At 36.0% G+C, this 72089-nt stretch overlaps 3 protein-coding genes across 5 annotated transcripts; 1 reads left to right on the top strand and 2 right to left on the bottom strand.

Annotated features, from left to right (window-relative positions):
* Positions 1-27406: 27406 nt before the first annotated feature.
* Positions 27407-46490, bottom strand: acss2 (acyl-CoA synthetase short chain family member 2). Of its 2 annotated transcripts, XM_058763404.1 has the most exons (19): positions 45697-46490; positions 44365-44560; positions 42875-42966; positions 42622-42725; positions 42300-42372; positions 41480-41555; positions 40807-40912; positions 39736-39783; positions 33872-34009; positions 33571-33741; positions 33349-33482; positions 31662-31794; positions 31520-31576; positions 31074-31154; positions 30800-30908; positions 30638-30706; positions 30134-30310; positions 28795-28869; positions 27407-28709 (listed from the first exon to the last, which is right to left on the bottom strand). In XM_058763404.1, exons 1-19 carry the CDS (start codon positions 45821-45823, stop codon positions 28582-28584), a joined length of 2094 nt encoding a protein of 697 aa, XP_058619387.1. In that variant the 5' UTR covers positions 45824-46490; the 3' UTR covers positions 27407-28581. The 2 variants fall into 2 exon arrangements, with proteins under 2 accessions (XP_058619387.1, XP_058619388.1); XM_058763405.1 differs by lacking the exon at positions 39736-39783.
* On the top strand, positions 34018-39716 carry LOC131532064 (uncharacterized). The gene is made up of 2 exons (XM_058763406.1): positions 34018-37431; positions 37630-39716. The coding sequence occupies exon 1, from the start codon at positions 35539-35541 to the stop codon at positions 37087-37089; it is 1551 nt and encodes a 516-aa protein (XP_058619389.1). The 5' UTR covers positions 34018-35538; the 3' UTR covers positions 37090-37431; positions 37630-39716.
* A 1173-nt stretch (positions 46491-47663) lies between the features above and the next one.
* Positions 47664-50011, bottom strand: rps21 (ribosomal protein S21). Of its 2 annotated transcripts, none has more exons than XM_058763568.1 (6): positions 49933-50011; positions 49519-49599; positions 49211-49274; positions 48849-48920; positions 48350-48415; positions 47664-47713 (listed from the first exon to the last, which is right to left on the bottom strand). In XM_058763568.1, exons 2-5 carry the CDS (start codon positions 49566-49568, stop codon positions 48356-48358), a joined length of 246 nt encoding a protein of 81 aa, XP_058619551.1. In that variant the 5' UTR covers positions 49569-49599; positions 49933-50011; the 3' UTR covers positions 47664-47713; positions 48350-48355. The 2 variants fall into 2 exon arrangements, with proteins under 2 accessions (XP_058619551.1, XP_058619550.1); XM_058763567.1 differs by having other exon boundaries at positions 48360-48415.
* Between the last annotated feature and the right edge of the window lie 22078 nt (positions 50012-72089).

The following is a 72089-nucleotide window of genomic DNA, read 5'->3' as shown; positions in this document are numbered from 1 at the left end:
AACCACAATTTAATTGGACACTATAAAATGTCACATAGATTTATACGATCAATGACTTCTAATTTAAATATCAGCATCGTCACAAATCCTACATTACTAAAAGGACATGTATATCATATTAATTACTTTAGCAGGATCAATAGACAGTGAACACAAATGGGTTTCAATGTCACTATGACCTTGAGCACTAAGTGTGATTATACGCACTTTGAAAGTCAATGATTTCAGTTGAAATAATACAACAATTTATCTTTTAAAATATCATGTAAATGAATCCTTTTGCAATTTTCAAATGTAGCCTTTCAGATCTTGTACAACCATCCAAAACCTAACAAACAACAAACAAAACAGAACCATGGGAGCTGGACTGACGTCTCTCAGCTGGGACTGTTCTCTTTTATTTCATCTGCCTGGGTTTCTCTGAAGTCTTGGACAGCGCTGCACTAGTTTTTGTTGGCAAACATTCAGTAGGGAATTTCTATGCAATAAAGACAGATGGTACCTCAATATTTCTCTCGCTCGCTTTCTATTTCTTTTAATAAATCTCTCTAATTAGATGAAATCAGCTTATTGCATCGGTCAAGGTCAAGATTTTATTAGTGGCATTTTCCAAAGAAAAGCTTCATTATTGCCATTAATTATTCTAAACATTTAGCTCGAAGCATTAAACTTGTAACCCATCACACACACCATTTTATCTACAGACATGAATGATACCTCAAATCATGCGGCTGGCTGAGATCGGTTTTATGAGGTTTTTTTCTAAAAATATGATTATGAAATAATGAATTATGAAACCATATGTGGGTTGGCTCGGCTGCAGCCATTACTAAAAGTAGCATGAAATCAAACATATAATTCTGTTCAAAGTTGGAAATTTTTAATGCTTAAAATCTTAAAATTAAGTTGTGGGAAGTTGTGGCCTAATGGTCAGAGAGTCAGACTTGTAACTTAAAGGTTGTGAGTTCAAGTCTCAGATCCGGCAGGGATTGTAGGTGGGGGGAGTGAATGTACAGCTAAGTAAAAGTAATAAATTCCTTCGAAAATAAACTTTAATGCACTCTATTTATAAGAGAAATATAAAAGCTCACATTCTGTATGCTGATAATGTACTGTAAAAGACAGAGTCCATTTATATGGCAAAAATTGAGCTAGATCAAATCAAGCTCTCTCTATAATACTGTAATCCTGAAAGATTGTGCAGGTATAAAGCCTCTTCCCCTCATTTCACCTCCTGCTTTAAACAACAGCATGCTGTACAGGATTACCAGATAGAATCAATACCAGGCTTTTCATCACTGTTCGGAAAGGCAGCTAATAGATAGTAAATTTCACCCTTTCCTGGCCATTTATCCCACACAGACATTAACAACGCCATCACTCAGTGGTCAATAGGAGCTATAAGACTGAGATATGTTACTGCTGGACTGCTCCTCACATCTATCTTCGTCCATGCGCATTCATCTGGAAGATCGGACAAAGTGCAGAAAACACTGTTCAATACAGGCTTGTACCTCAGAGACAGACCTAATGACTGGAACTTCAGAGGCGTTTCTGGGAAATCATGGTGTGCCCATTCAGCTGAGAGAGTGTCTTCACTACTGGGACTGATTAATTGATGCTATTTTGAGACCCCAAATGATACTTTATATGATTTATCATACAGTAAATCTCATCATAAAAGTCTCTTCACAAATTACACATTTATGCATTCATTCTTGATTGATGCTTATGGCCCGTGAAATAGACCTTTATATATTTTCATGAGAACAATTGAGTGGTACCTGCTATTGTTCATACAGCAGTGGTATGCAAATTTATATAGGTTGCATTTTAAATACTCATTATTATATATGAGCAATATCACATGAGTAGCAGAGCAATACCATTAGGTTTTACCCATTTGTCAGCCAGACGTTTTTAAAATAAATTTATTTAAAATATTAAATAACACTTTACTTGCATTTAACATGTCTATAGACCTTTTTACTGAATAACCGATGAGCGGAACCATGATGGATTCTAACTTCCGTTTGGGTGCTCTCGTGTTCCGGTCTCCATAGAAATCCATTAAAACGGGGTAAAAAAAAGTTAGACTGAATTGAAACTTTTTCAATATAACTACATATAAAAATGTGCGGAGGAATGCTGTGCTGTTGTTGGCTGCCACAGTAACGGCAGTAAGCTAAGGATTTCCTTTAAAGTACTTGTTTTGCGTATCAGAAAATCTGTCTTGTCAGGCACTGTATACATGGCTTGCAGCGCTTAAGTTAAAATACTGAGTGTGAAATAATAATATATGTTAAAATAATGTTTGCTCTTATCATTCTCAAGTCAAGTCAAGTCAAGTTGAGCTTTATTGTCATTCCGCTACATGCGGGGGCATACAGTGGAACGAAATGTCGTGCCTCACAGGACCACGGTGCTACATAAATACAGACATACAACAATGGAGTAAGACAATATAAACCTATACACAACTATCCTACTGATAGATTTTGACTATAAATATACTATTTATAAAAAGTACCTATACAAACTAAAAAATACAAACTATACAAACTATACGAATGCTTCAGATAAATACTGTACATGTGCAAGGAGAAACATTGAGTTCAAGCAGCTGGCTGGGGAACAGTGCAGGATGATTTGTAGTGCATGAGCATGTAAACATACATATATTACTGAGGATTCTGTGTACAAAATCCCATGAACTTCACCCCAATCGGGAGCTGTATGTGCACTCATCTGTTTTCAATGCAGTAGCCTCGCGTCACTTTATGTCATCTTCCCTCTCATTGAACTATGACTGGTCCTTTACTGCAAAAAGATGGTCATTGCGACACTGTAAAGTGATGAAACAATGGCGCCACATGATTTTTTTAAATGACTTTAATAGGTTTCACATTATATTATCGGCTCTGAAAATATGTAAATGTGACTAGAAACCGGAAATGTAAAGCACCGTTCTAATTGGGGGAGACTTCCGCGTTCAGAAAAAGGTCTATAAAATCACTTTTGTAAATTTCATTTGATGCAGACACCAAAATGGGACCCATATATATGAACGAGGTTGGCGCTACACCGGTTGTGCGTTTAACCGGTAGAGATTTGTCAACAGGAAGAGCATTTTTAAGCATCGCGGTTTAAAAACAAGTGATTTTATTTAAGCCATTGAAACACAATCAGCAGTGAAAGAGAACTCATTTTCCTTTATGCGCACGCTGTCTGTGAGAAACAGACAGCAGAGAGCGGAGTATTGAAGTTATTTTATTATTGACTATATTATTATATATTATTATTATTGGAGCTATTTTTGCTGCTTTATAAGCTTTGAACAGTTAAATACACACACCTATATGTGTCAAAATGCCTGTCTTTGCAAATGAAACAAAAACAGCTGAGAAAGAAAACTCATCTGTGACAATACAGTATATTGGATCCGGGCAGCTCTTAAAGTGACAGCAGTCTAATATTCCTGCTGTCCGTCATTCATGTTCATTCATCAAACAACAAAAGAGAGAAAAAAAATCTCTCACTGCTCTTGACTAAATCAATTTTGTAACTATAATAAGTAGAAATATTTAATTAACACAGTGAAGAATATGCAGTGTTTTTATACATTTGATTACTTTATACAATGTACTGTATGTAGCATTTCTTATATTTGTTCAACTATAGTTCTTTTTGTCCTATTGTTTGTAATTAGTTTCTTATTTTTATTTAATTTCTGACTGTTTACTTGTCTTCAGTGAGCTTGAGTTATTTTTATTTTTTTAATTTAGGCTGGTATTTTTTGTAATATTTACACTGGTGACAAGAATTATAAAATTTCTACGGTATCAAAAATTTTGATATAACAAAGACCTTATTTAAAGCAAAAATTAAATCATTACCATTAAATAAAATTACTCATATTGTGGTATAAAATTTCACCCACCTCTCTATATATGATATAATTATGATATAATTATTTTGATCAATAATGGCATTAACATGATCACTCAACTTTGAAAACTCTGAAAACTTTTACTGAATCTTTTAACAGTGAATTTCGCTGAACATTGCAATTCAATGAAAAACAAAATATTAATTTAAAAATGATAAATACATAATACAATATCCTATACGGTATGTGTATAACATCATGCGTAATTAATATTGAAAGAATGAAATATATTGTTAAAACAGTCGTTCAATAAAGTTAAATATAACTGTATAACCAGCCTGGTCTCATGTTTATACGTAGGTATTAATACGTAACATTTACAAGCACAGAACGTACATTTTTGTATGTTTTTATTGATGCTAAAACGTACAATTTAGACACATTTCAACGTTTAAAACGTACAAATTGATACGTATTTTTAGCTAAAAAAACCCCATAAAAATATTTACGTATCTATTATATCATTAAGATATTCCAGCCTGGTCTCATGTTTATACGTAGGTATTAATACATAACATTTACAAGCACAGAACGTACATTTTCGTATGTTTTTACGTTGGTATAACTAATAATGTAGCAGCAGTGGTTTTGTGAGAAGCACTTTGAAATTCACTGGTGAAACGCTCAGATTCTCACAGTGTCAAGCTGCTCTTTCACATTTCCCTCTGACACACAGAGCAGCTCCTCTGTTGAAACACATTGAGCAAATGAGCTTTGGATTGCCTCTGAAAGCCTTCTTTAGTGTGCCAGTGAAACATCTGAAATAAAAAATGAAAGGAGTAAGAGAACCGAAAACTGGAAAAAATACCTAAGAGACGAAAGAAGACTTTAATTACCCATCAAGACTCATACTGTAGTAGAGAGTTGTTCTCTTTAAATTATTATTTTAAATAAATAAAGGAGATAAATGAGCCTGAAGATAAAAAATAAATAAATAAAAAGTCAAATTCTACAAAAAATACAAATTTGTACTTAAACCAGAAAAATATGTTAAAAATCTTTCCTGATTTGACTCAAACTAGAATCTTAAAAACATGATTATCATCTGCCCTTCTACTCACAAGTGGCAGGTGTGTCAACACAGATTATAATATCCAACTGTCACAACAGTGTGTATAAATGAGTATTTGTAAATAATGTCTTCTGATTGGAAGCGGAAGTCAAATGCACAGTGATTTATGCACAAACGGTCTAAACTGACGAGCCGTGACATCTAGCAGAGCACAGCATGAAGAAACTCAAGGGAGGCATGGAAAGCGCCTGGACGGTACAGCCTGACAGGTGAAGGGCCGCGGATTAAAGCCAGGCTTCAGTTTCAATCAGAGCAGGTCAGACGCTAAAGCTTCACGATCAGGCCAGTTATAGCAGCAGACTGCTCTCTGATCAGCCAGAACACTATTAATTATTAAAAGGCCAGAGACACAGACTGATCTACATCCATCCCAGTATATACGTTCATATCCTTTAACCTTCAAGAGAAACAGAGAGATATATTACATCACATATTAACTGATAAATTACCACAGTCAAACTCTTCATGTGGTTTTGCATAAACAGGGAAATGTGCTTGTTCATACACACATCAAACAACCCATTAACTAAACTACAAAGCAAACATCAAAGCGGGACAGAGATGGTGGTTTTAGCAGTAATATGAGCTTTCATCAGCCCCATTCATTTAAATGCCAGTTACCAAAACCCAAAACAAGCAATTCTGAGGCTTTGTGATGGTGGTTTTATGCATGACTGATGCAGAAATCCTTAATGCATCAACACATCTGCTGTATGAGCAGCAAATACTCTCAGTATACATAAAAAGCCTTCAAGTCTTTTTCATTCCTACACTCCAGTACTTTTTGGTTTATTGTTCTAGTATAGATCTTGTATGTTTGTTTTGTTTTGCAAAAGTAACTTTAGTTAATAGTACCTTAAGGGTACATATTACTACTGTAATGTATAAATATGCAGATTTTAGGGGTAGATAAGGTACAAAGATATCCTTATATTGTCCCAGTGACTAGCTGTTGGACCCCTAAATTTGTTTGTTTTATCGTTTTGTTTGTTTTTGGTGTTGTGTGTTTTCTTTTGGTTTGGTAAAGCTCTGGAAGACTGTTTCCACCACTAAATTAAAAATTAAAAAGGTAATTGCTAATTTTTATCTCACAATTCTGACTTTTTTGTCGCAATTGCGAGTTTACATCAAGCAATTTTGACTTTTTATCTCAGAATTGTGATATAAATTCGCGCAGTTCTGATTTTTTCTCAGAATCGCAAGTTATAAACTTACAATTGCGAGAAAAAAGTGAGAATTGTGAGATGTAAACTCGCAATTCTAAGAAAATACCCGCCCTTTCAGAATTGAACTTTATAACTCGCAATTGTGAATTTTTATCTCACAATTCTGAGAAAAGAAGTCAGAATTGCAAGAAAAAAAAGTAAAAATTGTGAACTTGCAATTTAGTACTCACAATTTTTAAAAAAGTTTATATCTCGCAATTCTGAGCAAAAAAGTCAGAATTACGAGATTTCATTTTTCTCGCAATTGCGAGTTTACAAGTCAGAATTGTGAGATAAAAAAAGAGTTAAAAGAGATAAAACAATTACCTTGTTTTATTTTTTATTCAGTGTGCTTCCATTTAAAGCTTCTTACTTTAAAGCAATTTATTTTATATTTATATTTATAAAGTGCTATATAAACAAGCATGACTTTTTCAGCGCTAGTGCAACTAATTACTATGATCAGAAGCTTTCTTAATGGCTGTTTTCTCACCACTGTCATGTTTGTTGTGCATTTATTTGTTACTGAAATGAAAGTGCGCAACACATTTACATGCTGCAGCATGAATGGCATTGGTATGTTCACTGGGGAACAATTTACTGCTGCAAAGGTTTTTTTACATTTACCCCTAAGCATAGAACAATAAAGAACTTAAATGTGAGCATATCAGGCCCTTTAAGCTATTTTTTTTTGCACATCTTTTTGCAGAAAATAAAAGAAAAGTCTGCAGCTTTCATCTGGGTCTGCTTGATGGGCAATGCCATCCTAAATTTACAGGGCGATGTCTGTGTCTTTATTTGCTGTCTTTCAGATAACATTGTGTCCTGCCCTGTGTGTGCTGAGCACTGACCTCAACAGCCTCACCCCTGCCATAGACAACAGAGCTGCTGTGCTCAGTTATGTAACAGAGCGTGTGGCAAAATCATGTCTATTCATCAGCAGAAAGCATCAGTGTGTCCTTGATGCCCCTCAAAAATCACACACAGCTGCGCTCAGACGAAAACAAAACAAATGTGCTGCTGTGTTTTCATGTTCACTTGGGGAGGAGTTCAAATTGTGAATCTCTGCAAACAATACAAAAGCTACTAGTGGTTGGAATACACTCAAGAACTTACTTTAATGATGAACTGTTTCACATTTATAGCTGCTCCAGGTCTAAGGGACAGTTTGTGTGGATCCTACATTCCTAGAGAGATGGATGATCATGCTGTCGGCAACGGACACTGCGTTTACATATCTAGGCCAGATGCAAGCGAGGATTCCTTAAATGGAAGTATATAGAGGTAAACTTCTCCTCTACTATTGTGTAAAGAGAAAAAAAGGAAACCTCAGTGCCAGGCAGGGCTTGTGAGATGAATTAATCCACTGACTGTCTCTGCACCTGGCCAGTATCACCCAACAGAATTCAGAGGTGTTTACAGAGGCATCACACATGCTGCGACACAACAGGATTGAAGCCTACACTGTAAAAAATCCAATTACCAAAATGTTGGAAGGGCTAAAATATTTAAATTGAGCTAATTTTATTGCTTGGCCTTAGTTGAGAGGACATATTATATGATTATAACTGACAACTAAGGAAAATCCCAAATTCAGTATCTCAGAAAATTAGAATATTTACATTTGAGTTTCAATTAATGACCATCCCTACAGTATAAATTCCGGGTATCTCTTGTTCTTTGAAACCACAATAATGGAGAAGACTGCTGACTTGGCAATGATCCAGAAGACGAACATTGACGCCCTCCACAAAGAGGGTAAGTCACAGAAGGTCATCACTGAAAGGTGTGGCTGTTTACAGAGTGCTGTATCAAAGCATATTAAACGCAAAGTTGACTGGAAGGAAGAATTTGGGTAGGAAAAGGTGCACAAGCAACAGGGATGACTGCAAGCTTGAGAATACAGTCAAGCAAAGCTGATTCAAACACTTGTGAGAGCTTCACAAGGAGTGGACTGAAGCTGGAGTCAGTGCATCAAGAGTTACCACGCTCAGACGTCTCCAGGAAAAGGGCTACCAAGCCACTTCTGAACCAGAGACAATGTCAGAAGCGTCTTACCTGGGCTGTGGAGAAAAAGAACTGGACTGTTGCTCAGTGGTCCAAAGTCCTCTTTTCAGATGAAAGTAAATTTTGCATTTCATTTGGAAATCAAGGTCCCAGAGTCTGAAGGAAGAGTGGAGAGGCACAGAATCCATGTTGCTTGAAGTCCAGTGTGAAGTTTCCACAGTCTGTGATGATTTGGGCTGCCATGTCATCTGCTGGTGTTGGTCCACTGTGTTTTCTGAGGTCCAAGGTCAACGCAGCCATATACCAGGAAGTTTTAGAGCACTTCATGCTTCCTGCTGCTGACCAACTTTATGGAGATGCAGATTTCATTTTCCAACAGGACTTGGCACCTGCACACAGTGCCAAAGCAACCAGTATCTGGTTTAAGGACCATGGTATCCCTGTTCTTAATTGGCCAGCAAACTGATAGTGCCAACAATGCTGATAGTGACTGAAGGCCACTATTAGAGCAACCTGGGCTCTCATAACACCTGAGCAGTGCCACAGACTGATCGACTCCACGCCACGCCGCATTGCTGCAGTAATTCAGGCAAAAGGAGCCCCAACTAAGTATTGAGTGCTGTACATGCTCATACTTTTCATGTTCATACTTTTCAGTTGGCCAAGATTTCTAAAAATCCTTTCTTTGTATTGGTCTTAAGTAATATTCAAATTTTCTGAGATACTGAATTTGGGATTTTCCTTAGTTGTCAGTTATAATCATCAAAATTAAAAGAAATAAACATTTGAAATATATCAGTCTGTGTGTAATGAATGAATATAATATAAGTTTCACTTTTTGAATGGAATTAGTGAAATAAATCAACTTTTTGATGATATTCTAATTATATGACCAGCACCTGTATATTTGAAAAACATTGAATGAACGGTTATTTTCAAATCCAGTCAACAATTAGCTATGCTAATGTTGACTAAACTAATAAAAACAAATCCAGCCAACACCGGTATTGTTCCACATGCGCCTGGCCTGAGTGACTTCGCGGGAGAAACTGCGCCGCCATCTTGTCAAGTTCACGCGTCGGGTAAGTGCCACTAAATAAATGTTATTTTTTAGACTAAATTTATTGACAAAAAAACTTACAGCATATCCAATGTTTTTGAGTGGATATTTAGAAGTGTTTTATAAGTCATGTGTCCGAAGAAACATGAATATTTAGGCTATGTTAAGTCAAGTGTATGTCAAGTTAATACATTAGGTGAGTTAAGTGGCACTGAATTTGTAATTAGACTGAATTTTTCAATTTGTATATTAAAAAAAGGTGTAAACGTATTATTTAAAACGTTTATATTTATACACAAACGTACGACATACATAAAAACATTGAATAAGCCTTGTATGAACATATCTGAGGGAAATGAACTGTTTAAAGTGAAGGGAACGTGGTCTTTCTTCTTGTTTAATACATAAAACACTTAATGTCAAAAGCTGTGTTACTATAATGAATTTTCGGTTTAATTTTGGTGTGTTGTAATGTATGATATTTTTGTGTTTCTGTGAAGTGAAAAGATAGCATAAAGAGCTTGCGCGGTCTTTCTCTTTTATAAGCCATGCTTAATACGACGAAACGTGTAATGTAAACCACAGTAATGCGCTTATTTGAAGTTAACATGAGCATGTTGAATGGGTTTTTGCGTATGTAAACTTTTGCAATTGTCCCGTGAAGTTAAAAGATGACATTAAACGTGACCAACAACCAGCCACGCTGAAATCTCGCTTTTTCAAACAGGGCTAATTCCAAAAGGCGTTTCTGTTCTCGTGAATGAAGGGGAGTTCGTCGTTCAGAATGAGAAAAAACAACTGAATCCTTTCACAAGCCGTTATCAAGGCAGGGTACGTCTCAGTCAGTTCCCTAGGTAGTGAATCACTGGTAAAGAGACCATGGCTTTAACATTGGGACAATTGATCAATCAATTTGTAACACGTCACCACTGTTATTTATCAACAACAGTTATATTTTGATATTGTGTTGTTTAAGGTAGACTTGTAATATGAAATGTGAATGTTCTGTTACAAATCCTTGCAACTAATGAACAGTAAACATCAATTCTCCCTGTGTTGTGCGATGAGATTTTTCTCAGCGCCATCTACGCTAATATTAGACTATCTCATTCTTATTCCAAGGTCCCATAGCCACCAGATCCGGACTGTATCCAGAGATGGTCACTGCTGTCACATGGATCCAGTCCGTATGCAGTCCAGATAGTGGATCAGCACCTAGAGACCACCTCGACAGCCTTGAATGTCAGCGGAGACTAGGACATCTAGATGAGCCCCAGAGACAGATCCCCAGTGAAGACCTCGTCACCTAGACGGCCATCGGGACAAGACCACAGGAACCAGACCAGTCCTCCGCACAATCTGACTTTGCAGCAACCTGCAATTAAACTGCTGGTTTCGTCTGGCCAGTGGAGAACGATGGAGTTTTGATTCCTTCAGCTGATTAAATTTTAATTGACATAACTTGCTGTAGTTTTCTAAATGTTTGACCAATTAAAAATTTTTGTTGAATGGACTATAAAGCTATTTCAGTAAAGGTTAAGCCAACTAAAAAAAATAACAATTCAGGCGACACTTTGAAGACAGAAACTGACTGAACGTAAAATTTCTGTGGAAATAGTTAGTAAATAACAATACAGTATAATGAAAAATGTCAAAAATGCATCTGAAGACAGTTAATTTGATTTGGAATGTTCTGGAGTCCATAGTCATTGTATATATGTACTGTATGTTTGTGGGTGTTTGATCAAGGAAGGTTCACTACGGTTCAGATAACTTTGATGTCCCCATAATTAAAGCAGCAGGAATAATTAATGACTTTCAATAGTGGTAAATTATCAATTGACAGTATATAAAATACTGCCTTTGGTCATGAAGCTAACTTAATATGCATCCAATTTTTCATTCGGTTAAAGCCTTTTGCCACTTGGCAGGTGGAAAACCATTTCAGGAAAAACCACCTCAAACAATTACTGACCAAATAAAAATAAAGTGATGGGATTTAGTTTATTCTCTACATTTACTGATTATAAGTTCATCAGACTGCTGGTTTATTCTTATTTAAATTAAAACATACAAAACAGTAATTGATGAGACAACAGAAACACTTTAATATAAATGTAATTTAAATTCAATATTATTTTAGTACTATGTATATACTATTATAGTGTTTATTAATATTTTGAATTATATTTTTATGTTTTCAACCTATTTTTTTTTTTTGTAATTTTATTATGTGTTTTTTCATTTTTATATTTATAATATTGTTTAGCTTAATTTTTATTTTTAGTATCTGTAGTACTTTAACCCAATTGTTTTATTCCAACATTACATTTTTTTTCTTTACACATTTTAAGCTTTTTCATAATATTTATATTTTATTTTGGATTTATTTCAGTTATCAAAAATGTTTTTCAATAGTTTTATTGATAACACTGAACTTAATTAATTTATACATTCAGTTTTGGTGCTTTTGTGTCAATTATAATTATTTATTTATTTTAATAAACCAACGACATGCATTCCTTCACAGATCACCGGTGATTCACAGACCCAAGTTTGAGAACCATTAATGTAAAGGTACAAAATAGAGAGAGGAAAATACAAAGGTTTTGTATTTTGCTTAAGTTTGTCCTTTTTGTCCTGCACCTGAGCCCTATTTTGGTTTGTGGCATGTGCACACTTTGCATTTTTGACAAAATAGAGAGAGGACACAAAATCATCAGAAGGTGGTTTCAGGCAATGTTGCAAGCCAGATGCAAACTTGCACTGCCCACATGAGCTCCTCGGCTCAATGTGTCAGTGCATGTGCACTAACTGAGGGCTGTTTTTTCTGTACACCACTGTATTATTTCTTGCAGCAATGTACAATTTCATGATTCCTCCCTTGTGTCGTGTACACTTGAGTTTAATATAGCTCTGGGCTGATGCTGGATGTGTTTATAGGACTTTCCCATAGACCTCTGCAAAAAACCTTCCAGTATAACTGAAAGCTAAAACCTATAGCATCCTGAATGCTTCACAGTCGAGAGTCAGAGCTGTATGAGAAAGCAGAGAGGGGAGAGATGGTGGGTGAGCTATATTTTGATGACCTTGCACTGTATCACTCCAGGGAAGCACGCTAGACTAAAGGAAACACAAAAGAACAGAGAGAGGGAGGAGAAGACAGCCTGATGGGCCTGTAAGGCTCATGAAATGCATTGTGTCTATAATTAACCCTTCAAGAACCATTGAAGAATCCAGCTCCACCAGCAGGACAGTGAGACAATTATACATCTCATGAAAACCCGCTTTAGGCTGCGAGACTGCCATGATTTCAATGGCATTCCCAATATGAAACTTCAAGCAAACATCTCAACAAAACAAATGGCAATAATAATTAGGTGACATGTTAAAATTGACAGACTGGGATCCGCCTCCTCTTCTCAAATAAGCAGCATCTAAATAGCACACAGACATGGTGACAAGTGACTTGAATAGGAAATAGCGCGTTCCAGCCGTCTGGATGAGATTGTTTACACAGCCATATGGCTCAGCTGACGGCTGCAGACTGGTGTGATAAACAGAGCGCTTGGGAGGGTTTAGAAGCCCATATTCAGATCAAATCCATAATGCAACTTCACAAACACAGTGTAGGTTGAAGGTGTTGATCTAACCATATGAGGTTCTGTCAAGTCATAAATCTCTGTCAGACTGGTGGTGTAGTACAGGTAGACATTAGTGATGTTCAGTGAAGCTGTGAGATGACTCTCATCTCTGAGTTTTGCCTGTGACCATTACGTGGCTCATTTGCACAGTTAGAGCTGACATGTTTTACCAAAGACTCTCGCAGCACTGAGTTGACAGAGGATGAAATTGCATCAGCGTTTATTAAGCTTTATTATTTTCCCCAGGCTATAACCTAAAGACTAAATGTCACTCCAGTATAAATGACATAGAGGCAGGGGCGGCTTGTGATTGGTTTGTATGTATAAGACGGAAGCTTGTGTTTTGTTTAGCGTACAAAAACAGTGATATCGGATGGTAATACCTTAAAATATAGCCATGTTCATGCACCATGATACTTATGTTTCTCCAAAATACTTGTCCAAAAAACATGGCATTACCATGGTACCACATCAAAAAAACTAGTAGTGTGTACAAGAACCATCAAATCCAAATGACTGTGACATTACATTTGTGTACCATAACATGGTATTTTACATGGTACTCCAAGGCTTTTCAATGAATACCATGTTGCTATGTCCAGAAAACGTGGTATTAAAATGTTCTCGTATAAAAAAATATATAGTTTTGCAGCAACAAATTTACATTGTACATCAAGATGCCTTAAAGAATGCCATATTAATACATGTTTAAAAATAATGGGATTACCAAGGTGGTACATGGGACTTTTGGTACTTTGGTGGGCGATATACTGGTAGAAATTTGCTAGAGATTTTGGATTTCTGGAGATCATCTCTGTCGCGGTTACATGCTCACGTGACATTGCTGTGCTACATGGTCACGAAAACTTATCATTTGCATGTGTTTTTAAGCATTGTGGTTTAAAAACAAATGATTTTAAGCTGTTGAAACCATTCAGCAGTGAAAGAGAACTCATTTCACTATATGCGCACGCTGTCTGAGAGACTTTTCTGAGCACTGTCAGACTTATTTTTTTGCTGCTTTATAGGCCTTGAATGGATACACACACACACTCACATTGTAAGTGTCAAAATGCCCGTCTTTGCAAGTATCCTCGTGAACACAGTAATTTAGGTCTTAAGTGAAACAGCTGAGAAAGACAACAAATGTGCAACAGTATATTGGATCCGGGCAGCTCTTAAAGTGACAGCAGTCTAATATTCCTGTTGTCTGTCATTTATGTTAATCAAACAACAAAAGAAAGAAAATCTCTCACTGCTCTTGACTAAATCACGTTTGTAACTTTAATAAGAAGAAATATACATTTAATTTACACAGTGAAGAATATGCAGTGTTCTTATACATTTGATTACTTTAAACAATGTATGTAGCATTTTTTATTTATTTGTTCTACTATAGTTTTTTTTTGTCCTATATTGCTTGCAATTAGTTTCTTATTCTTATTTAATTGCTGGCTGTTTACTTGTCTTCAGTGAGCTTAAGTTTTTTTTTTCTTTTCTTTTTTTAAATTTAGGCTGGTATTTTTTGTAATATTGACACTAGTGAAAAGAATTATGAAATTTATATGGTATCAAAATTTTTGATATAATAAAGACATATATCATAGACAGATATATATCGTTACCGTGAAATACTCGTATCAAGATATAAGATTTTGCCCACCCCTAGTGTTAAACATGAATAAACAAATCTACAATGCTGATCTGAGCCATTTCGCATTCTTTGCCATTTCCACAAGGCTGTTGCACAAAAGATTTGATGAGTGACAATAACTTGTAGTGTAAAAGTGGTCACACTTTATATTGGGGGTCAGTTCTCACTATTAACTACGACCTTTGCCTCAAACTTCAAACTTGCTGCTTATCAATATTTAGTAAGGTAGGCTAGTTGTTATGTTGTTACATTATTAAAATAAATCAAACTCAAAAACTATTAAAAAAAGATACAATTCATAATGTCGTTGATGGCTCTAACAAAATCCATAAATGTATAAAAAAAATCTAAATTATGGTATTTTTGCTGTGCCATGTCAATAAATAAATAATATAAACATTGAGAATTATTAGTAGCCTATATGCACCATTTACTCCACAGAACAGCAGTCAGTCTACAGGCAAAACACTCTCTGATGGTCTCCCATGACCTGCATGGGTCTTTCTCTGTTTTCCTCCTGCCGGTGTTGTGCTATACCGTCTTGCTCTTTTTCTGTACTGCTGGGCTCAGCAGGGATGGAGGAGCTCGCAGCACAAACGTGTCCTGGTTACCACGGCAACAGCCTGGCATTCTCTAGACAGGCAGGGCAGGAGATCTGATGCATTCGTGAGTGTGTGTGTGTGTGTAAGGCAGACAGCGAGTGAGAGAGAGATAGCAAGACAAAGATTTACATTGTTTCTGGCCAAAACAGAGTTCACATCACCTCCAGAATAACAAAACATCTACAGAACAGCAAAAACCCCATTCGCTCTAGCTGAGTCTGTGAGCGAGCAGAACAACAGAGCGGCGTCCATGTAAGGACATGCTGCCACGGCTGAGCTCCTCTAACTGTAATCCATCACCAGCCCTGCCTTTTGTTTGACTGAGATAAATGCTGCAGTTTCTGAGAGACTCATATGTGATATCAAGGACTACCCATAACACAATATCTGCGCACACAGGCGCCGATGGCACCGCTGCTGGGAATATCTGGTGCGAATGTGTTTAATGCAGACGCTGGGGGGGCCAGTAGATGAAAGATTGATCTGACCTGTTCAAAATGCTCTCGCTTCACACAGGAGGAGAAAAAGAGAGAGGAAATGGAAATATAGCATCTATCATCAAGCAGTTCTTCACAGTGTCAGCCGCTAATTTTAAACACTGTTATTTCATCCAATTGGCACAATTTTAGCTCCATTTCACTCCCTTTTTTTACCCTGAACCAAACACAAAAGAAAATTCATTGAAAATAAACTTAACTTCAGAGTTGCAGCACCCCCTATCTATGCCACACGGTATGACAGCTCTGCCTTTGTGCCTAGTACTCTTCTTTAGAAACAACTACAAATGTTTCAGACAGTGCTGAATAGAGAAAGTTAACCAAACCCAGCACGCATGCCTGTTTGTTCACACTGTAAATGGAAAGCTGTTACCTCAGGACTCACATCTGCGCTGCAGACACTTGCACAATTAGCTAATTACCTCGTTTTGCATCTCATAGTGTCAGAAAAACCCTTCAGCTGCAGGATAATTCACAGTTTCAGAATGAGGAGGGCGATTAAAGGATTACAGATAGGAGACGTGGCAGATATCATCAACATCCGAGTGCTGTTGGTATGTAAATGAACTTGATCTCATCAAGGACAACAGCATGAATAATGATAAAGAAGTATAATTAATTACTATTAAACGTGTTCTTGTGAGTATTTTCTGGACTAGTCTTCCCTTTTTTATATAGATATAAACTTCCTTTCAAAAATTTGTTGTTGGTAATATTTTGTAATGTTTTTGAGAGAAGTTTCTCATTTTCACCAACACTGAAAAAAAATGATTAATTGATTTTACTCAATTATTTTAAGGTAAGTGGTTGCAATCAATTTATTTTAGCTACATTTAAATAAACAAATTTAGTTGACTAACTTTCAACATTTTTTTTTTATTAAATGTAGCTAAAATAAATTGTTTGCGACCACTTACCTTAAAAAAGATTTTTCAGTGAAGGCTGCATTTATTAAAACACACAGCAAAAATAGTAATACTATAAAATATGATTACAATTATTAAAAATAAAGAATTTTCTATTTAAATATATTTTAAAATGTAATTTATTACTCTAATGCAAAGATCATAATCATTCCTCCAGTCTTCAGTGTCACATGATCCTTCAGAAATCATTGTAATATGCTGATTTGCTGCTGAAGAAACATTTATTATTATCATCAAAAAATGTAGTGCTGCTTTTTTTTTTGTGAAACTTGTGATACATTTCCTATATTTGCAGGATTCTTTGATGAATAGAAATAATCTCTTATAACATTGAAAGTGTCACTTTTGATCAATTTCATGTGTCCTTGCCGAATAAACGTATTCCTTTCTTTCAAAAAGAGAGAAAATCTTACTCACAACAAATATTTGAATGGTATCGTAGCAATCTGAACAAAACTGTCACCTTCAGTTAAAAGCAACAAGTCAGTTCTTCTGACAACAGGTCTCTGCAGGCAGGACTTTGGTTTAATTTCCTACAGATGAAAAACTCATATACATTTTCTTTTAATTTTTTTTTGCTTAATGACTTAAGCACTTTGGCTTAATTTGGATTTTTTGAAATTTGCAGTTTCAGACTTTGGACTCCCACATATGTTTGTATTTGAAACAGAATTAACAGATTAAAACTCTTATGAGTAAGCCTTTATTCACAGACTGCAGAAATGAAAGCTATATAAAAAGTTGAAAACTGACAATTCTGTTTCTTTCTGAACATTTCAATAAACCTGATTTGTTTCATTTTGGTCAAGCTTACTTTTAGGCAAAAGCTGGAAAAATCTGAATGTTTGTGAGGGAAGACTGAGAATATCTGGCTTCACCTTTTCACTCGGCATCAAAATGAATGAGAGATGAAGCAGTCTGACCTCTCAAACTACAACCTTTTGAGACCCATTGATCTCCCATGCATTCATTTACTCCAACACATTATATTAATTTATCAATATCTTTTGAACCGTGCTGAGAATTATGAATTTGTGCAAAACTATGAATGCTACAGCTGATATTTCAGCTCAGTGCTTGTTACAATGGCATGCAAGATAAAAACAGGAATAAACCAAAGGAAAGCAGAGTTGTGACTGTGTGAACATCAAATTCAGTTTCTTGTCTCAGCACTGTTATCAGAATCTGGCAGCCTGACACACTCAGACTGCAGGCAGATTTCCAAGTGAAGCTATAGTTAATGACAGGAGAAATGAGTTGAGTTGGATGAAATGGATGTTTGAAAAGAAACTGATAGAGATACATTAAAGAGATATAAAAATGCACATAGTGGGAACAAAAATGAAATGGCACAGAAACAGACAGCACCTGGCTCAGACACCCTGACAAAATTGATCCAATAAACAGAAAAAAAGTGAAACTTGACTTTTAATGACAACATACTGTATATCAAATTAGGACAAGCTGCATCTATGTCTTGCTAAGTGGGTCTTATTTAGTATTTCCACAGTTTTAAAATTAGCAAATTTATTCCTAATGATATATAATATACATATGGCAATGTATTTGATTTGGAAAACATTTTGGCTGAGAATGGCAACACGAATAGGGAGAGAAACTTAAGTATATCAAAACAATTGATATAAATATTAAAATAAAAAATAAAAATAAAATAGTTCACCCATGACCCATACCGGTTGTTTAGTTGTTAATCTGCAGACAGTCTACTTCACGCCAGATAAAATTCAGCACTCTTAGTTCTTTTCTTTCAGCAAGAACACCATCCATAATTCATAAACACTTTCGAGAAGCTCGTCTCACCTGAGCCACAAAGACATCTTTCGTCCTGAACACTCTTTCCAGTCCATTGTCCAATCAAATCATCCCCTGGAGATAAATACATGCAAATGTAGATGGCTACAGGCATAACATGCACAAAGACAGTTGTGCAGGTGACATGAAGGCAATGTAATAATCTATTCTTAATTACTTCTGTCTCACAGTCCCTCTAAAGGGAACAAAGTCAAAGCCCCATACTGCCTCTGGCCAACATCAACTCCCATTCCTGAAGTACAATGACCTTCACGGATGGTCACACTTGAGCCCTTGTGGAATTGCTGAGACTATCCTGAATATTTAAGATTATTAAAGTATGAGTACAAATAAACACCATAAATATGCATGATTGGATAGTATGACTTGGCATAGATTGCACAGCAGCACTTCAGATGAAGTATTTTTCTCTGTATGAAAACTGATAAATATTTCTAATTACAAAATTGTGTCCCCGGTCCATGCACAGGTCATTTTAATTGGCTGACTGGCTGCAGAGATGATTACACAAACAGGGAGGATGAACTCAGTGACCGGTGACATCTGCCAAACTCTTTACACAAACAACACTGTTACAATTCCAACACGTCTAGTAAAATAAACCACTGACATACTCAACTGTAAATGGACAGCAAGTATACATTAAATTGAAAAGTGACAGTTAAGACAAAATATTAAGTAGCACAACTGTTTTCAACATTGATAATAAATGTTTCTTGAGCGGCAAATCAGCATATTAAAATGATTTCTGAAGGATCATGTGACACTGAAGACTGGAGGAATGGCTTCTGATTTTTGACTTCTAAAGCAGCCACTTTAAGTCTATTCATTATTTTGCTAGTCACAATAATTTAATGTTTTTGAATGTTCTCATCAAATACTGATATATGCAATTTCTTACAATAACATTTTTGAAATGAATAATCCATTTAATTTATTTTATCAATTCACAATGCTACAGTTCAGAGAGGCACTATTTCTCTCTCTCTTTCACAGCCTTCAAGCTGTCTGAAACAATTGCCTTGAAACACAAGAGTCTCCTAGCCAGGGAATGTCTCTCACAAGCATGGACAACTTCATGGCTGACAGCGGGAGATGTTTCCCATGAGGTAATGAGCCAGGAAGTCAGAATGAAAGGAGACGGACAGGAAGAGACAGACCAATGAGAGTAAATAAGAGAAGGATGGAAATAATAGATGAAAGAATAGAAGTTTTCTTTCTTGGAACGGTTTGTACGAAATGTCTGATGGATATATGTAGGGCTACTCCTGACCAGCATTGGGTTTCCATGTCTGTGTCAGTCAATATAGTGTCTATAACACTGCATACAGTAACTAGGTTAAACTAACTGGAACTCATTCACAATATCAGAGTTCTATACAGTAGATCAATAATATATTTCTATTGATCATCAGTAATGGTGCTTTTAAATAGTATTGGATACATATACCGTGATACTTTTCAAATATGGGTACTTTTCTGCTTTTTGTCATTACAGATATTTTACACAAAGAAATAAATAGTGGGCCTACTTTTGAAAAATGTTTAAAGTCATGTTAAATCACATCAACCAGCACAACAGCGTGTTCAACATTATTTCTGAGTGCATATTAAAGACTTGCAGACGTGTCTTGGGGAATATTCAGACAAGTTAAACTCTATTATGAATATGATAACTTCACATGAGATCAAGCGGAAATCATCTTCCTAGCAGGAGATCAAAAAAGTTGATTTATTTATTTATTCGTCATAAAAGGGATAGACTGATGGACTGCACATGAAAAGAGGATCAAGTTTGCGACCATCCTGCCAAGTTTAGGGATTTTGTGATTTAAGGTAGAAGAAAAGCTGTGGTTTTGTTTTTTCAAACTGACTGAAGTATCTGACTGAAGGCTGGAATACACACAACTTTTAAAATATGAAGAAAAAAAAAAAAAGTTAAAACACTAGGCATCATACACTTGCTGACTTTGTAAATAGTTACAGAGGAAAAACTGGGCATTTTACACTAAATGTCTGAGGATCATTCATACATTACCAGACTTTCAAGTTGTTTTGAACACAAACTCATGCAGAAACATATGCCTTGTTGCTAAGAGACGCGTGACAAATGAAAACAATTCACAGATCAAAATGCCAAAAAGTCCATGGCCAAAAAGCCTTGTGGGCAGTGCACCGACATGCAGCGCTGTTTCACTATACGGGTGTCCTGAGTTCGAATCCTGACTCCCAATCCCACCCACTCTCTCTCTCTCCACTTTGCTTCCTGTCATGTCTGATCTGTCCTGTGATGATAAAGGCAAAAATGCCAGAAAATAAATAAATCAGAGTCTGTGATCATACGCTACACGATTTTCTATGAAATCTGTTAACTAAAATCTGCAGACTGGCTCTTACTTTCGGCAAATAGTCTCAACTTGTCCAGACTATAAAATCCAGCCTTAAAGGGATAGTTCACCCAAAAATGAAAATTTGATGTTTATATGCTTACCCCCAGGGCATCCAAGATGTAGGTGACTTTGTTTCTTCAATAGAACAAAAAAGAACATTTTTAACTCAAACCGTTGCAGTCTGTCAGTCATATAATGTCAGTCAATGGTACTCACGGCTTTGAGAAAAAAAAAAAAAAACATACACAGACAAAACCAAATTAAACCCATTGACACTCCTAATTGAGATTGTAGGTAGAGTGTCAATGGTCCATTTGAGAGATATAAGTCTTATAAGTCTTGCACTTACAAGTCTGTGATCCACCGTAAAGTAAAAAGAAGAAGAAGACGCATCACGCGCCGGTGTTGAACGAGCTCAGGACAGTTGGACCGGGCGGCGGATCAGAGGTAAAAAACGATATAAATACTGTTCAGTTTCTTGCACAGACCGATCGTTTTGTGTCTAAAGACCTCAATGTATCGTCACGAGCCGCGGGATTTAATTTGGTTTTGTCTGTGTATGTTTTATTTTTTCTCTCAAAGACGTGAGTACCATTGACTGACATTATAGGACTGACAGACTGCAATGGTTTGAGTTAAAAATCTTCGTTTGTGTTCTACTGAAGAAACAAAGTCACCTACATCTTGGATGCTCTGGGGGTAAGCAGATAAACATCAAATTTTCATTTTTGGGTGAACTATCCCTTTAAGGGGCTGGTTCCTTTGCAGATACAACAGTTGTGACAACAATCTGTACTCAGCCGTTATGAGTTCTACACAGCGACTGTGAGATCTTCACAATGGCAGCGAGTTACACAGCAGTTTGCTTTGTACAAAGAGCTTTCTGACAAGAATCATCTTTGAAGGACAGTCAAAACTACCATATCTTATGGTTCGGGTGAAAACCCTTTATTTGTGGGTAATTTGCACCCACATGTGCCCAAGCAAGTGTTGCTTGCCACTTTCCTCCCATCTGGACCAATCAGTTTTGTGCAAGTGTGCAGAGACAGAGGAACCAGCTTCTCTTGTGGATTTGGTTTTGTAATTTTCGTCCACCGACACAATGTGGAAAATGCCCTAAATACTCTAATGTTTTCTAAAACTCATGGGCAAGACGATGCGAAAACAGCCGGAGTCTGGGTTATGGGTTTGTCTCTAATTCCCAACTTGATGATTCAATTATAGCCACATTAGAATGGCTGTTGTCAGCAACCGGCCACTGAAGGTTGCTTTCTCCCAGAGTGAGGAGAAAAAAGGAAACCGAGCAAGGGAACCCAAAATTAATCACTTTTATTTTTACTACCGGTTATTAGCACATCTTCCAAATGATTGAATTCTTAGCTTTTTATACATTTACAACAGCTCTGGGTCTGTTCTTAAGTGTAAATACACAAAAGTGAAGCTGTTGATTCAGCAGGTTCAGAGTAAGAGGAACCATCATGATTTACTGCAAGTTTGCACAGATGCTGTGAGCTGCTCAGAAATATCTAGGTTACATAGGTTTACTGTCTTTACATGTTCAGTTGAAACAATGCATTTAACTTTGCAAGGTTAAGTCAATTTATCCCACTCATATAATATACTTTGGAAAATTTGTATTTTAATGTTTATTTAGGTGCAATTCTTTGCCCCTTAGACTTTCATTGTAAATGCATTATTGTAAATGTTTTTTTTGCTCATTTTTATGAATGTAGCAACCCAGAAAATTCCTTTAAAGATTGAATGATGCAATAGAGCTCATCCCATTATAAACAACAAAGCTGTCTACACTAACACTAGAGTTATAGATAATTAATTTAACACGAAGGCTACAGGAGTGAGGTAAATGATCTCTGTTTACATGTCTAAAAGCAGCTATTAAACACCTGCGGTATTGGTGGAGTTTAGTGAGCTGGAAGGCCGTCGGTGATGGCAGACAGTGAAGTGAACAGTCTGTGCTGTGATTGTGGTTGCAGATATCCAGCTGAGATCACCAGCTGCTCACATGTTTATGTACTGCAGCATACTGTATGCACCCCTCTCTCTCCTCTTCTACCCTGTTTCTCTCTATCAGCCTAATTTTCAGTTTCAGATCCCCTCAGACTCCAACAGAGGGAGAGAAGCAGAGGGGAAACTGAAACATGTGATGGGTAATGGGGCTTTTTCCTCCTCATCTTTGAAACTGGGTTTTAAGGGGAATATCATCACTCTTGTTGTCACCCTGTACTGGGGAAATGAATGGGAAAGTTCACTGGAGACTTTCTGGGGATCACCTGGATACTGGAAAACAAATGAGATCATTTTAATATCTCAAGTGATTGCAGACAGCAATGATACCAAATCTAGAGCAAACTGAGGTTTTTCCCATAAGAAAAAGGCTCTCATGTGTTTCACAATTTATTCTCTTCAAAATTACTCCACAAAGTTTGGCCATTTTATTTGTAATATAATATATTTGTAATATTTTTCCCCTTAAAAATTGTCATTGTCCTGCCCTTTTCTCCTCCCTGCTAAGCCATTTCTGTGTATTTGGTATAACATGTGTCCTTTATAAATATATTATTCAAAATTAGTCCACAAAGTTCTGATCATTTTATTTGAAATATTATTCATGAATTAATTATTTAATATAAAATATTGTGTTTATAAACTAAAAATATTTATATTATTATATTATATGATCAAATTATTATTATTTTTCTCTTTGGAAATACCATATTTTTGTTGCTGTTCTGCTCTTTTCCCCACCCTGTTTTTCCATCTCTGTTATTCCTGTATAATTTTTTATTTAGACTTTACACGATTTGGTAAAACTGTCTCTTTTATAAATCTATTAACAATTTATCCTATTCAAAATTAATCAACAAAGCCTGGTCATTTTTTAATAAATAATATTTTAACATGTTATACAAACAAATTATTATTTTTTTAATTCCTGAAAAGCTTATATTTTATCATAATTCTGCCCTCTTCTCCTCCCTGTTAATTCATCTGTTATTCTTAGCATCACTGTTATTCTCTCGCATCCCTCTTTTGTTCCCTGCTCTGTATCTTTTGGGGCCTTCCATTCTCCCACCTGTCCCAGGCCTGTCTGTATACCGGAGTGTGACAAGTGTGTGTATAATGAAGGCCCATTAGGAGAAACAACGGCAGCAGCTCCGTGCCGCATATGTTCAGTGGTCAAATGCTGCCGACAGCTGGGCCAACACACACACACTGACACACACAGACACCCACACACCCTAGAGACCGCCCTGGGTGTCCCACAGTCTGCCAGACGAAACAATGCAGACAGCTTCAACAGGAGGCTCAACCTGAGGATATAAATGGGGTGTGGAGGGGCCTCCATGAAGCTGACAACGTCACCATGACATTTTTGTCATAATTAATTAATTGTGTATGGATACTAAACTAAAGGTAAATAATTAGTTTCAGACTATAAATCTTCATATCAGAGCCAGTTATCCTGATAAATCCATATGTAAGAATCTTGAGTCATAAGCATCTGCTTTATTTTGCAGTTGTAGAAATCTGTTACTGCCTTGTGCTTTAATTATATTACTGAATGAGGTCTAAAAGTAGGTCTGATAGGACTACAGCTTTTTTTTTAACCCACCTGGAACAGTAGTAAAAAAAAGTTATATTGTGAAATATTATTACAATTTTAAACTGTTTTCTATTTTAATGTATTATACAAATGTAACTTATTCTTGTGAATTTGCAACATCATTACTTCAGTCTTCAGTGTCATATGAACCTTCAGAAATGACTCTAATATGCTGATTTGCTAGAAACATTTCTTATTATTATCAATGTTGAAAAGTTGTGCTGCTTAATATTTTTGTGAAAATCATGATGCAACACTGTAAATGTCTTTACTTTTACATCATAATTAATGCATCCTTGCTTAATAAATGATATATATATATATATACTGTATATACACATTTTAATTTTTATTTTCCACATGGAATACCAAATTGAATATGTTTTTAATTGCTTATGACTGTCAATGAAGTAACATAAGGGCTTTCTTTTTTATTAAAACACCACCAACAACTAAAAAATAAACTCAGGTGCATGTTAAACTGTATGACTTTCACCTGCCTCCCGCTGCGGTGCATCCAGTCCACACAAACACGAGACCTGATGCCCTTCAGCCATAAAGACACAAAAGACAAGGATGCCGTAGAGCTTTCAGCCGTACAGCAAAACCTCCTGGAGAATACTGAGCTATTTTCTGACACAGGGCTTGTTGCCTCCCTGAAGTACCACAGAACAAACATCAATAAGATGAAAGGAAGTGGTAATAATAAAAAAAGGAGAAAATTAAATCTGTTGAAGAGGGCAAAAGTGTAAGTGTGTGTAAAAGAGTGTTATTATACTGTTGAAATGGACTGAACTGAAGAAGGGGCAGAATTACACACAGCCTGGTGTTATGAAAATCAATAATATCAACATGGGGTTCATACAGACAGACGAGTTCACCAGCTGCAGACAAATGTTGTATATTAAATATATTCTCGCTGAATATAGGAAGAGAAACATTAGCTCAATGCCACTCAACCTTGTAGTAGCCAAACGTTTCCTCAGTTATTAAAATGATTATCAAACCATATTGTTATATATATCACTTAATCATCTCTTGTTTAACGCATATGCGAGGGCAGTAAAATGGTAACATTAATCCACTCCCTACCTTCATACACACATATACAGAAAGAAAAATGAGTGGACCGCCCTCTGATCCTCACAATCCCCAGACAGCAAACTGAGCAGTCTGGCATGAATTATTCAATCACTTTCACGCGGTTTGAATAACAGATGGTCAGTGGGCTTTTCACCCAGCAAAAGAGCAACAAACATCAACCTATGGGTTAATTAACTGGACATGTGTGTAGTTCATGCAGAAAAGGGGTTTTATGTAATGGAAATGACATTAAACCTGCTTTGGCTACTTGGTAGAAAGAGAGGGCCTTCTCTTTGTCTTTCTGAACTGAACAGTTTGGGATCACCGCCATCTTGTGGAGGTTTGTTGACTTTATGTGTAGTTGGAATATAGACAAAAAGATAGAAAAGTACAATAGTAACGTTACATGCATATTAAAGAGCAAATCATGATTTACTCACCCTCATGGTGTTTCAAACCTGTATGACTTTCTTTCTTCTGTGGAACAAAATTAAGATATTCACAGGTGTTTTCTACACAATGGTTAATCTTCAAAAAAATGATGCATCATGTACCATAAATGTTGCCCAGATTATATCACGCGGAATTTTTAGTTTTGTGTTAGGAACAGAAATAAATTTTAATCATTATTCACTGATAATCTTTAAATGAAGTGAAGTTTAACTCACAATCCGTTGTGATCATAGGCTGATTCAGTGAGTCGAATTTTGTGAATGAATCATTCCGTTTGAATTTATCACCAGGTTAATAAAAAAGCTCAAAATAATGATTCATTCACTGATTCAGTTTAACACATTAAACGTTGAAGTCTAAGTCTGAATAGACTAATTATTATATATAGACTTATTACAATTTTTTTTTTTTTTTTAACTGTTGGATTTTTGGAAGAATGCTACTTTAGGTTGCTAAACAAATTGGTTGAAAAGTGAAGAAACTTGGAAGATACTTTTACCCTTTAAAAGTTTGCAGTCAGTAAGATCTTCTAACATTTCTTTGCCCCAAAATGTAGTGAAAACAGGAATATATAAAAATATCATTCCAATTTAAAATAGCTGTTTTCTGTTTTAATATATTTTAAAGCATAACTTATTCATGTGATTGCAAAGCTGATTTTTCAGCAGCCATTACAGTTTCTCAGTGTCACATCAGAAATCATTCTAATATGCTGATTTGGTGCTCAAGAAACATATCAATGTTGAACACAGTCGTGCTGCTTAAAATTTTCTGGAAACTGTGATCCCTGCTGAAAAAACCAATAGAACCCGGCCTGCCCAAAACACAATAGAAATGGTTTTAATGGTTATAATGGGAATTGTATTGGTTTTAATGGAAACTATAATGGTGTCTACTGGTATGTGATGGATTCTATTGGTGGGATGTTAAATCCTATTGGAAAAATGCCTAAAACACACTACAAAAAGGAATTTTGTAATGGTTTTACTGGAAAAAGCTAATGGTTTATAATGGTATTTCAATGGAAACCATTGGGATTTCTGTGATGGTTTCTATTGTTTTTGTTTTAGCAGGGATGCATTTTGTTTTTGCCCTTTCTTCTGTATTCTTTGATGGATCAAAAAAACAGCCGTTACTTGGCTGTCACTTTTGGTCATTTTATTTCATCCTTGCTAAATAAAAGTATAAATTTCTTTTAATAGCAGCAGATAATGATTATTTATTAAGTCATTATGACTTAATTTATTAAGCAACTCCTCCAGAAAATAAACTAAGTATAAGGGAAGGACACATGCAGAAACCATAAACATGAAAGAGGACAAAACCATTTTAAAATTTCAGCACTTTAATTCACCCAGTTCTGTTTGAGAAGTCGGTCTGCTCAAATGATTACAAGAAAATGAGTGAAAAGGAAAATAAAGGGTAAAAAAAAAACACAAACAGAAGTTCAAATCGCTCATCATATAGGCTAGTGAATGCTTACAGGGTTGAGAAAAGCATTGACAGCTATTACTCATCCACATTAAGAGCTATGAAATATCCAAAACTCAAGTTAATGCCAAGCTGGAAGTAATCAATCTGACAATAGTAACAAATACAGTCCAGAGATGCAGTACTGCTGCATGAGAGCACCGTACACTCATACAACGGCTGGAATTTGATCACTTTTCTCCTGAAAAAGCTTCTTGAGAGGATACCTTCACAATATAAAATACAGATTTTAACACTTTGAAATTAAGCCACTGAACGGGTCTAAGTATCAGGATTACAACGAGATCACCATCATGGTCAGAAATGTCATTTACTCCTGTCAAGTACATTTTCAAATGAACATACAGCCTTTATGAAGTCAATCATAGCTCTTTCATAACTTTCCTGAAGAAATATATTCTAAATATTATTGTCGGTTCACACACAAACTTTCATCACAAAGTTGCAAACTGTTCCAGGAATAAAATATACAGTTAAATTCTAACATTGGTGACACCTGTACGATACCATGTTATTTTGGTAAATATTAATGCATGCTTTGGCTTGTATAGAAAGTTCTATACAATTTGTAGCTTTAAATGTTAAAATGAAACCTTCGACCAAAGCAGAGAGATTTTAAACCGCTATAACTTAGTACACAACAAAATCATGACATATACAGTCTTATTTTCTCATTTTAGTAGTGAAAAAATGAAGAAAAAAAACAAACAAAAAAAAACAACCTTGTTTTGAGGTTATGTTGGCACATTGAAAGCAGATTAATGAACTGACACACAGAGAAAGAGAAGGAAATAATAAACATAATAAAATTTTGAAGAGGGGGGTGAAAGTGTTTTCTAACATATAACTGGGTCCTGTAAAAATGCAGTTAAAACTCTATGCCAAACCCAAACCTTGGGTTTTCCAAGAGATTTCTTTGAGTCGGTGAATTGCAGTAGGAATTATACATCTCTTAAGTTTTTTTTCGTTCTGTCTGCCCACTAGTAGCATTATCCTAAACTCCATTGTAGCTCAGATTCATCCTCTTCCCTCCAGAACTGAAGCTGGTATGGGGGCCAGACAGTGGCGTTGTGGTGGATGCCCCTGGTGGTCACACAGCAGTACAGCAGCGGTTCTCAAACAGTTGTTCAATGACAGAGCTGTCTGCTAACGTGGACACATCACCCAAATCCCGCTCATTACACGCTATCTTCCGCAAAACACGACGCATGATCTTGCCTAATAAAACAAATACAAAAAACAGAAGAACACTTGAGCATCATAAACATTAAGGCTTTAATAATAAACAGTCCAATATTAATACCTGATCTGGTTTTTGGAAGGCTGGGGGCATTCTGAATATAGTCAGGTGTAGCTATGGCACCAATCTTCTCTCTCACTGTTTAAAAAAAGAAAAGAAAAGGGAAGTGAAAAAGACATTACTTGTAGTTCCTGAAAAAAAAAAAAAAAACACTTCACATAAACCCATTATAATAAAGGCCATATTTACCTGTGCCCTTCAGCAAGTAGGAAATATACAAATATATAAAATTATCAAACACTAAATCAAACATCTATTAAATATAGATGAATCCTTAAAGCTACAAAAGCTACTGAGTTCCTCTTTTTCTTTTGTTCTTTGATTAACAGACATCATAGCAGCTGGGTTATTAGATTATTTGGCTGCTATTACTTTAAGAGATGCCGCTGCTGAACGTGACGCGGATTTGACATGCATGCTCGTAGTTTCAGTCACGCATTAATATGAAATGATACAGGCTACAGCGCGCGCCGCCACATTTGTACGTGCGATTGAAGAGCATGCACTACGAGCACAGTATAACGTCTGACAGAACCGGAAGATTTCATTTTTATTGATATAGGGCCTGACAACTACTCATCTGACCACAGTTCAATGATGTTCTTCTGAAGCTCCTCGTTACCTGTACCGTACCACGCTGAGGCGAAGTAGACAGCGTGTCTGCAAGGTCTCCTGTTTGATGTGGACGTAAGGATGATCTGCGTCTAAATAAACGCAATTCTTATCAAGAAAAAGAGACAGAAGCAGCATTTGTGAGAGGGGTGGCCAACCCTAGCTCTGTCCCTGCATTAATTGCGTTAAATATTTTTTAGCGTCGTTAAACTGGAAAAATGAATCGCCTGCATTAACACGCTAATTTTGACAGCAGCACATATATACACAAACTTTTGTTTATCCTTATTAAAGTTTGACAGTTTAACATAACTTTTGTTGTATTGAAAAGAGTTCAAATGCACTAGACTTTGCGCATGCAATAATGCCGTAATAACGTCATACTTCCCAGCATCTTTTTAAAAAACATAATTCATCCAAATAATAATACATACAAAAATACATAATCTACATCACTTTACAGTAAAGACTGTGTTGTTTTTAAAAAAACAAATTCAGCTAAGAATCCACGCTGATCTTCTATTGGTCTTCATATGATACGAATTCGCAGGGCAGCGTTCACCAAACTTGAACTTCGGAATCAAAATTTGCATTCCTGTGTCCCACATTCATATACGTATGAATAGTCAATGGAATGAAGAGTGTAGTGTGACCGACCTTTTACATGAGAGTGACTAAATGACGACAGAATCGTAATTCTTGCATGAAATATTCCTTTCAGCACACACACCTTGCTTTTTAAGCTCCGCCTCCAGCTTTTGGTTGTAGTTGATTCCGTCATTGAGGGTGACAAAACAGTAGAGACTCTCGCCTTTAACAGGGTGTGGCCGCCCCACAACCGCTGCCTCAGCTACAGCTTCATGCTCCACCAGAGCCGACTCCACCTCTGCAGTGCTTAGTAAGTGCCCTGGAAGAAATATATCCACCACCAATATATCAACGCTTTTGTTCTATTACAGGCCATTTTGTTGGTAATTAGGCTACTTCAATGCTTTGTAAATCGCTAGAGTCATATCAGTAGAGATACAAAACAGGCAAGAGACAAATGATTGGAAAGTGTGGCCCGAATTTCGTAATTAGCTTTTTTCGAAACTCATTATTTCAGCATCTGTAGGTCCAGGTCACACATTTTCTCTCTCCACATTGGGGAAATTACAAAACAGGAGAAATTTTGGGATTATGTAATTAAATTAAAAGAACAAGAAACAAACGAATGTCCTTATCCTCTACTCACCAGACACATTCAACATGTCATCTATCCTTCCGGTGATCCAGTAGTACCCGTCTTTATCTCTACGACAACCTGGACAGACACATTACACCATTAACTAAAGCACAAACTGTCTCTCACTTCACACTTATAGTAAAACTAAATATGAGTCACAGCACAAATTACCATCTCCAGTCACGTAGTATCCAGGGAATTTCTTGAAGTAGGTGGTTTCGAATCTTTCGTGGTTCCCGTACACAGTTCTCATCAGACCTGGCCAAGGCTGTTTAAACACCTGAGGAAAAGAAGCGCTTGTGTTTTAAACTAGAATTTCACATGTGGATAAAATGTAACTGATTCATTAGCGTTAAGAAATTTAAAACATGAAAAACAAAGAAAATGGTCAAATCAAATATTTACGAAAAATATACAACTTATCTATTCTCAAAATTCACTTTACCAGATAGCCCTCACTTGGTCCTTCAAGTTCCTCCCCCGACTCATTCAGAATAGCAGGTACAACCCCAAAAAAGGGAAATGTCTACAAAATGTAAAAACATCAATCACCATTCAGAAATTACTAAAAGTAATTCCACTGTACCACACTAAGCTTAATTCAACAATTATGTTTCTACTTTGTAGTAACAGAAGAAATTATTTTACATTATCTCTGGTAATGAACCTTGTATCATTTGTCTCTTTCAGCAACATGACAAATATATACGCTAGTAACACTACTGTTCAAAAGTTTTGGGTCAGTAAGATCTATTTCTTTCAAAAAAAATAATTAATGATTTCTCTTAGCGAAAGGAGTCACTTGGTGAGTATAAGAGACTTCCTTCAAATACAAAACATCTTACCAACACCAAAATTATTCATTTATTCATTCATATCACGTTCACTCACAGCAGAGCCAGGCTTCATGGGAGTAGCAGCCGGCAGAGGGGTCATCACATGCCCACCCTGAGGAAGATACAAACAAAAGACAAGTGACCTTACAGTAGACAGTTTCAAAGCAACATTGATGTTACTGCATCACAGTTCATACCGTCTCAGTCTGCCAGAAGGTGTCCACCACAGGACATTTCTTCTCTCCCACCACGTTGTAGTACCACTGCCAGGCTTCTGGGTTTATGGGCTCCCCTACGGTTCCCAAAATCTTCAGGGAGGTCCGCTTATACCTGACGGCAACAAACATGCAAACCATTCTGAATACTAGTCAGAAGTATTCAGCAGTATTCTGAATGTAGCAAAAACTATCAAGACACTTGCGTTTAAATAGCTTTAATTAGTCTTAAAGACAAATAAGTTGTTTATGAAGGGCCAAAAAGCTTGATTATTGTAAATTGTGAAAAAAAAAAAAAAAAGTAATAAAGAATGAGTAGATGTATCTGATACTGCATCAAGGTTGTGTACTGCTGATTGAGGTCAGAAAGTTGGCACATCCTGGCACCAGTTGTGAATGGACTTATAATGAATGGACTTATAAACGCTGCTCTGTTTACAGACTTTGTAAGCAAACAGAGTACAAAGAGAATACAGAGCAATCACATAACACATGAGATGAGTAGTACTATCGAATGTTACTATACAGTATCTTTATAGTAGTTATGATCATTATCATCAAGTCTTATCAAATGGGAGAAAAAGTGTCCTAGATGCATAACAGATTACCAAGCAATGGCAATAACAAATACACATTCATAATACTGTCAATGCTCATTCCTAAACATTATACTGTAAACATGATACTGTATATACTATGTATACACAGTGTGAGTACAAAACATTATTTAAACAAAAGAAAACATTTTACAAGCAAGTTTATCAAACTTTTTCAGACTGTCAGCCATCCAGTCAGTGTTTTCACACTTTTGACCAATGAATTTGAACAGTGTTCCAGTTATTTGTGATTACTGGATAAAGATTTCACAAAAAAAACACTAATTACATTAAATTAATTAATTAAAAACAAGCTAAATTAATTTTCAAAAATTCAACTAATTCTAGGTTAGAAAATATGTTGATGGTTTTATATAACAATGAAAAAAGTAAACTAACACTACCATTAACACAACAAAAGTTTGGTGTCGGTAAGATCTTTGTGTGTTTTTGAAAGGTGCTTTTATATTGTTTCATGCTCACCAATGCTGCATTATTTAATTAAAAACATGGTAAAAACAGCAAAATAGTAAAATATTATTTAAGATTAAAATTACTGTTTTCTATTTTAATATATTTTAAAATGTAATTTATTCCTGTAATGGCAAAGCTGAATTTCCAGCATCATTACTCTGGTCTTCAGTGTCACATGATCATTCAGAAATCATTCTAATACACTGATTTGCTGCTCAAAAACTTTTCGTATTATTAATGTTGAAAAGTGCCGTTTAATATTTTTGTGGAAACCATAATATGATTTTATTTTTTCAATATTCTTAAAAAAAAAAAAAAAAACAGCATTTATTTGTAATAGAACTCTTTTATAACAGTGGTAAAGTCGCTACAGTCACTTTTAATCAATTTAATTCAACCTCGCTGAATAAAAGTTTAATTTCTATTTTTTTAAAAATCCCCTTACTAAGCCTAAATGAACGGTAATGTACATTTCCTATATGTATAAGTTTTTTTTTTCCCCCATGATTTTTTAGACTTTATTAATTTCCATGACTTTTTCAGGCTCAGAAATCACAGCCTGTCTAGTGTACTAAATCTAGGACGGACACAAAACGTACTTCTGAACGGGCTCACTGCCATACTTCATCAAGAGCCGGATGGCGGTGGGTGCTGTGTAGAACTTGGAGATGTGATATTTATCAACAATCTCCCACATTCGGCTCACATCCGGGTATGTGGGAAGACCCTCAAACTAAAAATAGAAGAATAAAAATTCATATTATACAACAATAAATGCTTGCGTAGATGAGTCAATGTGTTTATCAGGACGTCCCCCTCACCAACACACTGGTCGCGCCATTGGCCAACGGCCCATATGTGATGTATGAGTGACCGGTGATCCAACCAATGTCTGCAGTGCACCAGTACACATCATCAGAGTGATAATCAAACACCATCTTAAAGGTGGCCGCAGTGTAAAGCATGTAGCCACTCACTGTATGCAATACACCCTAGTGGAGTGGTACAAAAAGAGGGACAAATAAATATATATATATATATATATATATATATATATATGAGACATATATGAAAAGCAAATTTGCACAGTTGAAGGAGGATTGGGTTGTTTGGAGGATCTACCTTAGGTTTCCCAGTAGAGCCGCTGGTGTAGAGGATAAAGAGCGGGTCTTCTGAATCACACCAGACAGGCTCACACTCCTCTGATGCTCCACCAATCAGAGAGTGCCAACACAAATCAATCTCAGGATTCCATGGCACCTGCACCAATCACAGCACAGAGAGCGCTCATAATTAACTCATCCCGTATAACTTGTGTTTACTCTTGCTGGTGTCACACTTCAGAGAACAATACAAAACTTAAGGATCCTGATGTTATCAAATCAGTCTGAGAAGGTCATAAACTGTAAATGATGCTGGGCTGAACAGAACAAATGCTGCTTTCAAGTCAAGAGAAGTCCCTACTTTGTTCCAAATTGTAGTTATAACATTACATGTAGCTAAGCATGTACATAAGGTGTGTAAATATTTATATGTACTTTATCAATCTCGTACTGTCACAGAGGATAAAGGGAAAATGTAGTTTGGTAGCCCGTTTCATAAGCTGGCTAAATGAGAACTATTTTCTGATGTCACAATCATCTATAAAAAGTAATTCTAGTTCTACTTCCTCATTTACAAACACATTTTATACAGAGCAAACTCTACCAACATCAATTATGTTGGTGTTACAAAATCAGATCAGTGCCATTTCACTATTTTAGTAAAAAAAAAAAATTATATATTTTTTTTTAATTAGATTTTATTTGTATACTTTCAGTTTTCATTTTAGTTTGAGTAATTTCTAAAAATTAATTTTTATTAGTTTTTTTTTTTTTTTTATCTCTAGCTATTTTTATCCTATTTTCCATTTAGTTATGTTCAGCTTTCATTTTAATTTTATTTTAAGTTTTAGTAATTTTGTTATGTGCCTTTATCACTTTTATTAGTTTTTTTTAATCTCTATTTGGCTATTTTTATTCTATTTATTTAGGTATGTTCAGTTTTCATTTTAATTTTAGTTTAAGTTTTAGTCATTTTGTTATGTACTTGTCACTTTTATAATTTTTTAAAAATCTCCATTTAGCTATTTTTATTCTATTTTCTGTTTAGGTATGTTCAGTTTTCATTTCAAATCAGTTGCCAAGACAGCATTTCTAATTTTCTAAGGTTTTTTAGTTCAAGTTGTTTCATCTAATAGTTGCAGCTTTATTATATTTAACAGAAATAATTTAGAAGTTTTAGTTACCAATAAGACTGCTTAACCGCACAGTAAAAAAAATAAAAAATAAAAAAAGATAAATAAATGAGGACTTTTTTGAAACCCTTCAGATTACAATGAGCTTTCTGTTTGTTTTTATAAGGGAAAAGTCATTATGATGATAAAAATGCGTTCATCTTGTAAACACTTACTGGTCATTATAATAACTGCCCCTTTAGCTTAAACTCCTTTCCTGCACTTAAGTGCGAAGTGTTAGTTTCGATTTGAGCCATTGCCCTGCGATTGGCTGGTGGTTGTGCTAATTAAAAGGCGACCACAGCTTTTTTTCACTCTAGACTGTGTATTTGTTTGAGGTCTGTGCGCTGACGCGGAAGCGTTCAGCCGTCGTGTTCAGTCTCCTCGTGTAAAGACCTGCGACTTTTTCCTGCGCGACTTGAACCGAGCAACGACACCGAGCTACACAATTAAGTATCTTTTTTTCCTTCCTCACACACTCTGCTTTCCTATCCTCTTTCCTTCTACCTCTATCATGCGTCTCCAAAACATTCCGGCTCTCTCTCAGCCACGCTCTAAAATCACACGCAGACGGCAACGTAATCCCGCTAACCTACACCCTATCTCTACATCTTCCGCTACACCTCTGGCTTTCTCTGTGGGTCTCTGGAATTGTCAGTCAGCCGTCAACAAAACCGATTTCATTTCTGGCTTTTCTTTAAAATCCACTCTCAGCATCTTGGGCTTGACTGAGACCTGGATTCGTCCAGAAGACTCAGCAACCCCAGCTGCTCTCTCTACTAATTTCTCTTTCTCTCACACTTCGCGTCAAGTTGGCCGGGGTGGGGGTACTGGCCTGCTCGTTTCAAACAATTGGAAATACTCAACCCGCTCTACCCCATGCAATTACAACTCATTTGAATCTCATGCCATTACTGTATCAGCTCCGATAAAACTCCAGATTGTGGTAATCTACCGTCCCCCTGGACAAATTCTAGCCACCTTCCTAGAGGAGCTGGACGGGTTGTTGTCCTCTTTCGTGGAGGATGACACTCTACTCTTAGTCTTTGGTGATTTCAGCATTCACCTAGACAAGCCTTATGCTACAGACTTCCATTCACTCCTAGCTTCATTTGATCTCAAACGCCTTACCACTACTAGCACGCACAAATCAGGCAACCAACTGGATTTAATTTACACACGCAATTGTGCTGCAGATAACATTCTGGTACAGCCACTACACATCTCGGACCATTTCTTCATTACATTTACACTACATTTTGCTACCAGTGTGCCACCAACCCCCCTACCGGTTACTTTTAGACTAAACCTACGCTCCCTTTCTCCTTCCCATCTTTCATCTGTAGTATCCTCCTCTCTTCCCTCACCTACCCATTTCTCATCTCTGGATGTAAACGCAGCTACTGACACTTTATGCTCTACCTTAACTTCTTGCCTAGACGACATTTGTCTTCTCTCCTCTAGGTCAGCACGAGCTGCCCCTTCTAACCCCTGGTTATCTGATGTTCTTCGTGAACATCGGACAAAACTCAGAGTGGCAGAGAGAAAATGGCACAAATCAAACAACCCGTCGGACCAGAGTAGGTATCAGTCTCTGCTCTCATCTTTCTCTGCTGATGTCCACACTGCCAAATCCTCACATTTCCACAACAAGATCAACAGCACTCCAGACATGCGTAATCTCTTCAGAACATTTAATTCTCTCCTCTGTCCCCCTCCACCACCTCCCACCACTTCTATTACAGCTGATGACTTTGCAACTTTTTTTACAGACAAAACTAGATCGATCAGTGGTCAGTTCTCACCTCCACGCACACAGGACCCCCAACCAACCACATCCACTGCTAAAACTCCCATCTTCTCCTTCTGTCCCCTGACGGAGGCTGAAGTATCCAAACTTCTCCTCTCCAATCATCCTACAACATGTCCTCTTGACCCAATCCCCTCACACCTTCTGCAAGCAATCACTCCCACACATCATCAACACATCCCTCCTCACAGGCATCTTCCCCACTGCGTTCAAGCAGGCTCGGGTAACCCCACTGCTCAAAAAAACCTACATTAAACAATTCTCTTATAGAAAACTATAGACCTGTCTCTCTCCTTCCATTCATAGCGAACACACTTGAACGTGTTGTCTTCAACCAGGTCTCATTGTTTCTTTCACAGAACAACAAACTGGACGCTAAACAGTCAGGTTTCAGGAGTGGCCATTCAACTGAGACTGCGCTTCTTTCGGTCACTGAAGCCCTGCGAATTGCAAAAGCCCATTCCAAATCATCAGTCCTCATTCTGCTGGATCTATCTGCCGCGTTTGACACCGTCAATCATAAGATACTCCTCTCCACCCTCTCATCACTGGGCATCGCTGGAATTCCACTTCGCTGGTTTGAATCCTATCTCACTGGTAGGTCTTTCAGGGTGGCCTGGGAAGGGGAGGTATCCAAAGCACATACACTGGTCACTGGGGTTCCTCAGGGATCGGTTCTTGGACCCCTCCTCTTCTCCACATACACTACATCACTGGGTCCCATCACACAGGCACATGGATTCGCCTACCACTGCTATGCTGATGACACACAGCTCTATCTCTCCTTTCAACCAGATGATCCAACGGTAGCTGCAAGGATCTCAGGTTGCCTGGCAGACATCTCGGCATGGATGAAAGAACATCACCTTCAGTTTAACCTGGCAAAGACGGAGCTTCTTGTCTTTCCCGCCGCTCCAACTCTACAGCATGACATCACGATCCAGTTAGGTTCATCAACAATTACCCCATCAACTTCGGTCAGAAATCTTGGTGTAATCTTTGATGACCAGCTGACCTTCAAAGACCACATTGCAAAGACTGCCCGATCTTGCAGGTTTGCACTACACAACATCAGAAAGATCAGGCCCTTTCTGACGGAGCATGCTGCACAACTTCTTGTCCAGGCCCTTGTCATTTCTAGGCTGGACTTCCATCAAACACAGTCAAACCTCTACAAATGATTCAGAATGCGGCGGCACGACTGGTCTTCAAGGAACCCAAAAGAGCCCATGTCACACCTCTCTTTATCTCATTGCATTGGCTACCAATCGCAGATCGCATCAAGTTCAAGACACTGATGCTTGCTTATAGAACAACCACAGGCTCAGCACCCGCCTACATGCACTCACTATTAAGAATCTACATCCCCTCCAGAAGTCTGAGATCTGCTAGTGAGCGACGCCTCATGGTACAATCACAAAGAGGCTCAAAATCACTCTCCAGAACATTCTCGGTCACCATTCCTGGCTGGTGGAATGATCTTCCCACCCATATTTGGAGTGCTGGATCCCTGTCAATCTTCAAGCAACAGCTGAAAACTCATCTCTTTCGACACTACTTGACTTCACCTTACACATTTAAAAAAAAAAAAACTTTCTCCTTATTTATTCCTTCCCTTGCTAGCTTGTACTTATTTAAACCATTCCTGAGACTTGGAGTTACAAGCACTTCGTTTGTCGGATTGCCTCTTCAAGATGAATCGCTTTATTTATTCCCCAATTGTAAGTCGCTTTGGATAAAAGCGTCTGCAAAATGACTAAATGTAAATGTAAATGTAAATACACTCATTCCAGAATGACTTGAAAGCAGCAAAAGGATGAAATGTAAAGGGTGTTGTATGCAAACAATGCATGTAACACATTATTTAGAGGCTCATGTTGGCATTTATTTCATTCAGACTTATTTGATTCATTCAGTGCAATCTAACCAAAGTGAATAGAGTGCAGATGCCCATCTGCTTTAGTCAAAGGTGTTCTCAAAACTGAAAGAGAAAGCATCTGAAAAGATCAGGTTGAGTTAATAACACACACACACAAAAAAACAAAAACAAAAAAAACTTATGGACAAACAAAGAGAGACATTAACGTAACATACAACTCTACAAATCTAGTTTTTCATGCAGTTCAGAGACTGAAGGAACACCGTGAGCAGTGCACTTAAGTTCATTTAAGCTCATAGGAGAGAGTTAGTGTTTGACTACACGGAAAGAACCGTCAAATCCATTAGACAGTCGGAGCGGAAAAGGTTTCAGCACATACAACTGCTAACACAAGAGAGAGCTATAAGTCTATAGTCTAGTCACTATAACGATATAAAAGCTTTCCAGATACATTTGTGATGAAATCGTGAACTAGGGGACCAATAAAGTTTATGTGAGGAGATCATTTAGAACACGGACAGAAGGACACACCAGTCATTTATCAGAAATGTGACTATCAGTACTTTTACTAGGCGCAGTAAAAGGTTTTCAGTGCAAGCTTATGGATCAGAATTGGCGATCAAATCAAATGGAAACACTTCATAATAACCATCATTCACAAACGTTATAATACTTAACAGCAGTTGATAGCTCAATTTTTGAATGCAATGACGAATTATTTAACATTTTCAATGCATTAAGACAATAATGGCTTTGAAAACAAAGCAAGAATATGACTTTAAATTATGGCCTCATAACGCCAAGTCTGATGCATGTGTAAATGGTGTAAACTGCATTTGCAAAAGCAAACACACAGAGAGACACACACACACACACAGTGTTCTGTGAGAATGTGAGGATAGTAATAAAAGTCTCGAGCCATCCAAAGAGCAAGAGAGCCGCCCATGAGCACACAAACCCGTGTTAATAAGACAGGAGGAGTTTAAAGAAAACAAGTTATGCACAAAGGAGACATGAAATACCTGTGGGGAGGGACGGACCTTCCTTACTCTTTCTTTCTGTTTCTCCTGCTAAAGGGGGTTAATGGAGAGATTACTTACACTGAAAGAGGAAAAGGACACATAGACATGGACCCACATTGAAGGAGGAAATGAAATGCCAAAGATATTTTACATAAAAGTCCAACTGATATTACCGTATTTGAGTTATGGTTTTAAAACAGGTCATCTTGCATTGAGGAATGTCACACGCATTATATTCAACTGTTGCAAAGGTCTTCAGCACAACAGCTTCAGAGAAATCATGCCAGGCCTTTATGGATTTACAACAGTGACGAAACTTTGTTAAATAAGCAAGAGATCTCTGTAACACTCAGGACAATGCAAGACTCAAAACTCCACAGGAGGTGTACAGGACAAGAGTTAACATTTGAGAAATCGGAAAAAAAGGGTAACTGCAGTACTTTTTCATCTGAATGCATTTCCCATTTACCTGGACAGCTCTCCATTGATTCAGGTGTTATAATATATGAAGGCCTACTTATTTTCATGCGCAAAGCATGTGGCTTCTTTTTAACCTATATTAGAAAGTCAGCTCATAGGGCTTCGGTGTAAAAACGCAACTCAAATCAAACCTCAGGACAGTGTCAAAGCCACGGCCTAGTGTTCAGCGCATGGGCTCATGAGGGAAGCCTGAAAATGTATATTAAGCAGCGCAGCGGTTTTCAGCATTGATAATAATAATAATAATAATTAGAAATGTTTATAGAGCAGCAAATCAGCATATTAGAATGATTTTTGAAGAATCCTGTGACACTGAAGACTGGAGTAATGATGCTGAAAAATCAGCTTTACATTTAACGATATATTAAAATAGAAAACAGTTATTTTAAATTGTCAAAATAATTTCATAATATTAATGTTTTACTGTACTTTTGATCAAATAAATGCAGCCTCGGTGAGCTTAATGACTTCTTACAAAACCACCTGTAGCAATGTGGAGATATCCAAATGAGCATGAAACAAATTAAGATGAAAAAACTGAAAGTGTGAAGGTTGTTATCTGTACAGCTGTGGTGCAGAGGTTAAGCTCACCTGCAGATCAGGGCAGGCGCGTTTCGCTGGGGGCGACAGCGATCCAGACAAAGCCTCTTCTTTTGTGAGGTGTTTTAGCATTATACATTTATCCAATGTGAAAGACCTGACACAGTAAAAGACATGAAAGAATTAAGTGAACTCGAGAGACACTCTGTTGAGCACATACACGGCTACAGTGGCCACTTAATTAGGTGCCCAGTATTTCATGAGCAGCAAATCAGAATGATTTCTGAAGGATCATGTGACACTTAAGACTGGAGTAATGACGCTGACAATTCAGGTTTGCATCAAAGGAATCTATTTTAAAAATGGAAAAATAGTCATTTTAAATTGTGATAATAATATTTCCTGATTTGGTATTAGTTCTGTTGAAATCTAAAATAATCTGTGTAAAAAGACAGTAAAAGGCATGTTCTAAACACTGTCCAGTCCAGTCTTTCTTCCTCTAAATAGTTTCTTAATGAATCATTCAGGGAGCAAAGTTATTAAGTGGAACTGAATTAGTGAACCAAATTGGAAACAAGCATTATTGTTCCAATCACGGTCCTTTACTTCTGCTCTTTCACGTTTAACAAACTGAACCTAATGAAGTGGCCAACGTGAGTATGTGCACATGTGATAAGCACTGCACAACAATTTATTTTTACTAGTTAACTAGTGGTTATCATACTTGTCCCTGCATTTCTGTAGTGCCTCGTCAGCTATAAGCTTCAGATTGATTAGTTTATCACCGCGGTAAAAGCCATCTGGGAAAGACAGAGAGAGAAACACACAATAAAACAAACTTTTATTAACTTTTCATTTGCCTAAAATCTAATATTCACAGATAATCATGAAAAGACAAAGACAGTAAACTTTTATTAGGTGATAACAGATGTTGGTCTTATCACGGCCGAGATGCGTATTTTATGGTTATAGTTCACTCTCAATCTTCCAATAAGATCATGAACTGTGTGTCAATCTCAATGCAATTTTAAAGACTTCAGCTCTACCTCCAAGTCTAATATCAGACTAATCATTTCAGTGGAACGTCTCTTTTACAATTACAATCAGACAATGTAAATAATATCCTGATATTTGGCAACAAGACGGATCAATATATAAACCATGTCAAGAACCCATTAACTTAATGTATTAGTTTATCTTCCAGCCTTTAAAAACAACTTAATGATGGATTACGGAGTCAAATTTATTCCAAAAACTCATTCTGCTTTCTAAACTTACCAAACTCTCAGCATTTAGTTCCCTGTCAATACTAAAAAAAAAAAACAAAAACAAAAAAAAAAAACACGCAGCTGCAGGCTAAACAGCTTTTGATGGTAATATGATTAACACCATCTTTAATCCCCAGACTTGTGAACAATGTGAAACGCTGCGCTCTTTTGCAAAAAAAGTAAATGGAAATGCAGATGATTAACTTTGGGATTAGCTGCTTTAAGATTACACACTTTGAGTAAGTTACTTCTGATTGTTTGGCATGCTTTCCCCACCTGCGGTTATAAGAATACAGCATTGAGAGTCCATGATCCTTTCACACAATGACTCAGCGGAGAAACCGGCAAACTGGGTTGTGAATACAAAAATGAGAGTAAATATAATGTTGCAACAATATTGTGATATTGTGTTATTAAATTTTTTACACTGCGCCAACTCTTTCTACAAACAAACCAACTGATGAAAGAAAAAGTCTGATAGAGATCACACCCTGCAAAACATGTATGGGTACTTTGTTTTTACATGTTTTGGTTGGTCAACACAGCTAAGCTCCAAGAGAAGACAAATTAAATAATTTGCAAATGACAAAGGACTGACCACTATAGAGTGGACCGCTCCAATCCGAGCGCAGGCCAGCATAGCCACCACCAGCTCCACCACCATGGGCATGTAAATAGATACACGGTCACCTTTCTTCACGCCTGCATAGTCAGAGAGAAAAAAAAAAAAAAAAAAAGAAAGAGAAAGGGACCGACATTGGACATTGCCTTAATACACAACATCAATGTCAAATCTTAAACCTGCTGCTGGTCACTATTATACCAACAGTTCAACAAAATTTGTGTTTTACCTTGCGACTTGAGAACATTGGCAAACTTGCAGACTTGCTGAAGCAGTTCTCTGTATGTCACTGTCTTTTCATCTCCAGGTTCATTACCCTCCCTGTACAAAACAATGCCCAGAAATATAACTCTCATAAGTGACAGTAATTGTTCAGAGATTCCACAAAAATATTACGCAGCAAATTGTTTCCCAAAACTGTTTATTGAGCAGCAAATTAGCATATCAGAATAATTTCTGAAGGATCATGTGACACTGAAGACTGGAGTAATGAAGCTTTGCATCACAGTTATTTTAAATTGTAATAATATTTCACATTATTACTGTGTTTTTGAACAAATAAATGCAGCCTTGATGAGCGTAACAGACTTCTTTCAAACAGAACTTGTTTCAAACATATTTTCTAACACAGTTCATTCATATATTGTGTTCAACAGCAAAGTTTGAACATCAGACACTGAGCGGGTTGTTTGTGCATCTCCTAGATTCATCCGTATTTTACATTTTAATGCTCAATATTTGTTTCTGATCCGTTTTAATTACTGTAAGCCTCTGCTAACACTTATTTTGGTGTGAGAAGTTCCCTTAAATGTCCCCTACAGGTTAATAAGTGACTTTTTTATTTTGACTTTGTATGTCAGCTGACAATCTTAAAATAGAAGCGCGTTCTGACACAGGAAGGAAAAGTCTGGCAAACAAAAACAACTGCAGAAGAGATCCACACTTGAGCATTTCAAACTGAATTCTGAAATGATTTGAACTTGTGTCGTAACAAGAAACGATTGTTTTCGCAATGCCAGTTTAGCAATTGTGAAGTTTTCAGAGAACTAGCAACTGCCCCAGACAATATTTGTTGCACACAAAGTCTTTACAGGCTATTTTCGTAGCTCTGAATGAACAATGACTGCCAAAAATGTCCTCATGAACTGCATGGACAGCATCCAGCACAGATATGCACATGAAGAAATGAACACTATGAAGATGCAATACTGCAGATGCACCTTATTCTGGGTGGAGCGCTATTGGCAGGACCTGGTTCAAGCTTCCATAATTTACTTAAATAGCATGAGAGTCTAAATTTATCTCAGTTGTTTTGCTCTGACTTACATGTCTGTCAACATTTGCCATGTTAATGTATTAATAGCTCAGGCCCAGTAATATTATACTGACTCCAGTGATCTAAACCACGTAGATTTGTAGCCAAATATCCAGGTCTCAACCTGAATGCAACTTTGGTTTAACCTTGTGCTTAACGAACTGGGCTGATACCTGAAAGATTTTAGATTGAAATCCTGAAAGGGTTCAAACATGAGCAATCATCATAAACCAATGTTGATTCAGAGGTATTACATGTAATGCATGTTGTTTTGTATAATAACAATGGCTAAAATGACAGTTAAAAGTAGATGCACTGAAATTCAAAACACTAACACCAAACATGTCGTCACATGCACAACTTTTGGGGTAAACTGAAACATTTAAACTACAGCCTTTACTAACCAGTAAAAAGCCACTTTGTCACCCAGTTTCCTCTCATAGACGTTGCGGTCCAAAACATTATAGCAGATGTTGGTTGTGGCACCTTCCATGCACTTCACGAAAATTTCACCCTTGGTTACGTCGAAATTGTAGTCCAGAAACTTCCCGGTGTATTTTGTCTTCCAGAAAAAATCTTTGGCGACATCTCCCCAGAACTCTGGACACAACAGGACGAACACACCAGAACATTAATGCACAGCGGATTCATAACTGAGATTCAGAGCAAGACCATAAACACACCTACCTATCATTGGCACTAGCATCAACAGAGGGTAATGTTAAAAAAATATATAAAAATGTGTTGTTGTCTTTTCTAGGAAATGCACTTGGGCTAAGTATGGATTTTTAATTAATAAATAAAAAAAAGAATTGTCTCAAGTATTTAAAAAACAACAATAGTAATACATTGGTACTACATTTATAAAACGGGGTAATGTTTTTAAGCATATCATAAGGGCATGTGGTGCTTTTTTTCTAGGAAATGCATGTGGGCAAAATATGAATGTTTATTTTTTTTAAATGTATTTTAATGATAAAACAACAACAAGCATATTAACATTATTAAAACAAAAAAATGTATATTTTATTTCAATTGTACTAGTATAAACATGTTGATGCTTTATTATATTTATTTATTTATAAAGCATATCTACAAGGGAATGTGTGTTTTTTTTCTTTTTTTTAAGTATTTAAAATTAGTGCTGTCAAACGATTAATCACACTCAAATTAAAGGTTTTACTTTACATTATACATGAAAGTGTACTGTATATATTCATGTATATATAAATACACACACACAGTATATATTGAAAATATTTCCGTGCATACATTTATATGTGTTCATATTCTTATATTTTATATAAATATATTTAATTTATAAACATAACATTTTTCTTAAATATACACATGCATGTGTTTGTAGTTATATATACATAAACATACACAGTATGCACGCATATATTATGCAAACAAACTTTTATTTGGGATGCGATTAATCGCGATTAATCGTTTGACAGCACTATTTAAAATTAAAACAACTTTTAATAATATTGCAGATAAAAATAATATCTTAAACACGAACAACTAAAAGTTATGCTAGTTAGATCCTACAATAACAGATTAAATGCAATGATTACAGCCAAATAATAAACAATTTAAAAATACAGCATCATAGGTGGGTTTATTACTGATGTCCAAAACTGCTGTCTATGCTTTGAGATACAGCCAAGTGCCGCTTTTTCCCACAAAATAACAGCTTTTAACCAGTTAATGACCTGCTCGATGAAACTCACCCCCAGGAGACTCGACAGATTTGATGTACAGCTCTTTGTACTTCTCAAAGCTGGGAATGTGCGCTTCTTTCTTCAAGTCCCCTGAAGCATGTAGCACATCGTCGCCTGGTGCCTTGTCAGGAATCATCTTGCCAATTCAATTCAATGGACGCAACTAATACAACTTCACTTAGAAAAACACAACCGATCACTGGCCTAACGTGTGTAAGTCACTTCCGTGTGGGAGAGTTTCACTCCCATACAGGCGCTGTGTGCATTTGAGCCCGAAATGTTGAACAAAAGAAAAGTTCAATCCAGATTGCAATCTAGACGCCGCTATTGGGTTTTAACGAAGCGGCGACGATCCGGATTCAGTTTGCAAAGGACGAGCTCTCCGAGACGCGTTTAAAAACCGGACTTGCAATTATTATTATTATTACTACAACAAACAGACTTAAATGTTGATCCGGCGATTGTAGACGAAATAAAATAAGTTTGGATTTAGAAGAAGTTCTACATATAGAAGATATATACATATATATGTAAAAAAAAATCAAGATGTACTTGAGAGCTGTCAAACAGACAGCAGTCTCCTCCAGCTTGAGGTTATCTTGTTTGAGGTCGAATAAAGCTGGAAATAATTCCCGGCGTTAGAGAAGAAATGCAGCCTTTATTTGAATCAAACATGCAGTCAAAATAGCCGTGCGTGTAGCATGAGATCAGTCATTCTTCCACGCGTGGATTACAAATCCTCGGTGTGTCTGCAGGAGGACAGCCATTGAAGCGTAGAAATACTGCACACGGCTAGAATAACAACTAACGCGAAACGCAAGTGCTTAGATGGGCGGGGCTTAATGTACCGGATGTTGTTTCTAATTGGTCCGATGTGACTATTCATGGCGTACTTTTTTTTTTTTTTAAGCAAAATTATACATTATAATGAACAATTTAAAAACTAAGATATAAAATGGTGTATATAAATAAATCCCATTTTTTTTAACAACTCACATGCAGATTTATTCTCAGAGTTGAAGTCGTGGGTTTTATAAGTGAATTTACATTTATTTATTTGAAATCTAATCAAAAGTATACAAATATCAATCTTATTTTGAACAACACATTTAGTGGATTTTGCAACAGTTTTCACTCCAAAGAAATTTCCAGTATGGAATAATTTGGTATAGTAACAATCAACTTTCTAAACGATAACTCTTATTATTTTTGGTAATCAAATTGCAATTTCCAACTACACTTTCAAGTATGCCAAATGAGAAACATTAAACGCATAATATTTAAAAACAGTGGCAAAGGTCGTAACGCTTCGCTCATCTATATCATAGATGATATAAGTATCAAATGTTGTGGGCCACCAAACGCCCTCCAGAGGAGCCCTCTGCAGCTCATGGAAGCCTCAGAACCACAGGCGCACAATGACAGAGTCGCTCGGAGCATGTTTGAGCTCACCGTGACCTCTACCGGACGGAGGGCCATCCTCATTGCCAATGACAATGAAAATATTTCATATTTCATATTTCATATTTTTTAAAACTAAAATAGATGGGCAATTCAGAAAAGAAAACACATGGTAACCATTCTTTAATTATAAAACATTTTCCTATAAAAGACACTGGCAACTGATGGCTAATATAAGCTGTTTAAATGAACCGAGTAGCTCATTTTAGCGCCCCCATGTGGCCATTATCTCTACTGCAGTTAAAACTGATTCAGTGAAGCACATGTAAATCATTTGCCTCTTATAATGACAGACAATATCTTAGTAAACTATATCCTGTCCAAACAAAATGCAGAACAAATACTCTCCTAACACCACAGCTTGTTCTCTTTTCCTATAATGGTTAGTTAAATGAATCTAATCTTATAATAATTGAAAATTTTGAAATTTTTATTCTTCATGTCCCTTAAAGACACAAGCAGCAATTAATAATTCTCACGGACTCACACCATTAAAAAAAAAACAAACACAGGTGTCCAATTTTATTTTTTTTATTTTACAAAGAAACTTCCTTTTTAGGTGTTCCTGTAAAGAGAAAACGCAATCATTAGAAGCATAATCAGCATCCACCAGTAACAAACAGTCTTATTTAAAGTTCAACATCTGAGTCTACAATTATACCACAAATTTTATGAACAACTGTAGAAATTGTGATTATGACAGCTATTAAAATTAAGAAGTGTTTTGCAGTGTTAAAGAGACTCTTAAAACTGTTTCAACACAAAAGAACATGCGCTGTAAAAGGTCTTTGCATACAATTTTGGCTTTTGCTTCTACGGTGGCTCAGAGTTGTCAAAACACCTCTGAAAATGCTTGCTACGGATGCGAAAAACGCAGAAAATTTAACCCTATCCGAAGTTTTTAAATGACAGACGAAAGTTTCGGAGGCAGTGTGTAAACGTGATTGACAACATGAGGTCGTATTTATTTTTTAACGTGCGAAAGTTTCAGACTCTGTGTGCAATGACCTTAACTCTTGAAAGTGCTCACTGATACTGGTTAAAGAATAAAGAAACCAATTCCTGAACAGGAAAATCTTAATCTTACAGCAAGTTTCTTTCTGCATAACCACAAACTTAACACTAGTTGTTTCAGAATGCATTTAAAACCTGCCAGAAAAATAATGGAGATGAAAAAAAAAAAAAACAGCCGTTCACTGACATGGGCTTACTTCGCCACAATGCTGTCGTTCTTTGCGAGCCTCAGGATGGAGTCATCAGCTTCACCCTGCAGATGACAAAGCAAATGTCTTGAGACCACACCAGATGTAACTCGATCTGTGCCTTCACGTTTCCAACACATTCCAAATTTCACGTTTTAATACGCTACATATATGGATGCAGAGGAACAGTTCACACAAAAATTAACTTGTTTTTGTCCACACGACTCCAATATCTTGAGGATTTATCACAAACACAAAGCTTTTCACTTGGCAAGATATGAATTGACGGACTTGTCTGGATTGTGTTTTTATAAGCTGTTTGGACTCATTCTGACGGCACCCATTCACTTCAGAGGATTAATTGGTGGGCAAGTGATACAATTCTAATTATCTCTAAAACTGTTGGGATTAAGAAGCAAATTGATCAACATCTTAGATGGCCCGAGGCTAAATTTTCATTTTTAGATGAACTACTCCTTTAAGCGTGTTTGAACGTACCATTCTACGGATAGCACCGCAGATGGCGTAGGTCTTGAACTGTCCATTGAACCTGCCTGTAGCCTTGTCCACCTGTAAAAACCATAAAAGGCAGCAAATTGAAAAAAATAAAAAAAATAAATCACAACTGAGATTTTGCTGATAAGACTAATATACCTATTGGCGTCTAAAAGTGGCCATTTTGGCTTGCGTTACTTCCAATTTATACCAACAGTTTCGTCAATTTTTGTAAAATAAGTAATTATATTTACATACATTTTATTTGCTAGAATTAAACTGCATTTATTGATATATGCATGCAATGCAATTTAATATCCTGCAGATACACAAACAAAAAGACTAGTTTTGTAATGGTGTCAAACCTCAGCAATGTTGATCTGGATGGAGGCATGATCCTTGGCACCAATAATTCTGTTGCTAGCAGAGCTAGAAACAAACAATCAAACAAAAGTGTTTAATATGCTCAAGTTGTATAAACGTGTGCTCAGTCACAAAATATTTAACTAGTATCATAACTTTAAATATGTGGCTTGATAAAAACGAACAGACAGGCAGTTACTGCTGTGCATACAGTTCACATGATTTTTTAAACAAACACAGTATTCAATCAAATATTTAATGACACTTCCTAAAAAAAAAACCGTTTCTGTTCATTTAGATGTAAACTCACCATTTACGGGGGACGTACAGATCCACAAATTCACCAGCGTCGTTCTGCATCTTGACTTTATTTGATGACTGTCAGCTCAGTCTGCAGTAAACAATCAAATCAGTGAATTTCCAAGCTGAAATCAGCTTTATTAACACAAAAACACCTTTCTTCACAAGCTGGAGACAGAGTTGAGGTTTATATTTAAGCGGGGATAGTTAACTCAAAAGGGCCTGAGCGCGGCTCTCCCACATGTGTAGCACTGCTGCCTCATTCACTCACAATTAAACGCGCAGAAAACCGACTATTCGGCGAATATGTGACACACGCTGTGTAAAACAGTTCCGTGCATAAATGGCGTAAGAAAAACGCTGTAAATGTTAGCTCAAAACAGTAATAAGTTTCATAGTAAACTAGAGCTCATGGTGTTCTTACCGAGTATCACAAATGGCCGACACGGAAAGGAAGGAGAAAGGGCCAGGAAGTGACGTAACACGAAAGACAGGATAAGAGCGCGAGGACTTTATTTTAGCAGAGATGCCGAAATAGGAAACTATACAAACAAATGTCTGTAAATAATTATTGATAATAAATTCTGCATATTAAATAGCAAAGTGAAATAAATCCGTTTTTATGTTACGGACACTAGGCTAAATAATATTAAGTGTCCAGCTAAACTAATCTGATATTATTGTGGTACATAAATTCGTCAAGTTTAAAATAAGACCAAAGCAAAAACAGCATATTTCATCATGCCTATCGAATTAAAATATACTGGACACCAAGTTTTCAAATGAAAGAGAATTCTTCTGTTATAGCTAAATGTAGCCTATTCACTGAATATTTTAAGTAGGCTAGATGAGACGAAGGTGAAACTTTCTTTCGTGGACTGTCAGAAGTTAATAAATAGCATGCATACATACAGGTGCATCTCAATAAATTAGAATGTCGTGGAAAAGTTCATTTATTTCAGTAATTCAACTCAAATTGTGAAACTCATGTATTAAATAAATTCAATGCACACAGACTGAAGTAGTTTAAGTCTTTGGTTCTTTTAATTGTGATGATTTTGGCTCACATTTAACAAAAACCCACCAATTCACTATCTCAACAAATTGGTGACATGCCAATCAGCTAATCAACTCAAAACATCTGCAAAGGTTTCCTGAGCCTTCAAAATGGTCTCTCAGTTTGGTTCACTAGGCTACACAATCATGGGGAAGACTGCTGATCTGACAGTTGTCCAGAAGACTTACCTGGGCTAAGGAGAAGAAGAACTGGACTGTTGCCCAGTGGTCCAAAGTCCTCTTTTCAGATGAAAGCAAGTTTTGTATTTCATTTGGAAACCAAGGTCCTAGAGTCTGGAGGAAAGGTGGAGAAGCTCATAGCCCAAGTTGCTTGAAGTCCAGTGTTAAGTTTCCACAGTCTGTGATGATTTGGGGTGCAATGTCATCTGCTGGTGTTGGTCCATTGTGTTTTTTTGAAAACCAAAGTCACTGCACCTTTTTACCAAGAAATTTTGGAGCACTTCATGCTTCCTTCTGCTGACCAGCTTTTTAAAGATGCTGATTTCATTTTCCAGCAGGATTTGGCACCTGCCCACACTGCCAAAAGCACCAAAAGTTGGTTAAATGACCATGGTGTTGGTGTGCTTGACTGGCCAGCAAACTCACCAGACCTGAACCCCACAGAGAATCTATGGGGTATTGTCAAGAGGAAAATGAGAAACAAGAGACCAAAAAATGCAGATGAGCTGAAGGCCACTGTCAAAGAAACCTGGGCTTCCATACCACCTCAGCAGTGCCACAAACTGATCACCTCCATGCCACGCTGAATTGAGGCAGTAATTAAAGCGAAAGGTGCCCCCACCAAGTATTGAGTACATATACAGTAAATGAACATACTTTCTAGAAGGCCAACAATTCACTAAAAGTGTTTTTTTTTATTGGTCTTATGAAGTATTCTAATTTGTTGAGATAGTGAATTGGTGGGTTTTTGTTAAATGTGAGCCAAAATCATCACAATTAAAAGAACCAAAGACTTAAACTACTTCAGTCTGTGTGCATTGAATTTATTTAATACATGAGTTTCACAATTTGAGTTGAATTACTGAAATAAATTAACTTTTCCACAACATTCTAATTTATTGAGATGCACCTGTACACGTACATGCACAACAATTCATTTAAAAACAGATTTAATCCATCCACATTGTATTACTGACTTTGGTGTAAAATATATTTCTCACACAATGAGTTCTAATAAAACAGAAAATTGTGAGAATATATTCAATAAGAGGGATTAGTTCATGTTCACATACGGACCACAAGTCAAGGTTGGATCTGACCGCAGGAGAACCTCAGGATGGGCATCTCGAAGTGTGGATGCAGACAAGGTATTAAAGATGTTGAAAAAATAGAATATTATACCAGAGGTCTATGTTGTACAGAGTTTACTGCAGGGCATTCGTGTGCAGACATCGTAGAGATTCCTATATGTCACAAGCTATTCAGTAGTTGAAATGCCACGCTAAACATAATTCAGCAAAAATTCACTAGAATTTAATTTCAATACAAAAAATAATGCACAATCCCACAGACACGAACACCTCTTTTGAGTGTTCTTTATTGGATGAAGCTACTAAAATAACACTATTTCCCACCTGCTCTGTTTTTGATGTCATGTGCCATATGCTAAACAACAGATACCGGCTTGCAAAGGCCTGTAGCAAAATGCCATTACGAGAGTCTGTGGGAGATGTAAACAGCTGGTGTGCTCTCCTGGTCACGGACCATCAGATGAGTTACGATGACAGAAAAGGAATTCCTCTCAGTCATTCCTCTGTCTACGGCCTTACATTTCACTATTTCACATTGACTTTACACCTTAAAGCAGGGGTCACCACACTCGGTCCACACTTCCCTCAACACACCTGCCTTGAAGTTTCAAGTATACCAAGCAAGACCTTGATTGGCTGGTTCAGTGTGTTTGATGATTAGGGTTGGAGCTAAACTCTGCAGGACACCTGCCCTCAAGGAACAAGTTTGGTGACCCCTGCCTTAAAGGAATAGTTTACTCAAAAATTGAAATTTTCAGAAACTTTCTCACCCTCAGGCCAATCAACATGTAGACTGTTTTAAACTGTTGCGCTCAGCTAGCTATAATATTGCTTACTCCTGAAAAGGTTGCCTCATCTGAATCAGGAGAGAAATATGCACAGATCAAGAGCAATTTAAAAACGAAAACAGTTCAGAACAGTTCTAAACAAATATGTTGTTGGATTTTGATGTGAGAGATTGAATAGGGGTCAGGGGATGGACTTTCTCACTGGAGGAAGTGTTATTATGGATTATGGACTCGTATTTTGACCAGACGTGATGGTTTAAAGTTAAAAACCTCTCATTGATGGATTTGTTTATCACAAATCTTTTCACTTCACAAGACATTCATTTATGAGTCATGTGGATTACTTGTGGATTTTCATGATGTTTTCATCAGCTGTTTGGACTCTCATTCTGACGGCACCCATTCACTGCAGAGGATCCTATGTTGAGCAAGTGATGTAATGATAAATCTGTTCTGATGAAGAAACAAAATCATCTACATCCTGGATGGTCTGAGGGTGAGTACATTTCAGCAAATTTTCATTTCTGGGATAACTATTTTTTCTTAAACTATAATGTCTTAATAGAGCACACTTGAACTAATTTGCCCTGAAGTATCATCACTGTCAGTACATTGTATACGCTTTTTGTTTTCCTTCTGCATTATGTATAAATGGTAAACTCCCTGCACAGGAGAGAGAGAAAAAAAGAATGGCCCTGTGAATGTGTTAATTCCCTTGTATGGTGACATTATAACATTTTATTAGGTGACATAACGGAAAAGATAAAAATCTCATGCAAATTTATTGTGTGGGAAAGAGGTTGGTGGAGGTGAGTGTTTATATTTCATGAAATCAATAGGATCTTTTGAGAATGGCAATATAGATATGCTTCAATACTCTATAGTATCAAAAATAATGCTAAAAATGATAATCTTGCGGTAGGTATACAAAATGACCATATCTGCAATTTTAGTAAAGAAATAGTAAAAAAAGAATATGTAATGAAATAAATGTTATTCCTTTGAAGCCCATTCTTCTCCCCACCCCCCATTGGAAAAAAAGTTTAGCATTTTTGCAATGATTTTCTTGGGTACTTTTTTATTTATAGAACACAATACAGAATTATAAATGAACACAGATGTGATGAAAATAGGAAACAAGAAAATTACATGATCGAACCCTTAATAAATACAGGATTTCTTGCAAACTACAGAGATGTGTAGGATTTTTCTTCCTTATATATATATATATATATATTAAATTAATTAATTAATTTTTTTTTACTTAAATTTAATTTAATATTAGCTATGGGATGCTTTTTATATTTTATTATTGGAGGGCCATATTCACCACAGAAAATTGAAGAAAAAGTGCTATTGCAATTTATTTAGTGTCTTTCATTTCAGTTGCTCTGTTCATTTCATTTATAGTAAAATAGATCTTTTGTTTAATGTCACAATATATGAGGTATAGACATAGGTATAATGATACAGGCCTATTTATAGATGTAAAGCAATTCAACAGTTATCATCATGCTTATTACTTCTTTAAAATGCATTACATAATACATGTGCATCCAACAATCAAATTATAATCTTCCTTAGAGAGTCTGTAGCTGCCATTGCTACATGGATACCGTCTCAAAGTGTTTATGCGGACTTTGATTCCTGCTGGTTTTGCATGCTCAAGCTTAATGCATGACTTATCACATACAGCATTACAAATGAACATAGGAATCCTGTCAAGATCCACAGCGCAGCTGGAAAAATGAGAGTTTACAATGATAAGTTACACACATTTTCAATTCATGCATTAACAGAAGAATAATGTTGATCTATAAAGGGAACTCTGCTTACTTGTATGTCCATGGAGACAGTGATGCTTTGCTGATACCATGATTTAAAATGGGAATTCTGAGATTTTTTGTAACACTTTGAAATTCAGCTGCGGTACAGTTGCATGTGGAGCACTGGTTATAATCTGCGCTGGACAGTCCTGATATCAGCAACATCAACTGAAAATCAAAGTACAAAGAGACAGACAGTTATATGACCTCCAACATTTTTTTTTTTTTAATTAGTAAAAAACCCCAACAAATTTATATTTTTGTATTTATAAAAACTAATTTACATTTATCATATATATATATATATATATATATATATATATATATATATATATATATATATATATATAAAATTATATATGTATTAAAAATATTAGTATAAATATATAAATATAAAATATTATCAAATTTATAATAAATTTGTAAACCTCTTATATAATTGTCACCTAACAGTCTAAATAATATACCAACATTTGTAATGAGACAATAACATGACATAGAGAGTGCATAATAAAAAATACATCAATTTAATATATAACATAAATACTCGCTCTCTCTCACTATTAATTAATTAATAATTAATTATTTTAAATTAAGGCAGGTAAATTTCTTGTCTATACTTGTAACTTATAAATCTAGATAATATATCAACATTTATAATGAGATAATAATTTGAAATAGAAATTGCATAACAACATAAATATAAAAACAACAACAATAATAATAATAACCACCTACATAAGAGTATCTGGTAACACTTTACAATAAGGTTCATTAGTTAAACATTAGTTAATGTATTAACTAACATGAACTAACCATGAGCAATACATTTGTTACTGTATTTACTAATCTTCGCTAACGTTAGTTAATAAAAATACAGATGTTCATTGTTAGTTCACAGTGCATTAACTAATGTTAGCAAGATTTTAATAATGTATTATTAAATGTTGAAATTAACATTAACAAAGATTAATAAACGCTGTATAAGTGCAGTTCATTATTAGTTCATGTTAACTAATGTAGTTAACTAATGAACCTTATTGTAAAGTGTTACCGAGTATCTTTAGTTTTGATGTTCAAAGAAAGACACAAAAGTGTTAGAAGAGCTAGGGAGTCAAATGTGTCTCAAGTAAAAATCATCAGGTAACTCACCAGCAATACAGACAGCATCATGAGATCAGCTTTAATCTCGTCCCACAGTCCAGGAATTAGGTGAAAACTTATTTTTGGCTGCCGAGCTGCATTTATATTGACTGTGAGCTGAATCAAGCAATGACGTGAACCACCGACGTGTTTCCCAAACAAATTTGCATGTGTTACAGGCTCCAGTGGATGGACTGCCTGCTTTATAGTTTCCATAATGGAATCAGAGAGCTGCCTATCATATTCAGTCTGCTATATTGTCCCCAGGCAAAGTGAGTGTGACAATCACATCTATTAACAAAGAAGAAGAAAGAGAAAATAGTAAACCTTGTCATCTGTTTCAGGCGTTCTCTCAATGTGTTGACAGACTGGGGTAAATGAAAAGGTCAATCGTAGGCAAAAAAAGGGACACAATTTAAGCTTGTCCTCCTACACGTTACCAGTACCATAAATATTGCAATGTGTGTGTGTTTTTTTTTTAAATTCAGTTTTCCATAAGGCACAAAGCCATGACTATTTATGGTGTTTTGTGGTGTAATTATATTAATCATAATATCAGATAGACACAACAGATAAAATTAACATTTACGGGTACCTTTCTTGTAGATAAATAACCAATAAATCAAAATCAAACCATGATTGAAATATCTATACTAAAGATGACTATTTGAAGATTTTTGGTTTACATTCATCATAACTAACCATTTTAATTTTGCACTTGGTGTGGTTATTATATCCCACAAAGAAGGAGACCCACAAACTACACTGTCATTGCATTATATAAGAGATTATTCATACTCTGGAATAAACCGTCCACAGTAAACAGGCAGAGGCAAAGCAAGCACTGGTTTGCATATTAGGAAAACAAAGTGAGTAAACCACATGCAAACATAACTGCACCAAATCACACTTTTGATTTTAGATATTCAAATTCAAAACCATATTATTCATAAATGCACAACTTATGTAACATATGAAAACAAAATGAGTATGTGGGTTGCTTGTTTAATTAATATATAAAATATACATGCTTAAATACATTCATTTATGTAATGAAATACATAGTTTTATGCATCAGAAATCAATAAAATGTCATCACCATCCCTGTAAAATAAAACAAACATACTGATCATTTCATTATAAACATTCTTTTTTCCATACATTCCTAATGTATTAAACTGATTTTAAATAGTTAAAGTCTTTTCTGACTTATATATTGTTATATATAGTTTTATATATGATTAGAAGTAAGCCATAATAAGAGGTGATTCCTCTGTGGTTATGGTGGAGGAGGTTTTCGTAGGAGGAGATCTCCCACATGAGGGAATCCCAACAATGAATCAATTCTCTCCATGCTGGGAATACTGTTTGTCATGAGAGATCTACAGAATCTAATGTTTTGCATACACTGAAAACAAACAGCTGAGATGATACAGTACGGCACGTGCCTACAACAAGTTTAGTGGATCAGTATCACTATATATATATATATATATATATAAAATTAAGTTTTCTTACCTTTCTTTCTGGATCATTTGCATCTATTTCTCTACATCCTGCACACCCAACGTTATTTTTATTAGTAATATTATTTCAATTCATTACGTTCATATTCCCAAAGCAGCTACTTTTTTTCCCCTTTCCTGCTTACACTGTAAAACGTGATAAGTTGACTTAACTTAAAAAAATTGAGGAAACCCGTTGCCTTAAAATTTTTAAGTAAATGATAATTAAAAAAAATAAGTTAATTGAATTGTCAAGTTCACTTAACTTTTTTTTAAATATTATGTATTATTTTTTTAAGTTAAGTCAACTTTCACTTTTTAGAGTGTATGAATTGCTAGAGTCAGAACTATAGCAGAAGTGCTCCAAAGAAAATGGTTTCGATACAATTCAGTATTTATAATATTGCTTTCTCCAGTGAAAAATTCATCTTATCAGGAGAGAAATATGTACAGATCAAGCACTGTTTACAAATCATTCACTTCACACTTGTGGATTATTGTGATGTTTTTATCAACTCTCATTCTGACGGCACCCATTCACTTTAGAGGATCCATTGGTGAGCCAGTGATGCTAAATTTCTCAGAATTCGCTTCTGAAGAGAAACAAACTGATTTACATCATGGATGGTCTGAGGGAGAGTACATTTTCAGCAAATGTTCATTTTTGGGTGAACTATTCTTATAAGTACATCCAAGTGTATGAAAACCAGTCAGACAATACTTTAGTAATTCGTGTCACAATAAGGCAATCAGAGAATGGAGAGTTGATTTAAATGCTTTCTCGTGGTCATTTCAGAGTACTACAGATAAGGCACGTGCCTTTCTCCATGGTTCAAAGAAAAGCGTGTCACTTAATGAGAAGAACGCTTGCATGCTGAATGTGACCTTTCCATAGTACAAACAAATCATAAATAAAACAATGCAGTTCTAGCACAGTGGCATTCCCACGGAAACAACATTTGTAATATATTCAGAAGGAGTAGATGTGTAGGTGGAAGTGTGGGCTACAAAGACAGCACCTTGCATTTCTGATTGTTTGCATCCACATGATCACAGAATACATTTGATGACCAATAAAACTGATAAAAAAATTGCAAATAGAATATGAAAAACTGTATCAAAATTTAAAAATAAAACCTTTAAATGATACATTGATTTTTATTATTTTCAACCAAATAATAATATAATAAAATATACTATAATATACAGTTAATTCCAAAAATTTCTTTATCAGTTATTGAAAAAACATTATTGAAACTTTTTTTTATAATAATAAATCTTCAATATCAGTTTTTTTTTGTCTGTATTACACTGGAGATCAAAATTAGAGAACAATCTTTAAATAATTGATTTTATTTTTTCTAAGATATTGTTAATCTTCATTATTTAAAATTTAAAGGAATATTAGCTGTAGGCATACCACAGTTATACTAACATGTTTGACAAAATAAACAAGGCATTTAAAAAAAAAAACTTTATTTTGTGGAAAACACAGTGATCAGAATTAGAAAACAGTAACCACTGTAGCACGAAAGAAGATTACAACTAAAATTTGGGAGGGTTACAGCTGTCATTATTGTTATATTAGTAGTAAGTCGCTTTGGATAAAAGCGTCTGCTAAATGACTAAATGTAAATGTAAGTGTACAGGCCCTTGCTTTGAATGACTTCAGCACAGGACATCACTAGTCTCTCACACTGCTCTGGTGTGATCTTGGTCCACTCTTCTTCCACAGTTCGGTGGCTGTAGTGGGTTTCTTAGCCATAACTTTGTCACCAAGGATTTTTCAGAGATATTCAATCAGGTTTAGATGAGGACTCTGAGGACTCGAGAACAAAATGTTTCCCATCCCAATAAATTAAACTTGCTCTCATCACTGAAGTGAACTTTGGACCAATTCTCCTCTGTCCACACAACATGCTCCTCAACAAACATATTTGAATCCTTTCTTAACTGGTGAGCAATTCCAGCTGCAGTGTTGAACCGATTCCCTATTGAGAGTCTCTGCATTATTCTGTCTTCTTACTCATTTCTCTTTCATGGATGACCAGCCTTTTGGGGGGAATTGAATGAATTAGTGTCATTGTAAAACTCACAGATTTGGAAAGTCCAACTACTCTTGCAGTGGCTGAAAGGCCCGCCATCTTGCACTCTCAGTGAAAACTGGAGGAATGCTGCCAGTTAAATAGGGTTTGTCATAATTAAAAGGGACAAAACACACACAGTTTCACCCAATCTCATGTTAATCTTGAGTAGCATTGCATCCTTCATATCTCCAAAGAGTTTTTAGTTTGATCAGTTTATCAGTCAAGAAACTTTTACGAACCCAGAGGGAGTGTAGGCTATTTGGCACAGAAATACTCCTTCATACGGCCAAGTCATTTTTTGAAACTTTGCCATGTTTAGCATGAGAATGCAAATCTTTAACAGTGTAAATAACTCAGAATGCATGAAATAGCATTAGATGCCAGATTAACACCAATAACTTTTGAGTTCTTTTTCAGAGTTCAGTTTCTTTTATGCTGTGCTTCAGAAAAAAACTTCCCTTCTACTCCTGTTAGCATAACTTCAAATAGAACTTCAAAGCACACTTTTAAAAATGATTTTAATGGTAAAAAACTGTGAAAATGCTACAGTAAAATCCTGTTAAATGGTTAACGGTAAGTTCCTGTAAAATTTACAGGGAAAATCCGTAAACTGACGTTCCCAGTATTCCCTGTGTTGCATTTCAAATTTTGTTTGAATTTGATGTTTTTTCTTTGAAATAACTATGTTTCTTCTTAGTTTTTTTCTTATCAGTTATGTTTATTAGGGTTGTATGTTACATCTAATGTTGTTAAATTAATGTTTATTGCATATTTCAGTTTAATGAGTCTTACCATGATGGTGTTTAGTGCTTATGTGAATGACACTGTGGACCTTCTATATATGTTACTATTTAAAAGCTGCTTGTGATGGGCTTTGGTTCATCATGTGACTTTCTCATCACCACCTGCATTTGGTGGTTATCAGTGTATTACAAAGGTACAAAACAGATTTCATTACTTCTGTAGGTTGGTATATTAACATTATGTCAGTTAATGAAATTACGGTATTTAAATGTAAATTTAAGTTAAAACCATAAAACCTAAAATGTTGTTATTGTATTTTTACGGTAGAATTCCAGCAACCACAGTTGCCGTTTTTTTACCGTAAATTTTTCAGATTTTTTTTTTTTTACAGTGCAGCGTCCTTGAAATTTAGGAAATTATAGGTTGTTCTCTAATTTTGATCTCCATTGTACATGCATTTTTTTTCTGTCCTGTAAAAAAAGAGCCTAATATCTGTTAGACAGACCAAAGAACAGACACACTGTAAAAGTGAAAGTTGACTTAACTTAAAAAAATTTAGGAAACTCGTTGCCTTAAAATGATTAAGTATATAATAATTAAAAAAAAAAAAAAAGTTAAGTGAACTTGACAATTCAATTAACTTATTTTTTTAAATTATCATTTACTTAAAACTTTTAAGGCAACGGGTTTCCTAATTTTTTTTTAAGTTAAGTCAACATCACTTTTTACAGTGAGGTGTCTTTAAAATATAAATCATTTTGAGAAATGTAACTTTTCAAGTATCATTATTTGCAAATGATTCAAGTCTTCATTTACATTTAGCAAAGACACTGAAGTGTTTGAATAGGTTGGAATGTGTTACATTGTTGTGTAATGAAAGTAAAAGTGTAAAATGAAAAAGCGTATGAAATATGATGTGTGAAGTGAGGAATTTCTGTCTGGGCGATACAGTGGAGATCCTCTTTGTGTCCAGGATTTCTCTAACTGCGTGAACCGCTGTGGTAAAGAAATCCCACACAAAAGGAATCCATGTGGAACGATTGCTTTCATCCTAAAAATATTGCCCGTCATGGTTTCAGCTGATACCTTGGAGGCACATGTATTGTTTTGCATATGTCATCTGTAAATAAAACAAAAAATGAATGCCTGAAGCAGTGTTAGTAGTTATGTGGGTCGTTCTATTATCAATAGAAATTTAATAGAAAAACATTGAATGTATTATTACTAAAATACATATTTAGTGCATTTAATTAAATATTGTCCTCATGAAACATTTATGTTTTTCAATCTGTATTATCAACAGTGTGTATTTTTGTTATTTGAAAAACATATGAAGTAACATTTTATAATAGGTTCAGATACATTTAAAACGTATCACAACTCACTATAATGTATGCAATAAAATCGCATAACAAATTACAGTGCAATGCAAAAAAATTAATTTTAATATGGCATTCATGAACGCACTTCTAAGGCACAGCATTGGAGAAATAATAATACGCAATAATGTCGCACACTTGAGATCATTTGCCCTGAAGCATCATGACTCGGTGAGCAGTTTAGTTGCTCTTTGTTCTTCATTGGCCTTTGTGTGTGACTGTATCCCACTCACTAATAAAGGAGAAAAAAGGCCCATTCCCTCACCTGAATGGCTACAGGTTGCCGTATCATTACGGAAAAACAGAACAGACACAACGCCGCTGCTGTTTGTCTCATGCAAATATGTCATGTAGGAAAGAGGTTGGTGGAATTACGTCAGGTGAAATCCTCAGCCCATCCTGATCAAGGTATAAAAGTCAGTCCTAAGCACAATACAGCAATATTCCTACTTTGCTTTACAGTACAGAAGCTGTACAGAAGCTGACGCTGAACGAGTGAAGAATGAACATCTCTGCTCTGTTGGTGAGTTAAACTAATCTTTCAAATTTCTTAAAATACAACACAGCGACTGTTATATAGTTTGGTGTATACGGTATGAGCGTCCACTAACTTGTGCTGTTTGAAACAGGTGTTTGTTTGTGCTGTCGTGTCTGTTTACGGATATCATGGTCTGCCCTGCTTTGACTGCAATCATCCATGTAGTGCGCCTCTCTTGATTAAAGTCAGAAATCAATTAAGCAAGCACATGGCCTTTACAGACTGCAGACTGAATGACCACATTTCAGACAAAGCCAATCCTACTTGGAAGTGCAAGTAAGTATTCCTATAATTTATTCAGTTATTTGTATGCTAGTAATATTTCTTATGTGTAATAATGTTCAATTAACAGCTTGATAAGGTTGTTTAGGCTACTGTTATTTCATATTGTAGATTTTATTTAATGTCATTTAAACATATGGAATAAGGTAGTTTAGAAGTGCTTATGTGTGAAGCTGGATCACATTGATATAATTAATATGGCTTAAACTGCTGATTCTTATCAGCCAAACAAGAGAGTGCAAATCACATTGTGAGGTTGAAACTGTATTAACAGTATTTGTTTGTCAGTAGTCTTTTTTAGATTGAGACTCATTTGAGCTTTGATGGTGATAATGGATATGATGTGTGTCAACGATGCACCACTTATCAGTCTTTCTTTTCCCAGGCCGTCACTTTCAGCTTTACACAGGATTGGTACGACAGTCTATAACGCCACATGTGAAAAGTGCCCAGATCCAGGTTTCGAGGCAGTACCGATTGTGCAAAATATCAGCATGTTATTCAAAAAGAATTGCATGAACACTAATGACATTATATTATATGTAAAACCTGTCACAATTTCATTAGGCTGTACTTGTGCAAAGACACATTGAACAATATGCAAATTATGCCTGCATGCACTTTTGATAAGCTCATTAATATGACCATCTCTGAACTGCAATATGTTCAGGTCATGTATATTTTTATTTTTCATTTGTGAAAACCAAATATGATGACTATGTCTAAAAACGTAAAATCAGTGTCAGTGCTTTGGATTATGTTTTATGTTTTATGTTTTTGACAGAAATGTTTTTACAATGCATGTTTGTAAAAACTTTCTCAAAACCATGTAATGATTCAGTTGTTTGTATATTACACGTTATATATATATCATAAATGATGCATTTATTTGTTCTTCTTACAGAAGAGAATAAAGCTTGTTCAAATAAACAAAATCCTTTCTTTTTTTTTTATGATATACAAAAAAGTAAATGAATTTGACATGAGCTCATCCAAATGCCACACTGTCACAAATACATACAGTATCTTAGTGTATGAATGTATATTTTCTATTCAGAAACAGAGTTGTGTTTCATTTATTTCATATTTTATAACTAGGTAATACAGTTAAGGTCAAAATTACTGACACCCTTGGTAAATGTGAGCGGAGAAGGTTGTGAAAATAATTCCACAGGGTTATTTTTTAAATCTTTCATTAAAAAATCTAACCTTTCATTAAAGTAAAACATGTAGAACAGGGGGGAAATTCACATTATGAAATGTTTTTCTCCAATACACATTGACCACAGTTATTAGAACCCTTAGAAATCCTTATGAATAAAATATCTCTTAAGTATATTCCCATTCATATTTACATTTTTAGAACACCAGGCTCACTAATAACATGAAACTGTTACGAGCCAATGGCTTCACATTTCAAAGGTGTACAGATATGAGGCAAGGTTAATCATCCATCACACTGAGTAAAACCAAAGAATATAGTTCTAATATGCAGCAAAAGATTGTTGAGCTTAATAAAATAGAAAGTGACTGAAATAAAAGAGCTAAAGCATTGAAAATTCCCATTTACACCATCAGGGAAATGATTGAGATGTTCCAGTTAACCGGAGATGTTACGAATCGGCTAGGAAATGGACGTGTGTTGATATCGTCCCAATGAGGAGAGTTTGAGTGGCCAAAGACTCCCCAAGGATCACAGTTGAAAAACTGCAGAAATGATTTGAGTCTAAAAAACAACAAACAGCACCTACATTACAGCAAGGTCTCAAGTCTCAAGTTTCCACTACAAAGTAGACCAAAGTACTGTACAGCAACACAACAAAACTACAATAGTTATCAACAATAACAGAAAAAAATAAATAAAAAATAAACAATTAAAAGCCATAGAAAACAAATATGTTTTCACACGGGATTTAAAAACATCAACTGAGGGTGCAGATCTGATGAAGAGTATTCCATAGTCTTGGGCCAGCAACCGAAAATGCACGATCCCCTTTAGTTTTCAGACGAGTTTTCGGAATTGAGAGCAGTAAGCAATTGAATGATCTTCGAGGTCTACAAGAGTTCATATGAATCAGGTCCTTAATATATTCTGGAACCATATCATGGACAGCTTTAAAAACATACAGCAACACCTTATACTGAATCCGATATTTAACCGGAAGCCAATGCAACTTTTCCAAAACTGGAGTAATATGCTCGCTTTTCTTTGTGCTAGTAAGGAGCCTCGCAGCGTGTTCTGGACCAACTGCAATTTTGAAATAAGAGATTGGCTTACTCCCAAATAAAAAGCATTACAGTAATCCAAACAGGAGGAGATGAATGCATGAATTACTATCTCAAGGTCAAGAACAGACAAAAAGGACTTCATTTTTGCAATAGTCCTCAACTGAAAAAAAAACAACTAAAAGCCTGTGGTGTTGATGGAGTAATTGTACGGGAAAAAACATAAGAGGGATCAGAGTCAGGGGAAAATCCTCTAATCTCATTCAAAAAGAAATTTAGCATATTCAGCTGCTAAACACTATACTGGTACTTCACACAGGACCGAGATCTGTGGTCAGATGAAACGAAAAAAAAATCAGCTTTTTGACACACAAAATAAACAGTCGATTTATTGTTTACACCCTTTTTTTTGCTCATATTTAACAAGGGTGCCAATAATTCTGACCAGGACTGTATATTTACATACGTTTTCATTTTTGATCTTTCATTCTGCATTTGACCTTTCAAATGTAACGTTTCCATAGTATCAACAAAACAGAAACCACACTATCTGTACTAAAACATATGCAATATGCTTATCGCTTTTAGAAAACGTGTAGGTTAAAGTGTGGGTTTATCTTTCAGTCACATTATTCAAACACCACTTATTGTCCCTTTATTATTGTAGTATTTGACAAACAAATCCTTTTATTTCCAAGTGTGTTTATGCTTGTGTTCCTTCAATTATGTGTTAACAAAGGCACTGAGTTGTTTCAGTGCTCTATGATATGACACACTGATGGAGTAATAAAAGTAAAGTGGAAAAAAAAAGAAAGTTATATATTTTTTTCTGTTCAGGCTCAATATCTTTGTGACGAATAAGCACACATTAGCATACTTTTTTTTTTTTAACAAAAGAGTATTTATTACAGAAATGATGCACTTAAAAATATACTTAAATATGAACTGTTTTGGACACTTATTTGCATGAAAGAAATTGTATTGTAGATTAAATTCATATTAAATGCAATTAACTAAACTCTAGAGTTTTTGACCCACTTTTTATATGTAATTTCATAATTACTTATATTGTCTTTAAAATATGGTATAATACTTCTGAATGTACTGATAAGCATTTATGCTAAATATACCTTTTTTGCAACTGTATCTTACTTTAAATGTAATATCAAATAACACATCAAAATAGATCTACTTAGCACAACAAAAGATTGATAAAACAATGATTTCAAATGTACTATTAATCTGACATTTTTACAGAGTGCACTTTTTAAAAGTGTATTTAAGTGTGTTAAGAAACATGAAAGTGTACTCTATTAAGTACACTTAAGAGGCCTTAAATTTCTATTATATTCTCGGAAAGTACTTTTTTTTTAAAATATTCTTTTAAGATTTTAAATATAGGCTATTACAAGTGCACATTCAATACAATTAAGCACATTTCTTTTCCACAAGGAGAAACATGAGTCATAGTATGAGGGATTCCTCTGTGTCCAGGACTTCTCTGACTGTATTAATCATTGTGGTTAGGATATCCCACACACAAGGAATCCCCACTACGGAAATATTGTTTCCAGGAATAATAACTGTCATGGTATCATTATCTCAGACAAACGGTTTCTTCTGTTTTGCATATGCAAACTTAAAATGTTTATTTAGACCATAGACAAATAAACAAAGAAATAAACATATTGACTGAATAAAAAACTGAATAAAATATAGTACCATATAACTCTGAAATAACTTGTTTCAGAGTCATACAGTTTATTCTAGAGTAGAACAGAAATGTAAGCCATTTAAATCCAGCCAGTGATCCCCTTCTAATATAAAATACTGATAACATCCTCAATATAGATTTAAGATCATTATAATTTTCCAAATAATGAAGTAGTTAAACTCATTATTTCTTTTGCATTACATTAAAGATTAATGGTTTAAATAATTATTTAAATAATTAAAAAATAAAATACTTAATCCATTAGTTAATCTTTAAAGTAATGCAAAAGAAATAATACGTTTAATTAATATAATTAAAAAGGCATGCATGTATACATCACTGAACTATTTGTCATACTACATTTTATTAAATTATATATATATTTTTTTTTTACAGCAATGTCTTTAATATCACCTCTGAGAAAAACAAGACATTACAGCAATGAGAATTTGGGTGCTTAATTGTTCTTACGCCACAATTAATAAAGTAGTATAGTAGTATGAGTAATAATAATAAAAAAAAAACAAGAAAATGAGGCATAAATAACGTAACTGTATGTTCAGATGATGGTTCATCTGTCTGCACTGACAGAGCCAAGATATTTTAAAACAACACGTACAAAAGCAGCACTCAGTGTACTCAGTACTTACGATCACTGAAACTGCTGACACAAGTCTTGCTAATGCAGACTTGTTAAATAAGGTACAAAGATACAGAGAGCTGAAAGAGCTCCATTAATGGCACACAACCATTAAGTATTAGAGTAGCGGCATACACTCTCACAAGGTAATAACCATGTCTACCAAGCTGATTAGACTGTCCTCATCCACTCATTTCTGAGTGTGCATTTGTGTTTGCTTTCTGAGTGTGTTTATCCCGTTCACAACACAGGGAGAAAAAAAGGCCCATTCCCTCACCTGAATGGCCACAGGTTACCGTATCATTATGGAACAACAGAACAGACACAACGCCGCTGCTGTTTGTCTCATGCAAATATGTCATGTAGGAAAGAGGTTGGTGGAATTACGTCAGGTGAAATCCTCAGCCCATCCTGATCAAGGTAAACAAGTCAGTCTTAAGCACAATACAGCAATATTCCTACTTTGCTTTACAGTACAGAAGCTGTACAGAAGCTGACGCTGAACGAGTGAAGAATGAACATCTCTGCTCTGTTGGTGAGTTAAACTAATCTAGCAAATTTCTTAAAATACAACACAGCGACTGTTACATAGTTTGGTGTATACGGTATGAGCGTCCACTAACTTGTGCTGTTTGAAACAGGTGTTTGTTTGTGCTGTCGTGTCTGTTTACGGATATCATGGTCTGCCCTGCTTTGACTGCAATCATCCATGTAGTGCGCCTCTCTTGATTAAAGTCAGAAATCAATTAAGCAAGCACATGGCCTTTACAGACTGCAGACTGAACGACCACATTTCAAACAAAGCCAATCCTACTTGGAAGCGCAAGTAAGTATTCCTATAATTTATTCAGTTATTTGTATGAATGAATGAGGCATTTATATAGCGCTTTAATGTGTATTGCAATACACCCAAAGCGCTTTACAATCATGTGAGGGGTCTCTTCTCAACCACCACCCGTGTGCAGCATCCACTTGGATGATGCGACGGCAGCCACAGGACAACAGCGCCAGTGCGCTCACCACACACCAGCTACAGGTGGAGAGGAGAGAGTGTCGTAGAGCCAATCAAGTGGATGGGGATTATTGGGAAGCCATGATAGACAAGGGCCAGTGGAGGGAATTTGGCCAGGACACCGGGGTTACACCCCTACTCATTACGATGAGTGTCATGGGATTTTTTTAATGACCACAGAGAGTCAGGACCTCGGTTTAACATCTCATCCGAAAGACGGTGCTTTTTTACAGTATAGTGTCCCCGTCACTATACTGGGGCGTTAGGACCCACACAGACTGCAGGGTGAGCACCCCCTGCTGGCCTCACTAACACCTCTTCCAACAGCAACCTAGTTTTCCCAGGAGGTCTCCCATCCAGGTACTGACCAGACTCAACCCTGCTTAGCTTCCATGGGCAACCGGTCTTGGGCTGCAGGGTGATATGGCTGTGGCATTGTATGCTAGTAATATTTCTTATGTGTAATAATGTTCAATTAACAGCTTGATAAGGTTGTTTAGGCTACTGTTATTTCATATTGTAGATTTTATTTAATGTCATTTAAACATATGGAATAAGGTAGTTTAGAAGTGCTTATGTGTGAAGCTGGATCACATTGATATAATTAATATGGCTTAAACTGCTGATTCTTATCAGCCAAACAAGAGAGTGCAAATCACATTGTGAGGTTGAAACTGTATTAACAGTATTTGTTTGTCAGTAGTCTTTTTTAGATTGAGACTCATTTGAGCTTTGATGGTGATAATGGATATGATGTGTGTCAACGATGCACCACTTATCAGTCTTTCTTTTCCCAGGCCGTCACTTTCAGCTTTACACAGGATTGGTACGACAGTCTATAACGCCACATGTGAAAAGTGCCCAGATCCAGGTTTCGAGGCAGTACCGATTGTGCAAAATATCAGCATGTTATTCACAAAGAGTTGCATGAACACTAATGACATTATATTATAGGTAAAACCTGTCACAATTTCATTAGGCTGTACTTGTGCAAAGGCACATTGAACAATATGCAAATTATGCCTGCATGCACTTTTGATAAGCTCATTAATATGACCATCTCTGAACTGCAATATGTTCACGTCATGTACATTTTTATTTTTCATTTGTGAAAACCAAATATGATGACTATGTCTAAAAACGTAAAATCAGTGTCAGTGCTTTGGACTATGTTTTATGTTTTTGACAGAAATGTTTTTACAATGCATGTTTGTAAAAACTTTCTCAAAACCATGTAATGATTCAGTTGTTTGTATATTACACGTTATATATATATATCATAAATGATGCATTTATTTGTTCTTCTTACAGAAGAGAATAAAGCTTGTTCAAATAAACAAAATCCTTTCTTTTTTTTTTTATGATATACAAAAAAGTAAATGAATTTGACATGAGCTCATCCAAATGCCACACTGTCACAAATACATACAGTATCTTAGTGTATGAATGTATATTTTCTATTCAGAAACAGAGTTGTGTTTCATTTATTTCATATTTTATAACTAGGTAATACAGTTAAAGGGGTGGTTTACTGCTTTTTTTCTTTGCTTGATTGTGTTTATGGGGTGCAATATAACATGTCTTCGTGTTTCGTTTGTTAAAAAACACCTTATTTTTCATATATTTCACCTTTATTGTAAGCCGCTTTCTCCTCTGTCATTTGAACGACCGGTTGACTTCCTGATTCTCTGAAACCACTCCCTCAGAAACAGGCGATGGGCTCAGATTGGTTAGTTGGGCCGGTGTGTTGTGATTGGCTAAACTGCGTACTGCACATTGTCCGGAAACTTCACGCCATTACCTTCACGGGCGACAGCTGCATGTGCTCCGGTCAAATGTAAATAATGGTGTCAATATTGCCGTATCAGTTTGAGCCAGAATCAGACCCAGAAAGCGGTAATGAAGAGAGTCCAGCAGAACTTCCGCAAGCACGGCTCTTACAAGCGTTTCTGAATGGAAGTTTGCTGTTGTGATTACATATCATTGTTTGAAGTTTGTACACGTTTGTCTTATACACACAAAATAGCATCGAACTATCTGGCTACTAACCAAACAGCGTTGGCTTGTGTTTACGTTCTTGATCAAATCGAAAAATTACGTCATAAAGTATACATGGAAAATACATTTACAAAATTAGTACATAATTACAAATTCGGGTCCAAAATGTTTGTACGCGTTTGTCATAGACACACGAAATAGCATTTAACTAACTGGCTACTAAAGCCAGCATTGGCATTTGTTTACGTACTTGATAAAACTAAAACATTATGTCTGAAATTATACATGCAAATTCATTTAAAATTATGAAATCTTACTTACAGGTTGTGGCCCAACAACTGCTGCCTCTGGATTTAAAGTTGGAACTGCTCCATGTTTTAGTAATAGTTTCTGTGTGAGTCCGGCCTTGAACTCGTGTAGATTCTGGAAGCTGTCTTCTGTAAAATGCGCAGCACAGAGAGCTAAATTAGGATTGTAATTGTCAGGAATATAATCAAACATAAATTTTAACCATTGTTGACGAACTACAGCGTCCGTAGGAAGCCCGAACACAGACCTGACTGCTGGGTGAAAATAACACCGTTTCGACGGCATGACTACAACTCTCCACTATAACTTTTCCTCTTCGACACAGCCGCAGAACATGGCCTTGCCCCCTCTTTGGCATGTTCTGGAGGGAGGGGTTGATGCAAATGTATGGGTTTTTTACGTATGCAACCCGGGAAGTATCTCGTTGTAGTCCCATATGAGTCGTTTTTGTAGGCATTAAACTTCCTGATTTTTAAAAGACGATATCTCCGCTTACGTTGAACTTTCAGCGCAGCAACTTTGCAGATACTGTTCATGCACCAACAGCAATATTACACACTATTTAAAATGAAAAAAGTGAAATCGCAGTAAACCACCCCTTTAAGGTCAAAATTACTGACACCCTTGGTAAATGTGAGCAGAGAAGGTTGTGAAAATAATTCCACAGGGTTATTTTTTAAATCTTTCATTAAAAAAATCTAACCTTTCATTAAAGTAAAACATGTAGAACAGGGGGGAAATTCACATTATGAAATGTTTTTCTCCAATACACATTGACCACAGTTATTAGAACCCTTAGAAATCCTTATAAATAAAATATCTCTTAAGTATATTCCCATTCATATTTACATTTTTAGAACACCAGGCTCACTAATAACATGAAATTGTTACGAGCCAATGGCTTCACATTTCAAAGGTGTACAGATATGAGGCAAGGTTAATCATCCATCACACTGAGTAAAACCAAAGAATATAGTTCTAATATGCAGCAAAAGATTGTTGAGCTTAATAAAATAGAAAGTGACTGTAAGAAAAGAGCTAAAGCATTGAAAATTCCCATTTACACCATCAGGGAAATGATTGAGATGTTCCAGTTAACCGGAGATGTTACGAATCGGCTAGGAAATGGACGTGTGTTGATATCGTCCCAATGAGGAGAGTTTGAGTGGCCAAAGACTCCCCAAGGATGGTTCCCATACAGCGTCTTACGACACAGTACGAGTGGAATATCGAAAGGGAACGTACTCTGTTACTATCGTAACCTCGGTTCCCTGAGATATGGGAACGAGCACTGCGTCGTAAGACGCTGTATGGGAAAAACTCCTTTTTTCCTCTTCAACTGAAGCCTTGGTGTAAAGTGTAAAGTGAAACTGCACGACCATTGGTTCGTGCAGTGCTATAAAATCGAACCAAGAACCAGTGGCGGCGCTGAGCGAGCCTATGGCTATGCAGCCTGCCATAGCCTGCCAAAATGGGCGGGGCCTCTGGCTATATAAGCGGCCGCTTCGTTCCCATATCTCAGGGAACCGAGGTTACGATAGTAACAGAGTACGCTCCCTTTCGATATTCCACTCGTACTGTGTCGTAAGACGCTGTATGGGAACCAGTACAATCACGCCGTGCTATGATGGGGAACGACTCAGAATCAAGACTCACGTGGGGGTAAGACCTATGGGAGTCAATAGAATACACCAAGCACAAGCTGAGCCAACAGGGTCATCCGTGGCCTGGGTGTCGTCCCCTATAGTTTATACCTGGTATCCATATAATATGGACCTTCCAAGTGAAGGAGGGGCTTGAACAATGATGGTCAAGCGAATCCCTAAGACTGCAAAACTAGCCGGAGGCGGCGAACTAAGCAGAAAGGACTTTGGCCTGTAAGGCAGGGACGTCCAGGTTGTAAAACATTACAAATGTGGACGGCGAGGACCTTAGGTACATAACCCAGCCTTGGTTTCAGGACGACCTTGGAGTCGTTAGGCCCGAATTCCAGGCAAGCAGGGCTTGATGGAAAGGGGCTGTAGGTCTCCTACTCGCTTAACTGACGCCAGCGCTAACAGCAG

The sequence above is a fragment of the Onychostoma macrolepis genome, chromosome 23 (assembly GCF_012432095.1).
Source record: "Onychostoma macrolepis isolate SWU-2019 chromosome 23, ASM1243209v1, whole genome shotgun sequence".
Taxonomy (NCBI): Eukaryota; Metazoa; Chordata; class Actinopteri; order Cypriniformes; family Cyprinidae; genus Onychostoma; species Onychostoma macrolepis.
The sequence above is the reverse complement of the archived record's forward strand: the minus strand, read 5'-3'. Positions and strand labels throughout refer to the sequence as shown.

What these genes read in the sequence shown, in the direction of transcription:
- LOC131532064 (XM_058763406.1), top strand. Translation starts at nt 35,539, where the DNA reads ATGCGTCTCCAAAACATTCCGGCTCTCTCTCAGCCACGCTCTAAAATC.
- acss2 (XM_058763404.1), bottom strand. Translation starts at nt 45,823, where the DNA reads ATGATTCCTGACAAGGCACCAGGCGACGATGTGCTACATGCTTCAGGG. An exon ending in GGCAGTGAGCCCGTTCAGAA is followed by an intron (nt 31,795 to 33,348) that starts GTACGTTTTGTG and finishes TGTTGCCGTCAG; the next exon opens with GTATAAGCGGACCTCCCTGA. An exon ending in GACCAAGTGAGGGCTATCTG is followed by an intron (nt 30,909 to 31,073) that starts GTAAAGTGAATT and finishes TCTTTTCCTCAG; the next exon opens with GTGTTTAAACAGCCTTGGCC.
- rps21 (XM_058763567.1), bottom strand. Translation starts at nt 49,568, where the DNA reads ATGCAGAACGACGCTGGTGAATTTGTGGATCTGTACGTCCCCCGTAAA. An exon ending in CTGTACGTCCCCCGTAAATG is followed by an intron (nt 49,275 to 49,518) that starts GTGAGTTTACAT and finishes GTTTGTTTCTAG; the next exon opens with CTCTGCTAGCAACAGAATTA. An exon ending in GCGGTGCTATCCGTAGAATG is followed by an intron (nt 48,416 to 48,848) that starts GTACGTTCAAAC and finishes TGTCATCTGCAG; the next exon opens with GGTGAAGCTGATGACTCCAT.